The sequence below is a fragment of the Pseudochaenichthys georgianus genome, unplaced genomic scaffold (genome assembly GCF_902827115.2).
Source record: "Pseudochaenichthys georgianus unplaced genomic scaffold, fPseGeo1.2 scaffold_223_arrow_ctg1, whole genome shotgun sequence".
In the NCBI taxonomy this organism is placed as follows: domain Eukaryota; kingdom Metazoa; phylum Chordata; class Actinopteri; order Perciformes; family Channichthyidae; genus Pseudochaenichthys; species Pseudochaenichthys georgianus.
In genome coordinates this window covers 618,574-685,345 of record NW_027262869.1, presented here as the reverse complement: position 1 = coordinate 685,345, position 66,772 = coordinate 618,574, and the positions used below count along the sequence as shown (strand labels likewise).

Below are 66,772 nucleotides of genomic sequence, written 5' to 3'. Positions count from 1 at the left end.
TGTTTTATTAACTACACCACTGGTTTTCAACCCGCGCCACCTATTGGTGAAAGCACGTTATTGCATGTTGTTGTTGAAGAAGTTGTATTTGATGAAAACATTTAAATATTAAGAGTAGCCTGCATACACAATAGAACATATCAAGAAGATACTGTAGTGATCTCTACAATGAAACAGTTGGTGCAGGATGTCCAAAGATATCAACAGGAGGAAGTGCAAAACAGACCAACTGGGCTTTATTTAAACATTAAAGATTACTTTAAGTTAAGGTCTTCTTGAATAAGAAAAACACGTTGGGGTTATCCACAGATAAATATGAAGTCTGACAAAGTACTTAACGTCCAATCTATTGCATAGTTTATTTTGGCACTTGACAATCACCTTCCCTGACTTTGAGTCAGGTGGAACTAAAGTGTGCTTTAAGGGTTGTTTATATTTCACATCGTTAATCAGAATCTGCAGAGGAACTAAAATACATGTTCCAATTACTTGCATATAGACTATTCTTGCACTATTTCTATTATAATCTGTTTTATTTGTATTTTCTTGCACTATTGTATCTGTTTCATTGTGTTGCACTGTTGGAGGAGCTTAAGATTTGCATTGCCATAACTACACTGTAGCTCTGTACAAAGGACAAGAAAAGCCTTGAAGCCTTGAAGCCTTGAAACCTTGAAGCCTTGAAGCCTTGAAACCTTGAAACCTTGAAACCTTGAAACCTTGAAGCATTGAAGCCTTGAAACCTTGAAACCTCTGTGATCCCTATCTGCAGGTCAGAGCGCTCGTATCGTGGGAGGCTACGCTCCGGTGCCGTACCTGATCAACTACATAGTTTCCATCCAGACGACTCAGAGGCAGCATGTGTGCGGGGGGGCGCTGATCAACAAGCACTGGGTCCTCACCGCCGCGCACTGCAACATCGGGTAATCCATCATTATTTATCATTTACATCCAACCAGTGCCTACAGTGGCCGACAGGTGCTAACACAACGTCCCAAGTCTCTCCATCAGGGGAAGCAGCTTCAGACAGGAAGCAGATACAAAACCCAAAGGTTCCACACCAAGAAACATCTTCAGCAACATTAGTGTCCCCTGGTCTCCAGCTGTGTGCGTCACTCTTTAGTGTCCCCTGGTCTCCAGCTGTGTGCGTCACTCTTTAGTGTCCCCTGGTCTCCAGCTGTGTGCATCACTCTTTAGTGTCCCCTGGTCTCCAGCTGTGTGCGTCACTCTTTAGTGTCCCCTGGTCTCCAGCTGTGTGCGTCACTCTTTAGTGTCCCCTGGTCTCCCAGCTGTGTGCGTCACTCTTTAGTGTCCCCTGGTCTCCCAGCTGTGTGCGTCACTCTTTAGTGTCCCCTGGTCTCCAGCTGTGTGCGTCACTCTTTAGTGTCCCCTGGTATCCCAGCTGTGTGCGTCACTCTTTAGTGTCCCCTGGTCTCCCAGCTGTGTGCATCACTCTTTAGTGTCCCCTGGTCTCCAGCTGTGTGCGTCACTCTTTAGTGTCCCCTGGTCTCCCAGCTGTGTGCGTCACTCTTTAGTGTCCTCTGGTCTCCCAGCTGTGTGCATCACTCTTTAGTGTCCCCTGGTCTCCCAGCTATGTGCGTCACTCTTTAGTGTCCCCTGGTCTCCCAGCTGTGTGCGTCACTCTTTAGTGTCCCCTGGTCTCCCAGCTGTGTGCATCACTCTTTAGTGTCCCCTGGTCTCCCAGCTGTGTGCGTCACTCTTTAGTGTCCTCTGGTCTCCCAGCTGTGTGCATCACTCTTTAGTGTCCCCTGGTCTCCAGCTGTGTGCGTCACTCTTTAGTGTCCCCTGGTCTCCCAGCTGTGTGTGTCACTCTTTAGTGTCTCCTGGTTTCCAGCTGTGTGCGTCACTCTTTAGTGTCCCCTGGTCTCCCAGCTGTGTGCGTCACTCTTTAGTGTCCCCTGGTCTCCCAGCTGTGTGCGTCACTCTTTAGTGTCCCCTGGTCTCCCAGCTGTGTGCGTCACTCTTTAGTGTCCCCTGGTCTCCCTGCTGTGTGCGTCACTCTTTAGTGTCCCCTGGTCTCCCAGCTGTGTGCGTCACTCTTTAGTGTCCCCTGGTCTCCCAGCTGTGTGCATCACTCTTTAGTGTCCCCTAGTCTCCCAGCTGTGTGTGTCACTCTTTAGTGTCCCCTGGTCTCCAGCTGTGTGCATCAATCTTTAGTGTCCCCTGGTCTTTTAGTAAACGCTGCCATGTCTCCTCAAGCTGCTGAATGTTCTCTAAACGCTGCATGTCTTGTTGTGAAGATGTTTCTTCGTGTGGAACCTTTGGGTTTTTGTATCTGCATCCTTCCTGATGAAGAGGTGTGGGCCGTTGTAGCATGTTTGCACCTCTCAACACCAAGTAAACTGTAATTCAGTGTACTTCTTAAAACCTGGGTATAAAAGCTGCGTACCTTCAGGAACACAGAGCTCTCCTCTATGTCCTGATGGACCTCAGCACCCTGCTCTCCTCTGTGTCCTGATGGACCTCAGCACCCTGCTCTCCTCTGTGTCCTGATGGACCTCAACACCCTGCTCTCCTCTGTGTCCTGATGGGCCTCAGCACCCTGCTTTCCTCTGTGTCCTGATGGGCCTCAGCACCCTGCTCTCCTCTGTGTCCTGATGGACCTCAGCACCCTGCTCTCCTCTGTGTCCTGATGGACCTCAGCACCCTGCTCTCCTCTGTGTCCTGATGGACCTCAACACCCTGCTCTCCTCTGTGTCCTGATGGGCCTCAGCACCCTGCTTTCCTCTGTGTCCTGATGGGCCTCAGCACCCTGCTCTCCTCTCTTTCCTGATGGACCTCAGCACCCTGCTCTCCTCTCTTTCCTGATGGACCTCAGCACCCTGCTCTCCTCTGTGTCCTGATGGGCCTCAGCACCCTGCTCTCCTCTGTGTCCTGATGGACCTCAGCACCCTGCTTTCCTCTGTGTCCTGATGGGCCTCAGCACCCTGCTCTCCTCTCTTTCCTGATGGGCCTCAGCACCCTGCTCTCCTCTGTGTCCTGATGGACCTCATCACCCTGCTCTCCTCTGTGTCCTGATGGACCTCAGCACCCTGCTCTCCTCTGTGTCCTGATGGGCCTCAGCCCCCTGCTCTCCTCTGTGTCCTGATGGACCTCAGCCCCCTGCTCTCCTCTGTGTCCTGATGGACCTCAGCACCCTGCTCTCCTCTGTGTCCTGATTGCCTCAGCACCCTGCTCTCCTCTGTGTCCTGATGGCCACAGCACCCTGCTCTCCTCTGTGTCCTGATGGACCTCAGCACCCTGCTCTCCTCTGTGTCCTGATGGACCTCCGCACCCTGCTCTCCTCTGTGTCCTGATGGACCTCAGCACCCTGCTCTCCTCTGTGTCCTGATGGCCTCAGCACCCTGCTCTCCTCTGTGTCCTGATGACCTCAGCACCCTGCTCTCCTCTGTGTCCTGATGGACCTCAGCACCATGCTCTCCTCTGTGTCCCGATGGACCTCAGCACCCTGCTCTCCTCTGTGTCCTGATGGCCTCAGCACCATGCTCTCCTCTGTGTCCCGATGGACCTCAGCACCCTGCTCTCCTCTGTGTCCTGGTGGACCTCAGCACCCTGCTCTCCTCTGTGTCCTGATGACCTCAGCACCCTGCTCTCCTCTGTGTCCTGATGGCCTCTTTGTAAAGAAGTCGACTCGACAGTAAAGTGAGACGGCCCGTTGACGTGTGATCACAGGACGTCTCTGCGTGTCAGCGCTCAGGCGGGAACAGGATCAGATAACAGGAACAATGAGCTCTGAGCATGAATCCGACACAACAACGCCTCCAGGATCCTCAGAAACATCTGCTCTGAGGGAACTGGATTCAACCTTTCAGAGGTTTTATTCTCACGAGCACAACAGATTCTGGGAATGAACAATCGGAAAGGCTCCAACAACAAATCTATACTTCACTGTTTGAGCTGTGCATTTGTGTAGACAATAACAATAACAACAACATAACAGTAAACATTGATCCGTTTCCTCCCATTCCAATATCACAAATGACTAACTTGCCTCAGGGTCTTTACAATGAACACAGCAGCAACAGGCTCTGTCTTTGGACCCGATGACTGAAGGCTGGTCTATGAGCTGCGAACGTACATGGAATCTTTAATGAAATCTGACTTCTTGTGTTTGTTGTGATGCATCAAAACAAATGGATTTACATGATTTACTTAAAACTAGCTAATAGTTACCATATCTAAAGTATGGTAACTAAACCGAGAGGGTTTTGTGAGAAGTTATTTGAGATAATATGATGATGATCAAATGTAATGCCTTAAAACATTCTGGAAGAGTTTTTCTTATTTAGTAGAATTTTGTTTAATCAAAACTAATTCCAACAGCAATAAGATCAGCCTGTAATTGTTGTGTCCCGTCAATTATGTTAAGTTTTGTCATGTTAGTTTAGTTTATGTTCCACTTCCTGTTTTATGTTGTACTCACCTTGTCTCATTCCAGGTCCCTTTACTTCCTGCTCTGGTTCCTTTTCCCGCCATCATCAGTGTCTGCCCCGCCCCTGATTGTTTCCACCTGTGCCCACTTACCTCATGTATATATTGTCCTGTCTCCCCTTGTTAGTTGTCGGTTCGTCTTGTTCATTGCTCCAAGAAGTAAGATCTAAGCCATTGTTTAATGAAAGCCAGTATTTTGCCTTTTACCCTCCACGAGAGCGCTTTACGTTTTGTCAGTTTGTTCATTCCTCTAAAAGAGTGATTTTGTTTATTTGCAAGTAAAGACTATTTTTTTCTTCAAAACCTTTTTGTCTCTGGGTCGTGCATTTGAGTCCTCCAAGCTATTGAGTCAAGGTTCCTAACAGAACGAACCGACCAATATGGACTCAGCCGACCCCAAGACGCTCCAGACTGCCCTGTCTGCACAGGGAAACATCATCTATCAGCACCAGGGGCAGCTAAAAACCATTAGCCATGGAGTGAAGGACCTTTCAGATCGCCAGGAGGATTTCCAAACCTCTGTCACGTCGCAGGTGAACCAGCTGGCAGAACAGCTCCACAGAGTCCTCACTCATCTAGAGGCAACTGCTACAGCTCCGATTTCTGCTACGCCACCTGATGCTAATCCTGCTGCTAATCAGGCCGAGGTCAGTTTCTCTCCTGTCCCACTGCGGTTGGCATCGCCAGAGAAATATTCAGGTGAATCTGGCAACTGCAGAACTTTCCTAGTCCAGTGTGACCTGCACTACAAGCTTAACCCAGCCGCGTTTGTGTCAGATGAGGCTAAAGTAGCATTTATGGTCTCCCATTTAACTGGCAGAGCTGCCGCATGGGCCACTGCGGAGTAGTCAAGAGACTCCAGTATATGTGGATCTTTCACAGAATTCAAAGACACTATGAGCAGGATTTTTGATCTTACTTCACCTGCCGCTGAGGCCACCCGTGTACTCATGCAGCTCAAACAGCACCCACGGCCAGTGTTAGATTATGCCATAGAGTTCCGTACCATAGCCATAGACAGTGGCTGGAACACCCCAGCATTAATAGACGCCTTCCGGAATGGACTATCTGAAACCATCAAAGACCACCTGGCTCCACTAGAACTACCACAAGACCTGGAATCGCTGATTTCCATGTCTATCCGAGTTGATAACCGCCTCAGAGAAAGAGAGAGAGAACGGCGCCGAACTGCAACAAGACATCCAAGCCACCAGGGGCGCTCTCTGGATAAGCAGCCTTCATGGGATCCCTTGTTTCACTCTTCATCAGGCCCAGCAGGAACAGCGCCATCACAGGCACCGGAGGAGCCAATGCAGCTCGGGAGAACAAGGATTTCTCCAGAGGAAAGACGGCGCCGCCTGCAGGAGGGATGTTGCTTTTACTGTGGCCAATCGGGTCACCAGCAGGCAACATGCCCGGGAAAAGGGCTTGCTCACCAACCATGAGGAGGGCGTTGGTGAGCAAGATTTCCTCTACCTATCCTCCTCGCACACTCACCCAGGTTAAAGTCACAGCTAACAGTCAGACACATACTCTGGGGGCGCTAATTGACTCTGGGGCTGATGAAAGCCTCATAGACTGGGATTTAGCTAAACGCCTTAATATTAAGACTGTCCCTCTCAAGCATCCTGTCAATGCCAGCGCCCTAGATGGCAGACTAATGTGTAAAGTAACTGATTGTACGGAACCCATTCAAGTAACAATTGATAATAATCATGTAGAGATAATGCAGTTTCATCTATTCAATTCAGCACAACATCCACTGATTTTGGGGTTTCCTTGGCTAAAGACACATAACCCACAGATTGATTGGGGTTCAGGACAAATCAAGGGATGGGGAGGGAATTGTGAACAGTCCTGTAGAATCCCACAAACCGTTGCAGTTTCGGTTAGAAGCTCAGATTTTCCTGACCTTTCCAAGGTCCCCTCATGCTACCATGACCTTAAGGAGGTTTTTAATAAAACCAAAGCTCTGTCACTGCCCCCTCATCGTCCTTTTGACTGTGCCATCGACCTGCTGCCTGGCGCACCCATCCCTAGGGGGCGCTTATACTCCATCTCGGGACCGGAGCGTGCGGCCATGGGCGATTACATCTCCTCCTCGTTGAAAACGGGGATAATCCGTCCCTCTTCGTCACCTGCTGGTGCAGGATTCTTCTTTGTGAGTAAGAAGGATGGGTCGCTCAGGCCATGCATTGACTACAGCCCATTGAACAAAATAACTGTTAAGAACCGCCACCCACTCCCGCTGATGTCTTCAGCATTTGAACTGCTTCAAACAGCTAAAGTTTTTACCAAACTCGATCTTAGGAATGCTTACCACCTCGTCAGGATTAGAGAGGGAGACGAGTGGAAAACGGGGTTCAACACCCCAAGCGGACATTATGAATATCGGGTCATGCCTTTTGGACTATGTAATGCTCCTGCTGTATTTCAGGCCATGGTAAATGACATTTTGAGAGAGTATTTGAATGTTTCTGTTTTCGTGTATCTGGATGATATTTTGATTTTCTCCCCAGATAGTCAGTCTCATGTCATGCATGTCCGCCAAGTTCTCCAGAAGCTTCTTGAGAATCAGTTGTATGTGAAAGCTGAAAAGTGCGACTTCCATGCAACCACTGTCTCCTTTCTGGGCTATATTGTCACCGCTAATCAGGTGCAGATGGATCCATCCAAGGTCAGTGCGGTGGCCAACTGGCCCACTCTTGATAGCAGCAAAAAGGTTCAGCAATTCCTGGGGTTTGCCAACCTTTATCGGAAGTTTATACGCAACTTCAGTTCTGTAGCCGCACCTTTGCATGCTCTCACCTCCTCTAAAGTCTCCTTTCAGTGGACCTCCCAGGCCGAGTCCGCCTTCCAATGCCTCAAGAAGAGATTCACCACGGCACCTGTACTCACTGTTCCGGATCCCCAGAGACAGTTTGTGGTTGAGGTTGACGCATCCAACGAGGGCATCGGGGCTGTGTTGTCCCAGAGATCCTCCGAGGATAACAGGATGCACCCCTGTGCCTATCTATCGCGTAAGTTGACCTCAGCTGAAAAAAATTATGATGTGGGGAACAAGGAATTACTAGCTGTCAAAGCAGCTTTGGAGGAGTGGAGACACTGGCTAGAAGGGGCGGAGCAACCATTTCTTGTTTGGACTGACCACAAGAATTTAGAATATGTTAGGAAAGCCAAGCGACTAAATTCACGTCAGGCCCGGTGGACGCTGTTCTTCAGCAGATTTAACTTCATATTGTCTTTTCGGCCCGGTACACAAAACCGTAAGCCAGACACACTGTCTCGTCTCTTTGAGCCTGAACATAATGCCAAGGAACCAGTATCAATCCTTCCACTGAACTGTGTGGTTGGGTCGCTAACATGGCAGATAGAAACAGATGTGAAGCAGGCGAATGTTGTGAGCCCGGCACCCAGCGAGTGTCCAGGCAACCGCTTGTTTGTCCCTGTGTCTTTACGCTCTCAGGTAATCCACTGGGCTCACACGTCCAAGTTCACATGCCATCCCGTGTCCGACGAACAATGTTTGCCATAAAGCAGCGGTTCTGGTGGCCGGCCATGAAAAAAGAGGTCTCCGAGTACGTGGCGGCCTGTCCAGTGTGTGCCCGGAATAAGACCTCATCCCGGGCCCAGATGGGTCTTCTCCAGCCCCTCCCAGTGCCTCAGCGACCATGGTCGCACATCTCCATGGACTTTGTGACTGGACTACCGCCCTCCAAAGGTAACACTACCGTCCTGACGGTGGTAGACCGTTTCTCAAAGATGGCACATTTCATTCCTCTGCTCAAACTTCCCTCTGCCAAGAAGACGGCAGAGGTCATGTTAACTCACGTGTTCAGAATCCATGGTTTCCCCAGTGACATAGTTTCCGACAGAGGACCACAGTTCATTTCCAACTTCTGGAAGGAGTTTTGCCAGCTCCTCGGCGCCACCGTCAGCTTATCTTCCGGTTACCACCCGCAGTCCAACGGTCAGACAGAGCGCCTGAACCAAGACCTCGAAACATGCCTCAGGTGCCTCGTGTCCCAGAAGCAGACCACTTGGAGCGATCACCTTACCTGGATAGAGTATGCCCACAACACTCTCCCCTCGGCTGCCACGGGTCTTTCCCCTTTCCAGTGTGCTAATGGGTACCAGCCTCCTCTCTTCCCTGCTAATGAGGAAGAAGTCAAGGTTCCATCCGCGCATGCCATGGTCCGACGCTGTCGGCGGGTTTGGGCCGGTGCTCGGCAGGCGCTACTCCGGACCTCGACCCGGATGAAGTCAGCGGCGGATCGCCACCGGCGTGCGGCTCCCCTCTACAGGGCGGGCCAGAAAGTCTGGCTCTCCACCAAGGATCTACCCCTACACGTTCACTCCAAGAAGTTGGCACCGAGGTTTGTGGGTCCTTTCCCAATTTCAAGAGTCATTAACCCTGTCTCTGTGCACCTCAAACTCCCCAGATCTTTGAGGGTCCATCCCACGTTTCACGTGAGCAAACTCAAGCCAGTTCGAGAGAGCACTCTGGTTCCCGCCTCCAAGCCCCCTCCACCACCCCGGATCATTTTTACCCTCCACGAGAGCGCTTTACGTTTTGTCAGTTTGTTCATTCCTCTAAAAGAGTGATTTTGTTTATTTGCAAGTAAAGACTATTTTTTTCTTCAAAACCTTTTTGTCTCTGGGTCATGCATTTGAGTCCTCCAAGCTATTGAGTCAAGGTTCCTAACAGTAATCTAAGCGATCACGAGATGTCTTCTACGAATAACACAGTATCGTCGGCATAGAGTCGAATATCACAAGAGTAACGAGTCAATTATCTTTCTCTCTTGCCTTTAACTTCTCACTAGCTACGAGGACACTTGCCCTGAAGCTCAATACAATATCTCGCTCAACACTTATTCGTCTCTACAGAATGAGCCACGGGAAAGAATTAAGGTGATTTTTAAAGGTATTTTTGCCTTTAATTAACAGTCAACATTAAAGTTGAAGACGCATTGCTTCACGACAGCCACAGAATTAGGCTCCAATAAAAACACTTCCATGTTTTCATCCTCCTCGTTGTAAACTATCCTCTCTGTGCTCAGAAGCTTCAGCGCTAAAGCCCGCTAGAAACACGATTCCATCAACACTTTTCATTTATTTTAATCCTTACGTTAAAGTACTATCCCTGCACTAAACGTACGTATGTGTCTCCGCAGGGTGAAGAACATGATGATAGTAGCAGGAGATTATTCTCTGGCCATCTATGAAGGCACAGAGCAGCAGATCCTGCCCCAGCTGCTGGTGCCCCACCCCGGGTACAACAGCACCAACATGGACAGCGACATCATGCTCATCAAGGTACAGCCGTTTCTGGTCGTTATCCGTGTCTGTGGTTGACACAAGATGAAGAGATCTTAACGCTTTGTTCTACGACTTAAAATACATCAGTGAATATGCTACTGATGGATTTAAGAACGGGAGTTGATAACACAAGTCTAAATGAGACGACTAAACGTCATTTCGCCCAACATTAGCCACCTTTAGCTTAGCGGTGGTGACGTGAGGTCATGTGACCGTGCTGTAGTTCCTTTATAGCCCAACATTAGCCTCCTTTAGCTTAGCGGTGGTGACGTGAACTCATGTGACCGTGCTGTAGTTCCTTTTATAGCCCAACATTAGCCTCCTTTAGCTTAGCGGTGATGACGTGAAGTCATGCAACCCAGTCTCACGGCATTTCGTGTTCACCAACACGATTTTTAATCTATTGATTCATGTTCACCAACACGATTTGCCCCTTTTTTTTTCGTGTTGCACAGCACGATTTTAAAAGCAATGTATTTCTACTGGTAATGTGTTTCGTGCCTGCAGGCTGCAGCACGTCTTTTTCTCCGGTCGGGTCGTGGAAGACCGGAAGCTGTGTGGTTCATAAAAACATGTTCTTACTCAATATCAAGCCACAGTTATTGCTTTTATTTTAAATCGTATAATTTCGGACTTTTGTTGTCGTCTGTGAGGAAAATAAATGGGGCTCATAGCCTCAGGATACTGAAATCTATATTTTTTAAATCTTTTTTTCCTTCTAATTTCTTATTCTTTTCAAAATAACACACTGTTATTTACTCACCAATAACACACAATTATCCTTGCTTTTATTTATTGGTTTAATTCCATAATCTCGGGCTTTTTTGGCGTCCGTCAGGAACTGAATTTCTAAATAAATATAACCGGAAACAGACGTAGGCATTTCGAGCGATTACCCAAGATCCTCAGCTATGGTTTTAAGCTAGTTGATTGGATGTGTTAGCCGCAATGCATGCTGGGATTTGGTGTTTATATTATATGAAATCCGGAAAACATTTTAAAAGTATAAAATAATACTTAATTCCGAGTGCTCTTGCTTTTCTCTTTGAAAGTCATCACATAACGGCATTGTAATACTCGGTTCGGCTGCATTACATATTACAGATCTGCCGTAGTTCTTTATTTATAGAGCCCTGATGAGAAGACCTTTGGACAAACTGAAGAAATGCCGCCGAAACTGAATACGTGATGTAGATCATAAATATATCAGCAATTAAACAACATCTTCAATTTCTCTTCACACAATACGTCTCCTTGCAGTATCAACACTAATTCGGCTGACTTTTACATTTGATCTAGTTCACAGATAGGTTATATTTACACCATAACGGTGCACAGCTGATAGAAAAGGACTGTAGTTTTCAAAGATATTACTGATTTTCTTTGAATGTAAGAATGTAAATACTGAGTCTGAAATAGTATAGCAATATGCTGTAAAATGATGTGAAAGCATGCATAAAACTATATATCTTCAGATGTTGTACATACACACTAATAATACAAAGTTATTGTGGCTGTGTGTACCCTGTGTGCACCTCCTAGTGGTTAAAGAATTATTGTTTTTATGTGTTATATTTGATTAAAAAAATATTAAGAGTACATACTTTCATAGGGGGAAAGTATAAATATAGAAATATAGAATATAAAAAATCAAGAAGATACTATAAGTGATCTCTACAATAAAACAGTTTAGTGCAGGATGTACAAAGATATTAATAGGAGGAGGTGCAAAACAGACACACTAATTAACCTTTATTTAAACATTAAATATTAAGCCTGACAAAGTCTAACGTCTAATATATTGCTTTCCTGCAATGTTAACTATGTTGAAGCACTTATTTTAACTGATATTATACACGTTAATTATACTCTTATGTATGTAGATAGAATAAGAAATGTGCAGAATATGACAGTTTAATGGTGGAGGTACACACATATTGATAGATGTCTTGTAATGCGCTGTTGAGGAACCTGTGACCCAAGTTTTTCATTCATTGCATAACTACACCGTAGTTGTGTATGATATGTCAATAAACCTTTGAAAATCTTGAAAGGGATGTGCAAAATAGCCATAATATACAGTCTTTAATTAACTATTAGTAGAGAATAACGAGTAATGAATATACTTTATTACTTGTTTCCATTCATGTCAATTGCAGATACATGTTTAGTCTTCTCAAGCACCAACTATCAAATATCTCTCCTGATTGTTGGCACTTGACAATCACCTTCCCTGAATTTTACTCAGGTGTAACTAAAGTCTGATTTAAGGGTTGTTTATATTTCACATCATTAATCAGAATCTGCAAAGTAACTCAAATAAATGCAGTGGAGTACAAATACCAGGTTAACCTCTGAATTGTAGTGGAGTAGAATTACAAAGTAGCAATGAGCTGTCATGTGGGTATATATTAATGCTGCGCATTATGGACACAAGCGATTTTCACCCATTTATTAATTATATGTTTTACATTTGATAACACCAATGTGTTTAATAATGGCAACTTCTAATTGTGGGAAAAACGAAAACGTTCAGTAGAGACGTCCCATAGAACATTTTGCGAAACACAATAGCCAGCATGTGTAGTTCTGGGGGAGTGTTCGATTCCAGTTTTGGATAGTCTGGCGTGGTTTTGTTCCATTTCACACAGCTGTTGACGCTCTGCGTAACCTTACGGGAACTGTAGTCCTAAACGATAGCTGGGGATTATGGGTAGTGTAGTGTCTTCGGCCATCCTAAACTCAGAAATGTTGACAATCGCAATGATGCTCGAAATGTCCCTTATAGGCCTACGTCTTATTCCGGTTATTTTATTTTGAAATTCAGTTGCTGACGGACACCAAAAAAGCCCGAGATTATGGAATTAAACCAATAAATAAAAGCAAGGATAATTGTGTGTTATTGGTGAGTAAATCACAGTGTGTTATTTTGAAAAGAATAACAAATTAGAAAGAAAAAAATATTTAAAAATACAGATTTCAGTATCCTGAGGCTCTGAGCCCCATTTATTTTACTCACAGACGGCAACAAAAGTCCGAAATTATACGATTTAAAATAAAAGCAATAACTGTGGCTTGATATTGAGTAAGAACATGTTTTTATGAACCACACAGCTTCCGGTCTTCCACGACCCGACCGGAGAAAAAAGAGGCTTCTCAATTCTTAAATTTCCCCTCCTCGACTCCCCTCCTCGACTCCCCTCCTCGAGACTTAGTCCCGCCCTCAGGAGATGCGAGCGGAGGACCGAGGAGGGGAACCGAGGAGAGAGGAGGGGAAGCAGCAGACGTTTAAAGAAATGAGAACTCCTCTCCTCTGAGCGGTCATATTAAAGCGACGTCCGTTCATTATTACGTGGCAACAGCTGCATCATCTGCATCATCTGTCGAGTGTTTTGTCATATTTTATAATCTCTGCTGGATCAGCTGAACATTGTTCCCCCACATATTTACTTTGAATTCATTGAGAGTGCGGTATAATGAGACAATAACAGGCTACAGATGCGGACACACACACACAAATATATTTATATAAATATATACAATTTAAAGTATGAGAGCGCTCTCATAATAACGTAACACAATCAGAGACTGGATATATCCCCCCCCTCTCTCTGGTCGCTGAAATGGGGAATTGAAATTACGGGCCATAAGTTGTATTTGCAAGTATTAAAAGTAAGCAGAGGACACCAAACCAACTGAGACCTGTCTGTCCGCCGCATCAGCGCACTGTACAACACACACCTACACACTGTACCACACACACACACACCTACACGCTGTACAACACACACCTACAGCTCCTAAAGCATAATCAGGCTACAGTCGTTGTGTATTTTATTATGTGAAGCACTAAATGGTCTTAGAAAAATATCGACTCTTTGTTTGTAGATATCTACTAAACTACAGAAAATAAAGAGAGTGGCCTGTTCTACTGAGTGATATATATTATACACACTGCTCTGCTTTCTGCACGGACCTCTCAGCTGTTCTCACTGTAAACATCGCATCACGATGAAAGCAGTTTCTAAAATAATATCCATGCAGAGCTGTCATTGGCTGAGAGAAGTCTGGCCATGCGTCACGCCTCCACCGTTCCCGGAAATGCATCCGTGGAGGAGCCGTAGAGGAACCATCAGTGTATCCTCGGTTAGAGCTCCTCCAGAGAGCCTCCTCGACGCTCGATGCTCGGTCCTCGGTGTGCATTTAGAGAAATGAGATGTCCTTCAAAATGGCGCGCTGAAATTCATTTCCGGGTCACTACCGGAGGACCGAGGAGTCGAGGAGGGGAAATTTGAGTATTGAGAAGCGTCTAAAGACGTGCTGCAGCCTGCAGGCACGAAACACGTTACCAGTAGAAATACATTGCTTTTAAAATCGTGCTGTGCAACACGAAAAAAAGGGGCAAATCGTGATGGTGAACATGAATCAATAGATTAAAAATTGGGTTGGTGAACACGAAATGCCGTGAGACTGGGTTGAGTCATGTGACCGTGCTGTAGTTCCTTTATAGCCCAACATTAGCCACCTTTAGCTTAGCGGTGGTGACGTGAAGTCATGTGACCGTGCTGTAGTTCCTTTATAGCCCAACATTAGCCTCCTTTAGCTTAGCGGTGGTGACGTGAAGTCATGTGACCGTGCTGTAGTTCCTTTATAGCCCAACATTAGCCTCCTTTGGCTTAGCGTTAGTGACGTGAAGTCATGTGACCGTGCTGTAGTTCCTTTATAGCCCAACATTAGCCACCTTTAGCTTAGCGGTGGTGACGTGAAGTCATGTGACCGTGCTGTAGTTCCTTTATAGCCCAACATTAGCCTCCTTTAGCTTAGCGGGTGGTGACGTGAAGTCATGTGACCGTGCTGTAGTTCCTTTATAGCCCAACATTAGCCTCCTTTGGCTTAGCGTTAGTGACGTGAAGTCATGTGACCGTGCTGTAGTTCCTTTATAGCCCAACATTAGCCACCTTTAGCTTAGCGGTGGTGACGTGAAGTCATGTGACCGTGCTGTAGTTCCTTTATAGCCCAACATTAGCCGCCTTTAGCTTAGCGGTGGTGACGTGAAGTCATGTGACCGTGCTGTAGTTCCTTTATAGCCCAACATTAGCCTCCTTTAGCTTAGCGGTGGTGACGTGAAGTCATGTGACCGTGCTGTAGTTCCTTTATAGCCCAACATTAGCCTCCTTTGGCTTAGCGGTGGTGACGTGAAGTCATGTGACCGTGCTGTAGTTCCTTTATAGCCCAACATTAGCCACCTTTAGCTTAGCGGTGGTGACGTGAAGTCATGTGACCGTGCTGTAGTTCCTTTATAGCCCAACATTAGCCGCCTTTAGCTTAGCGGTGGTGACGTGAAGTCATGTGACCGTCCTGTAGTTCCTTTATAGCCCAACATTAGCCACCTTTAGCTTAGCGGTGGTGACGTGAAGTCATGTGACCGTGCTGTAGTTCCTTTATAGCCCAACATTAGCCACCTTTAGCTTAGCGGTGGTGACGTGAAGTCATGTGACCGTGCTGTAGTTCCTTTATAGCCCAACATTAGCCGCCTTTAGCTTAGCGGTGGTGACGTGAAGTCATGTGACCGTGCTGTAGTTCCTTTATAGCCCAACATTAGCCTCCTTTAGCTTAGCGGTGGTGACGTGAAGTCATGTGACCGTGCTGTAGTTCCTTTATAGCCCAACATTAGCCTCCTTTAGCTTAGCGTTAGTGACGTGAAGTCATGTGACCGTGCTGTAGTTCCTTTAGAGCCCAACATTAGCCACCTTTAGCTTAGCGGTGGTGACGTGAAGTCATGTGACCGTGCTGTAGTTCCTTTATAGCCCAACATTAGCCGCCTTTAGCTTAGCGGTGGTGACGTGAAGTCATGTGACCGTGCTGTAGTTCCTTTATAGCCCAACATTAGCCTCCTTTAGCTTAGCGGTGGTGACGTGAAGTCATGTGACCGTGCTGTAGTTCCTTTATAGCCCAACATTAACCTCCTTTAGCTTAGCGTTAGTGACGTGAAGTCATGTGACCGTGCTGTAGTTCCTTTAGAGCCCAACATTAGCCACCTTTAGCTTAGCGGTGGTGACGTGAAGTCATGTGACCGTGCTGTAGTTCCTTTATAGCCCAACATTAGCCTCCTTTAGCTTAGCAGTGGTGACGTGAAGTCATGTGACCGTGCTGTAGTTCCTTTATAGCCCAACATTAGCCTCCTTTAGCTTAGCGGTGGTGACGTGAAGTCATGTGACCGTGCTGTAGTTCCTTTATAGCCCAACATTAGCCTCCTTTAGCTTAGCGGTGGTGACGTGAAGTCATGTGACCGTGCTGTCGTTCCTTTATAGACCAACGTTAGCCTCCTTTAGCTTAGCGGTGGTGACGTGAAGTCATGTGACCGTGCTGTAGTTCCTTTATAGACCAACGTTAGCCTCCTTTAGCTTAGCGGTGGTGACGTGAAGTCATGTGACCGTGCTGTAGTTCCTTTATAGCCCAACATTAGCCTCCTTTAGCTTAGCAGTGGTGGCGTGAAGTCATGTGACCGTGCTGTAGTTCCTTTATAGCCCAACATTAGCCTCCTTTAGCTTAGCGGTGGTGACGTGAAGTCATGTGACCGTGCTGTAGTTCCTTTATAGCCCAACATTAGCCTCCTTTAACAACATTTGACATTTGATGGAATAAAATGCACAAACATGATTCTTGTCTGACTTGGATCATTGCCCTGCGTCAGATTCACTAACTGGTGCCTCGGCGTTCGTGTTATTTTAAGTTATTATCTGTTTTATTTCTATATGATTTTGGCCGCTATAATAGCTATATGCTCCTTTTGACCCCACTTGTCCCTGTGTCCTGCCCCCTGCAGCTGAAGGCCCCGGTCTACCTGAACAGCTTCGTCTCCATCGCCCTGCTGCCTCGACACGGCGCCTCCATCTCTGAGGGCAGCATGTGCCGGGTGTCGGGGTGGGGGTACACCAGCCCCAGCGGGGGGCAGATCCCCTCCACGCTGCGCACCGTCAGGCTGCCCATCGTCTCCTCACTGACCTGCAACAGCAGCCAGTCGTTCAATGGCAGGATCACGGAGAACATGCTCTGTGCCGGGTTCAGCATCGGGGGGAAGGACGCCTGCCAGGTGAGGGGTCACCTGAGGTCACCTGAGGGTACCTGAGGTCACCTGAGGTTGACAGAATTTCAAAATAAAACCAGAAACTAAACACACAAAATTAAGAAGGTGACCCTCTGTGTTTCAGGGGGACTCCGGGGGGCCTCTGGTCTGCGAGGGCCGGATCTACGGCCTGGTGTCCTGGGGCTACGGCTGTGCGGACGCTCAGTACCCCGGAGTCTACACGGCCGTGTCCAAGTTCCGCCGCTGGATAGACAACACCATCTTCAGCTACTACAGCCGCTGTACCAGCGAGTAGACACAGCCGCTGCACCAGCGAGTAGACACAGCCGCTGCACCAGCGAGTAGACACAGCCGCTGCACCAGCGAGTAGACACAGCCGCTGCACCAGCGAGTAGACACAGCCGCTGCACCAGCGAGTAGACACAGCCGCTGCAAACCCCAAACAGATCCTTGTAGCCCCCCCCCCCTCTCTTCCAGCTGTTACTAAGGACATGACTCTGAAGTGTCCTGCCCCAAACCCCAAACAGGTCCTTGTAGCCCCCCCCCTCTCTTCCAGCTGTTACTAAGGACATGTCTCTGAAGTGTCCTGCTCCAAACCCCAAACAGATCCTTGTAGCCCCCCCCCCCCCCCCCCCCCCCCCCTCTCTTCCAGCTGTTACTAAGGACATGTCTCTGAAGTGTCCTGCTCCAAACCCCAAACAGGTCCTTGTAGCCCCCCCCCCCCTCTCTTCCAGCTGTTACTAAGGACATGTCTCTGAAGTGTCCTGCTCCAAACCCCAAACAGATCCTTGTAGCCCCCCCCCCCTCTCTTCCAGCTGTTACTAAGGACATGTCTCTGAAGTGTCCTGCTCCAAACCCCAAACAGATCCTTGTAGCCCCCCCCCCTCTCTTCCAGCTGTTACTAAGGACATGTCTCTGAAGTGTCCTGCTCCAAACCCCAAACAGATCCTTGTAGCCCCCCCCCCCCCTCTCTTCCAGCTGTTACTAAGGACATGTCTCTGAAGTGTCCTGCTCCAAACCCCAAACAGGTCCTTGTAGCCCCCCTCTCTCTTCCAGCTGTTACTAAGGACATGTCTCTGAAGTGTCCTGCTCCAAACCCCCAAACAGATCCTTGTAGCCCCCCCTCTCTTCCAGCTCTTACTAAGGACATGTCTCTGAAGTGTCCTGCTCCAAACCCCAAACAGATCCTTGTAGCCCCCCCCCCCTATCTTCCAGCTGTTACTAAGGACATGTCTCTGAAGTGTCCTGCTCCAAACCCCAAACAGATCCTTGTAGCCCCCCCCCCCTCTCTTCCAGCTGTTACTAAGGACATGTCTCTGAAGTGTCCTGCTCCAAACCCCAAACAGATCCTTGTAGCCCCCCCCTCTCTTCCAGCTCTTACTAAGGACATGTCTCTGAAGTGTCCTGCTCCAAACCCCAAACAGATCCTTGTAGCCCCCCCCCCCTCTCTTCCAGCTGTTACTAAGGACATGTCTCTGAAGTGTCCTGCTCCAAACCCCAAACAGATCCTTGTAGCCCCCCCTCTCTTCCAGCTCTTACTAAGGACATGTCTCTGAAGTGTCCTGCTCCAAACCCCAAACAGATCCTTGTAGCCCCCCCCCTCTCTTCCAGCTGTTACTAAGGACATGTCTCTGAAGTGTCCTGCTCCAAACCCCAAACAGATCCTTGTAGCCCCCCCCCCCCTCTCTTCCAGCTCTTACTAAGGACATGTCTCTGAAGTGTCCTGCTCCAAACCCCAACCAGATCCTTGTAGCCCCCCCCTCTCTTCCAGCTGTTACTAAGGACATGTCTCTGAAGTGTCCTGCTCCAAACCCCAACAGATCTTTGTAGCCCCCCCCCTCTCTCTTCCAGCTGTTACCAAGGACATGTCTCTGAAGTGTCCTGCTCCAAACCCCAACAGATCCTTGTAGCCCCCCCCTCTCTTCCAGCTGTTACTAAGGACATGTCTCTGAAGTGTCCTGCTCCAAACCCCAACAGATCTTTGTAGCCCCCCCCCCCTCTCTTCCAGCTGTTACTAAGGACATGTTTCTGAAGAGTCCTGCTCCACCAAACCCCAAACAGATCCTTGTAGCCCCCCCCCCCCTCTCTTCCAGCTGTTACTAAGGACATGTCTCTGAAGTGTCCTGCTCCAAACCCCAACAGATCCTTGTAGCCCCCCCCCCCTCTCTTCCAGCTGTTACTAAGGACATGTCTCTGAAGTGTCCTGCTCCAAACCCCAACAGATCTTTGTAGCCCCCCCCCCCTCTCTTCCAAGAGCACGCTCGTGAACTGTCAACGGGGGGGCTCGTGAACTGTTGGCGCCGGTGTTATGCCGTGTTGTGCATGCACACTGCACCTCGCGGGAGCGCGCCACAGCGTAAAGCGAGGACTGCTTTCAGATTTTTCCGTTATTATCAAAAGAATTCCGTCATAGATGGAATATATTGGGTTAACGCGACCTCTGCTCCTGACACACCGGGGACACTTAGAGAAGACATACAAAAGTGACTTTTGCAGGATAGGAGACGTTGAAAGACCTTTATATTCGATCTGTGCACATTTCATTATTTGTATGAGTAGTTTGACATGTCTGGAATCAGTTGTGGTTGTATGGGCTCTCTGTGCCGGCTGTGTGTTGGTGCTAAGCTAAGCTAAGCTAAGCTAAGCACCCAAGTGATTTCAAAGTGTTCCTTTAATGATCAGCTGTTTGATTAAAATGGTTCTATAAGGTGGTGTCAACCTTCAGATCCCATCTGCACATTTCACTCACATCAAAAGAAAGAATTTAAAGATGTTCTGAACAAAATTATAATTTTGTGATTTATTTTGGAAAAAGTTAGAATTTTGAAAAAAGTTAGAAGATTGAGATTTTCTGAAAAAGTAAAACATTTAGGATTTTGTGAAGAAAGTAAGAATTTTGAGATGTTCATAAATGTCTCCTCAAGCTGCTGGATGTTCTCTAAACGCTGCCATGTCTCCTCAAGCTGCTGAGTGTTCTCTAAACGCTGCCATGTCTCCTCAAGCTGCTGGATGTTCTCTAAACGCTGCCATGTCTCCTCAAGCTGCTGGATGTTCTCTAAACGCTGCCATGTCTCCTCAAGCTGCTGGATGTTCTCTAAACGCTGCCATGTCTCCTCAAGCTGCTGAGTGTTCTCTAAACGCTGCCATGTCTCCTCAAGCTGCTGGATGTTCTCTAGACGCTGCCATGTCTCCTCAAGCTGCTGGATGTTCTCTAGACGCTGCCATATCTCCTCAAGCTGCTGGATGTTCTCTAAACGCTGCCATATCTCCTCAAGCTGCTGGATGTTCTCTAAACGCTGCATGTCTCCTCAAGCTGCTGGATGTTCTCTAAACGCTGCATGTCTCCTCAAGCTGCTGGATGTTCTCTAAACGCTGCATGTCTCCTCAAGCTGCTGGATGTTCTCTAAACGCTGCATGTCTCCTCAAGCTGCTGGATGTTCTCTAAACCCTGCCATGTCTCCTCAAGCTGCTGGATGTTCTCTAAACGCTGCCATGTCTCCTCAAGCTGCTGAATGTTCTCTAAACGCTGCCATGTCTCCTCAAGCTGCTGGATGTTCTCTAAACGCTGCCATGTCTCCTCAAGCTGCTGAATGTTCTCTAAACGCTGCCATGTCTCCTCAAGCTGCTGAATGTTCTCTAAACGCTGCCATGTCTCCTCAAGCTGCTGGATGTTCACCGTGGGAGGGGTAACATGTGGAAAGGTTCACCGTGGGAGGGGTAACATGTGGAAAGGTTCACAGTGGGAGGGGTAACATGTGGAAAGGTTCACAGAAGAAAAACAAATTCAATATTAAACGATCAAACTTAATTTAATTTCATTTCAGTTTTTTATTTGTAATAAAAAAGCTCTTTTTATTTTACATAAAAATCAATAGTTATTGTTGTATTTGTTATAGTTCTGAATGGTTTCATGTGTTAAAGGTCTTTCCTGCATGTTGAGGTGTGTGAGGGGTTTCCTGGTCCGACCAGCAGGGGGCGCTGAGAGACAAACAGCTGCTTCCTTTCTGCCGTTCAACAACACATCACAGTCTTTATGTTTAAACCTGAGGGGGGCATTAAAGAGGGACGGACTGTGAGGGGGGGGGGGGTCCTCTCTTAAAGACCCCCCCCATATCTTCCTCTCCTCTTCCTCCTCAAGTGTCAGTTTACATTACATTACATTACATTTAGCTGACGCTTTTATCCTGAGCGACTTACAATAAGTACATTCGACCAGGAAGACACAACCTCGAAGAAAACAGAATCATAAAGTACATCAGGTTTCATAGAGCCAAGTATTTCAAGTGCTGCTCAACTGGCTTTAGGTCAGCCAGCCCTTTATTAGTATATAAGTGCTCTGTTAGATGATATAGTCTCTTAAGGGGGGGGGGGGGGTTGTTATGAAACATAAAAAATACTGCCATATTGTATTTTTATTATTTGTAATGTTATTATAGTTTTCCATCTGTGTTATTTAATTTTTGTTTTACTTTTATGTACGACATCAAGTCACATTCCTCGTATGTGGAGTCTTTCATGAGGTCTTTTGAACCAAAGAAGTGAGGATACCCGGCCCGGAGGAAGCCCGGGGTCTCCTTCTGGAGCCAGGCCCAGAAGGAGGACTCGTCGGCGAGCATCTGGCGGCCGGGCTTGCCACAGAGCCCGGCCGGGCCCAGCCCGAAAAGGCAACGTGGGCAACACCTCCGCTTCTCCGTCCCGCGGGCCCACCACCTACGGGAAACAACGATGAGTTCGGGTGCACTGCCAGAAGGGTGGCAGTGAAAGCGGAGGGTCTTGACGGACCAGACCCGGGCGGCAGAAGCTGGCTTTGGGGACGTGGAACGTCACCTCTCTGGGGGGGAAGGAGCCGGAGCTTGTGCGGGAGGTGGAGCGGTACCAGTTGGATCTGGTTGGGCTCACCTCTACGCACAGCGTCGGCTCTGGAACCTTACTTCTGGATAGGGGTTGGACTCTATTCTTCTCCGGGGTTGCTCAGGGTGTGAGGCGCCGGGCGGGTGTGGGGATACTCACAAGTCCCCGGTTAGGTGCTTCGTTGTTGGAGTTTACCCCAGTGGACGAGACGGTCGCCTCCCTACGCCTGCGGGTTATGGGGGGGGAAACTCTGACTGTTGTGTGTGCTTATGCACCCAACAGCAGTTCAGAGTATACAGCCTTCTTGGAGACCCTGGAAAGAGTCCTGTATGGGGCTCCTGAAGGGGACTCCTTAGTCTTGCTGGGAGACTTCAACGCACATGTGGGCAATGATGGAGACACTTGGAGGGGCGTGATTGGGAGGAACGGCCCCCCTGATCTGAACCGGAGTGGTGGTTTGTTACTGGACTTCTGTGCTAGTCATGGATTGGCCATAACAAACACCATGTTCGAATATAAGGATGCTCATAGGTGTACGTGGTACCAGAGCACCCTAGGCAGAAGGTCCATGATCAATTTCGTTATCGGATCATCGGACCTGAGGCTGTATTTTTTGGACACTCGGGTAAAGAGAGGGGCGGAGTTGTCAACTGATCACCATCTGGTGGTGAGTTGGGTCGAGTGGCGGGGGAAGCCTCTGGACAGACCTGGTAAGCCCAAACGTGTAGTTCGGGTGAACTGGGAACGTCTGGAGGAGGCCCAAGTTCAGGAGGCCTTCAACTCACACCTCCGGCGGAGCTTTTCGGGCATTCCTATGGAGGTTGGGGACATTGAACCAGAGTGGTCGGTGTTCAAAGCCTCTATTGCCGAAGCCGCGGCAGGGAGCTGTGGTCTCAAGGTCCTAGGTGCCTCAAGGGGCGGTAACCCTCGAACCTCTTGGTGGACACCGGTGGTCAAGGAAACCGTCCGACTGAAGAAGGAGGCCTTCATCCTTGTACGATGTGAGGGTCTAAGGACAGAGGGTGTCGTATTGTCATACTGATATTCTGTACACACTGTGAAGACCACTGAGACAAATGTAACATTTGTGATATTGGGCTATATAAATAAACATTGATTGATTGATTGATTGATTGATTGATTGATTGATTGATTGATTGATTCAGGGATTTGTTATCCCGGGGGACTCCCGAGGCAGTTGCAAGGTACCGACAGGCCCAAAGGGCAGCAGCCTCATCCGTGGCCGAGGCAAAACAGCGGGTGTGGGAGAAGTTTGGAGAAGACATGGAGATGGACTTTCGGGCGGCACCAAAGGTATTGTCCGACACCTCAGGAGGGGGAAGCAGGGAACCATCCAAGCTGTGTACAGTAAGGATGGGACGTTGTTGAACTCAACTGATGGAGTGTTGGGGCGTTGGAAGGAACACTTTGAGGAACTCCTGAACCCGACAACTCCGCCCTCTATGTTAGAGGCAGAGCTGGAGTATGACGGGGGATCAAAACCCATCTCCCGGGGGGAGGTCACTGAGGTCGTCAAACAACTCCACAGTGGCAAAGCCCCGGGGGGGGATGAGATCCGTCCAGAAATGCTGAAGGCTCTGGGTGTTGAGGGACTGTCATGGTTGACACGTCTCATCAACATTGCGTGGAAGTCGGAAACAGTACCGAAGGAGTGGCAGACCGAGGTGGTGGTCCCCCTTTTCAAAAAGGGGGATCAGAGGGTGTGTGCCAATTACAGAGGCATCACACTACTCAGCCTCCCCGGGAAAGTTTACTCCAAGGTACTCGAAAGGAGGGTGTTATGGAAATCTAGGACCCAACACGGCTGGAGAGTACAAGTTAAAGTGATCAAAACAAATAAATGGTGAATCGAGCAGAGCTGTCTTTTTGGTTATTTATTTGAAGCTTCAAATAACATGATACAATAATAAAATAGACACAGGTCTAACAGAGTATAGAATAGTCTGCGAGAGTGTGCGCAGTACAATGTGATAGCAGAGCTTATATAGAAAAAAGAGTGGGAACGTTATAAATCTTGTGTTCACACGGCCACATTGTTATTAGACATCTGGCCTTGAGCTGTAGATAGCATAACGGTTCCCAGAGTAGGGAAGTTCTTGTGTGACTGTGTGTGAGTCTCCCAGTAGCCAAAGCAGCTCTGTGGCCTTGAAGCGCCTGGGAATAAACCCAAAGGAGAGTAGAAAGGAAGAAAGAAAGCACATCTCAGGAAATGAGATGCATTTGGTTTAAGCATATAAGGATATAATAAAAATGTCCACTACATTCTCCCCTTTTGATCATACTTGATCAATAAAAAAACAAATGACAGGATAGACTGATAAAACTGGCTGTTTTTGTGGAGGACAGACTCCAATATAATGTAAGCATAAGAGAGGAGGGTACACATGATTATATTGTAGTGTCGGAATCAGACTCTTCTGATTCTAGCTGATCTATCTCACTGTGGCGCAAAGGATTGTCGTGTAATGGAATAGCAGTATACTGAACGAAAGCTGAGGATACCATGCTGGAACGCATTTCTTCAGTATTGGGATAATCAAACAGGTACAACTGATTAATAGGCCAAAAATGATCGCTTTCATGTCGGCTAACAGGTCGTTGAGATGCAGCACGGTGTCAGTGATGTTCTTGGTGGCGTCGGGAATGTAAGTGCAACAGGAGTCACCGATCACATGACACAGGCCACCCTTTGAGGCGAACAAAAGGTCAAGAGCAAATTGGTGCTGCATGAGCATGTTCCTAGAGGCTATTATGAATGGGGGCAATGCCTAGAAGCCTTGTGTCGTCTCGTAAGTGAGGTTCTCTAGCCGGACGTGTAAGGTATCTATTTTATGGGCATTGTTTACTGTACCCCACCATGGGAACAGGCCACCCATGAATTTAGCTCCAGCGGACGTCAGATCTCTTTTTACCTTGTGGTGGTCGGGGTGTTGGAACTCTGGGTAATGATGTGTCGTGTGCATTAAGGACGTGAGTACAGTGACTGCTGGATTCAAATCCACTAGAGTGCATGTACCTATCCAGAGGGGAGCCAGAACTTGATAGAGCTTGGAACCAAACGTAATCTTGTGGCGCGCTAAAACCAGCATCACTGGGCCAGGCCAGTTGGAGGGACATATGTTTAACATCTGGGAATGCTACGTTAGAAAGGATTCTTTCAGGGACAATACGAGATTTTGTAAGCACCGTAACTGCACGTGTTCCGTAGGATACGAGTACAACCAGTAGTAGTGCCTAGGAAAAAACAAGGTGGTGTAAGAGACGTTTTGTGGTAGCGCGGACGAACTGGCACGGACATTGATGAGTCCTGGGGGAAAAGAGTGCATGCATAACATGACCCATTTTGTCCTGCGGCCTGCAAGAATGATCTCAGAGTGTGCCACCAGACGTTACCGGTGATCCCATTACTGGTCTGACCCACATCAATGTTGCTATGGTCGTTATCGCCTATGTATAGATTAAATGTATGGATGTCAACAGTGGCGTCAAAGGTTGCTTACCCTTTTCGGGGGTCCGAGTTTTGGGCGCGATGTCTATGTAAAATGTGCCACACGGGTCGGCGCCAGATACATACATACAGACAACAAAATAACCCTTGTCTGATATCTGGGCAGCCTGTAGTTGAAACAGGATAACGGGGCTCGATGAATTGACCTTGGAGATAGACAATCTCCCTTTGATGTTTGTTTTGTCGTCCCATAAGGTATAACCCCAATCGGTGTGCGCGGTGGTCCATAAAACAAAAGCCCAGCCCCCCCGAGCAGTGAGTGGCGGTGTGACTGTCACTCTCGACATAGCAAATGTAGGCGTCTGCCCCCCCCAGTTTCTTAGGGTCGGGGCAATGCATGTCGTCGCACGGGTCTAACTGCACTGCGCTATCTTCCCCATCCCTTAGAGTAATGTTACCAATCCCTGTCTTGACCAGCCCCTCGACCCATGTGGTTCGCCCTGCTTTCCCCAGCCCCTCGACCCATGTGGTTCGCCCTCCTTTCCCCATGTACCTCTTAGATACCTCGATTTTGGCTGACATGCTGTATGCTGACCATGGATACATAACATATAGGACTAGTCCTAACACAACTATCATGGCAAGTATGCAGAGGAACCATTCTATGAGTGTCCAGGCTCTCCAGTAGTATTCACATTGCTCACGGTTGCGTTGTCGTCTCTCCAGGCGAGCCCTCATCACGAGGGGGAAATGTTCCATGGAGTGTGTGAGTGTATTCTCTCGGTCGATTTCGTGACACGGACAGTCAGACTCCGCACACCGATAACACAAACGAGGAACCAGAGAGCATATGGAACCGCTCAGCTGGCACTCACTCGTGACAACTTGTGTGTAGTGTGTTTTGGTGTATGTAGTGCAAGTGCGGTGCTGGTGGTGACTAGGACACGTCACTTGTTGTCGTCTTCTGTTGGTGACTTGGACACGTCACTTGTTGTCGTCTGCTTCTACCGTTTCTCCTTTCCTGTGACTACGACCTTGCAGTGGCTGGCGTGGACCCACGTAGCTCTCTCGTGGATGCTGTCCGGGTGATGTTTTTAATGTGGGTGCAGATGAGAGAGCTGTCCAGAATGACACCAAGATGTTGTGTTTGTGCTCTTGATAAGCCATTAAAACAGTAAAATACGTGTCTCCTGTTCACCAAAACATACCCATCTGTTATGTAAAAAGAAAGTATTCCAAAACTATTCTAAAAGTAATCTGCCCCCGGTACCGGCGGGCATTGTTGTTAGCTTCTGATGCGCAGAAGAAAAATCTGGCCCACCCTATTTTTTACAGGCCCACCCTAAAGTACATTTCTGCCTACGCTACTGCAGTACATGTACATGATGTTTAGTTTGCTAGTTATGACGAAGATTACTTCATGAATGTGTACACATGGTTGCTAACGTTTTTTTGGTGGAAATGTGTCTTTTCACAGCAAAGTCACCCTCTGTACTTGGACTTATTGGGAGAATCTAAAGGCAAGAACATCCCAAATATTCATGTAGGTCTTTATTGTAGACCTTTAGTGTTGCCGTCTGTGAGGAAAATGCATGGGGCTCAGAGCCTCGTATTTTTTAAATCTTTTTTTCCTTCTAATTTGTTATTCTTTTCAAAATAACACACTGTTATTTACTCACCAATAACACACAATTATCCTTGCTTTTATTTATTGGTTTAATTCCATAATCTCGGGCTTTTTTGGCGTCCGTCAGGAACTGAATTTCAAAATAAAAATAACCGGAAACAGACGTAGGCATTTCGAGCGATTACCCAAGATCCTCAGCTACGCTGATTGGATGTGTTAGCCGCAATGCATGCTGGGATTTGATGTTTATATTATATGAAATCCGGAAAACATTTTAAAAGAATAAAAATAATACTTAATTCCGAGTGCTCTTGCTTTTCTCTTTGAAAGTCATCACATAACGGCATTGTAATACACGGTTCGGCTGCATTACATATTAGTTGTAGTTCTTTATTTATAGAGCCCTGATGAGAAGACCTTTGGAAAAACTGAAGCCGAAACTGAATACTTGACGTGGATCATAAATATATCAACAATTAAAAAACATCTTCAATTCTCTTCACACAATACGTCTCCTTGCAGTATCAACAGTGATTCGGCTGACTTTTACATTTGATCTAATTCATAGATCAAAGATCATTGTCATTGGTAGATAGGAACTACAATTGTGGGGCTGACTAGACCAACCATGATGCTATGCTACCATGCTATGATTCTGCTGTAGAGGAAGGTTAACAGTAGTTTGGTCCAGTCCGGGCTAGCGGCGGACATCAGATTAATCATAAACATAGTAGTTGTTCTGAAATACAACTTCAACTTACCAGAAATGAAGTGTGCCGAGCAGATGTACACATATTGCACGGTGTCCTTGGGTTCCCACGGCTTGTGAGTGATGGCATCGACGCGAGCGCAAGCTCTCGCCCACTGGGCCCTCCGTCCTGGCTGTTTTTCGTGACTGGGGAACTTGAAGAAAGAAAACTTGGATTTTCCATCACTATCTGTCATCGAATGATGATTTCCACAAGTCCCAGCACTACACCACTTCACCATCTTCAAAGTATTGGATCCAACAAGTAAGTAACACGGCTAAAACCTCGGCCTGCTTGCACCTCGCGTAAAATGGCGGATACCGGAAGTACGGTGTCGCCGTCGGCCCAAAACCCGTATGTGTGTGTGACAGAATCCAGCCTAGATCTCTCTCCCCGTCTGTGTGCGAGGGGGCGGGGCAGTTTACACACACGCAGCTGCTACATGCAGCAACACACACACGGAGGAGATGGCGGAGAGAAGCGCTCCAAGGTGTGGTTAAATGTTACCCGTCTCGAGGTGGACAAGGCTCCTTGCCAAGAGTGTTCAGCATGTGAGGGCGGTAACACGAGCAGTGTGTCTAAACATTTATCAAAAGTGCTCCACATCCAGACGGAGGAATGCACCGGGTTCCACTGTCTTTCTAGCAGCTCTGTAGCCCTGTCCACGAGGAACGTTTCCACGTCAGGTGTTATGCTAGCAGCACCACACGGAGCTAACTCCATTATACAAACATGGGTTAATGATTAGAGGAAACTGAGTTACTCTTTATGTTGTTAAAGTTTCAGCTATTCTGTTCACAGTTCTGTCATCAGATTATTTAATACGATTTGTTAAAACACTGTTGTTTCTTTTGATGTGAAATATTATTTATTTAATTTAAATAAAAAGCAATGTTAATTTTGTTCACAATTTGTTAAGTTAATTTAATAATATATGTGTTTTTGAATCAAGTATTCATCTTTATTGTCTTCATTGTTAGTTTCCACATGCCTAAAGCAACCTCAAGCTACATCTGAAAGTTGATGGCTAAATAAGAGCGCTTGAGAAATGGTGCAAGGCAGACAGTAATAGTCCGAATAGTCGATTAATCGTTTCATTAATCGAAAGATTAATCGATTATCAAATGAGTCGTTTGTTGCAGCCCTATTGTAGTTGTCCCATGTATAAATAAAACGTGTTATTCAGCAACCCTTGCAATTTGGGATTTTATTTTTGGTTGGTAGACCTCGGTGATCTGGTCATTTCAAAAGTAGCTCACCAACCAAAAAAGTGTGGGCACCCCTGGTGTAGATGATCAGACAGGAAGCAGGGGGCGGGTTTCAGACTCTGGACCTTCACACTCATGTACAGTAGGTGGCGGTATGCACCTTTAAAGTTCTTTGCAATCCGCCAAAACGAGAGAAGAAGAAGATGCACCTTTAAAGTTCTTTGCAATCCTCAAAAACCGAGAGGAGAAGAAGAAGGAGAAAAGAAGAGGTGAGTGGATTAAACACATGCAGAGGTTTCATTAAGTGTATTTACACCTGTTAGCTTACAGTTAATCATGAATCAGAAGTTATCTTATTTAACACAACAGCTATAATCTTGGAAGAAAGAAACTCACAAAAAACTTTAAAATGTGCGACAAAAATAGTCTCAATCTATCTTTAAATAAAGGCTAACAGCTACAGTCCAACAGCTACAGTCTAACAGCTACAGTCTAACAGCTACAGTCTAACAGCTACCGTCTAACAGCTACAGTCTAACAGCTAAAGTCTAACAGCTACAGTCTAACAGCTACAGTCTAACAGCTACAGTCTAACAGCTACCGTCTAACAGCTACAGTCTAACAGCTAAAGTCTAACAGCTAAAGTCTAACAGCTAAAGTCTAACAGCTACAGTCTAACAGCTAAAGTCTAACAGCTACAGTCTAACAGCTACAGTCTAACAGCTACAGACTAACAGCTAAAGTCTAACAGCTACAGTCAAACAGCTAAAGTCTAACAGCTACCGTCTAACAGCTAAAGTCTAACAGCTACAGTCTAACAGCTACAGTCTAACAGCTACAGTCTAACAGCTACAGTCTAACAGCTACCGTCTAACAGCTACCGTCTAACAGCTACAGTCTAACAGCTACAGTCTAACAGCTACAGACTAACAGCTAAAGTCTAACAGCTACAGTCTAACAGCTACAGTCTAACAGCTACAGTCTAACAGCTACAGTCTAACAGCTACAGTCTAACAGCTACAGTCTAACAGCTACCGTCTAACAGCTACCGTCTAACAGCTACAGTCTAACAGCTACAGTCTAACAGCTACAGACTAACAGCTAAAGTCTAACAGCTACAGTCTAACAGCTAAAGTCTAACAGCTACAGTCTAACAGCTAGAGTCTAACAGCTAGAGTCTAACAGCTAGAGTCTAACAGCTACCGTCTAACAGCTACCGTCTAACAGCTACCGTCTAACAGCTACAGTCTAACAGCTACAGTCTAACAGCTAAAGTCTGAAAGCTAACGGCTATCGGCTAACAGCTACAATAATTCCAGTTCGGCTCTGGGGAGTAACAGTTGATTTGTAATGCTCAGCTGACTTTATGTTAGTTATTTATTACACCAGTTGTCTTTAAGACGGTTTGAGTTGTTGTGTTGGTGCTCTTTGCCATAGATATGGTTTTAAATGTATGCTCTAACTAGCTTATTAGCATCGTCATTCATCGCGACGTAGCATTTTTCCCATTGAAATGAATGGGGTTCTTCAGTTAGCTGCTAACGCTAAGCTAAGCGACGGTTTAGCTCATTAGATAAATAGATATACTTTATTTAAATAATGATTTATCTTAAACTGGGAAATGATTGTGTCACAGCAGAAGTGTTTTCAGGCATTACACGAGTTAAACATATTTAAAAGATGCAATAAGATAATAAAAATGAAGCATTAGCAGCAAGTATACACACAGGACACATATCACTAGAGCAGGGGTGGGGAACCTTTTTCCTCTCAAGGGCCATTTACATTTTTTCAACATCCTCCGAGGGCCGTACAAATGATTGACCTCTGCTTAAAAATACTAAAATCACAGCCCATTCATTTGGCCTTTCTTTCATGCTGTGCAAAGAAAAAGCAACCTCTTAATCCAGATATCTTACCATGACTTTCCTATCAATGTAGACATGATTTAAGTGAGTGGGGGGGGGGGAGATTTTTTTTTTTTTAAATGTTGAAGTTAAAAGCATCAATCTGGTGCACTTTGAGAGCAAAATTAAGAGATCTATGGATACATCTCTCAACACCCAGATGAAACAGAACTGGAAGCAGATTTCTTTTTCTTTATGGATATTTTACAAATCACTCCCCTTTCAAACTGTATTCTTGTTCATTTATAACAACTTTTTTTTACTGTCATATAGGATTTTATACCTGTTTTTCCTTTAGTCTCTTATTTTTTTAGAACTATACTGATCATATAAAGATGTGCCTTTACCTCACTGGTTGTAGGAAAAGCTTCTTATATTCGTTAGCATAGCTAGCTAAGCAGATGCTAATAACAACAAAGTGATTGACTGTAGGCCTATGATCAGTATGACAGATGAACAGATCGCCACTGGGCTCTCAACTAAAGACACAGCCACGCAAAAACTGCGGCATGTGTATGGCTCCTTATGGATACTGCGATTTGTGAAGTCCCGGCCCGGAGCCGTGTTCTGGTGCTCTCCGTCAGAACTGCATCCCTGTCAGACGAGACATATACCACGTGATGACACGTTATGCTCGTGTTGTGTTCAAGGACTCTTAGAAACAAAATTAATGACCTCTTGCCTTCGACCAGTATAGTGTTATCAACAGCTCCCGGAATCGTAAGTTCTAATATTACACTAGATAGTAAACTAGAATGCTTTTCAGCCATTAACCTTGAACAATTACATTCAATGATTCTCTCTTCTAAAACCATCAACGTGCATGTTAGACCCAATTCCAACTAAGCTGTTGAAGGAAGTTTTTCCATTAATTAGCACTTCTTTATTAAATATTATGAATATGTCTTTATTATCAGGCTATGTTCCACAATCATTCAAAGTAGCAGTGATAAAACCGCTTCTTAAAAGCACAACCTCGATCCAGAGGTTTTAGCCAACTATAGACCTATTCTAATCTTCCGTTCCTCTCAAAAATTCTTGAGAAAGCGGGTCGCAAAACAGTTTGTGGTGATTACTTAAAAAAACAATGATTTATTTGAAGATTTTCAGTCTGGCTTTAGAACACATCATAGCACAGAGACAGCTCTGGTTAAAGTCACAAATGATATTCTAATAGCCTCAGACAAGGGACTTGTCTCTATTCTTGTTTTGCTCGATCTTAGTGCTGCATTTGATACTATCGACCATGACATCCTATTGCAAAGACTAGAGCACTTAGTTGGCATACAGGGAACTGCTTTAGGCTGGTTTAGGTCCTATCTATCTGAACACTCTCAGTTTGTACGTGTTAACGATGAATCTTCCACGCAAACCAAAGTTAGCCATGGAGTGCCACAGGGCTCAGTGCTCGGACCTATTTTGTTCACATTATATATGCTTCCGTTAGGCAATATTATAAGGAATCATTCTGTAAACTTTCATTGTTATGCGGATGATACTCAACTATATTTATCAATCAAGCCTGATGAAATTAATCATCTAAATAAAATTCAAGACTGCCTTAAGGACTTAAAAACGTGGATGACCTTAAACTTTTTGATGTTAAACACGACCAAAACTGAAGTTATTGTACTTGGCCCGAAGAATCTACGAAACAAATTATCTAAAGACATACTAACTATGGATGGCATTAATTTGGCCTCCAGTGAGACTGTAAGGAATCTTGGTGTTATATTTGATCAGGATTTATCCTTTAACGCCCACATAAAATCAATTTCAAGGACCGCCTACTTCCATCTACGTAACATTGCAAAAATCAGGCATATCTTGCCTCAAAACGATGCAGAGAAACTAGTCCATGCATTTGTTACTTCTAGGCTGGATTATTGTAACTCTTTATTATCAGGGAGTACTAAGAAGTCAATCAAGTCGCTTCAGCTGATTCAAAATGCTGCGGCTCGTGTACTAACCAGAGTTAGGAAAAGGGACCACATTACTCCTGTTCTGGCTGCCTTACACTGGCTCCCTATCGAACACAGGATAGAATTTAAAATTCTTCTTGTCGCCTACAAAGCCCTTAATGGGCAGGCGCCATCTTACCTTAAAGAACTCATTATACCCTACTGTCCTACTAGGGCATTGCGTTCCAAGAATGCAGGGTTGTTGGTTGTTCCTAGAATCTTTAAAAGTACAATGGGAGCCAGAGCCTTTTCTTATCAAGCTCCACATTTGTGGAATCAGCTTCCAGTTTGTGTTCGGGCGGCAGACACCCTATCCGTTTTTAAGAGTGCGCTTAAGACCTTCCTTTTTGATAAAGCTTATAGTTAGGGCTGATTAGATTCAGCCCCTAGTTTTGCTGATATAGGCTTAGTTTGTCGGGGGACATCTTACTTCTTCCTTCTCTCTGTCTATACCCGTGTACACTCATGTTCCGATTAACCCAGCTTCCCCAAATGTCTTTCTTTTTGGTGTCTATATACGCTGGGATCCGGAGTCATGGATGATCCTGCGGTCCTGTGTCCTGGATCGCGAGCGCTGGATCTTGAGTCGTGGCTGTGGTCCTGGATCATAGGTCCTCGATGGATATCCTCGTGGATTCATCTTCCTATTATACACACATGCATTTCCAAACATTTGGACTACCTATGTTGCAAATGTATTATCTTTTCAATTTACACACGGCATCTATTGCACGTCTGTCCGTCCTGGGAGAGGGATCCCTCCTCTGTTGCTCTCCCTGAGGTTTCTCCCCATTTTTCCCTTTAAACTGGGTTTTCTTTGGAAGTTTTTCCTTGTACGATGTGAGGGTCTAAGGACAGAGGGTGTCGTATTGTCATACTGATATTCTGTACACACTGTGAAGACCACTGAGACAAATGTAACATTTGTGATATTGGGCTATATAAATAAACATTGATTGATTGATTGATTGATTGATTGAAGGACCCTGACCTTGGCCAGGAAAAACAGGTACTCGCTTGTTTAATTTGTTTGCGGTCTAGATTTCTTTAATTTTGTTCTTTTTTGCGTGTGTTTATAAATGACCTCGAGGGCCGTACCAAAAGGTCTCGCGGGCCGTATACGGCCCGGGGGCCGGAGGTTCCCCACCCCTGCACTAGAGTATCAGACTGTAGCTGTTAGTGATGGTGAGATGAAGCCTTATGAAGCTTTGAAGCTTTCCAGCCAATTGATTCGCAAAAGGCTTCATCTCATGAGGCTTCATCATGGGCTTCATTTGAACACAAACCCCCCTGCTGGTCAAAGTGTGTAAAACAGGCAGATTGGACATCTCAACAGTGTGCTCTATCTCATACCGAGTCTCATACCGAGTCCCCAATGAGTAAAGCCTTAGAATAACTCTAAACAACGAACATAAAATCATATGTTCATGTTAACAATATTGTATTTATTACAGTTTAATGATTGTGATTGAAAAGCCTAAGGAGGCTGGTAAACATTGCAAAGAGGGATTTGTATTCCTTAATAATATTCATAAACGTAACCATGTTGTAGCCTGAGAAAGGCTAAACCATATCAAAGAATACATTTATTAACTACATTATCTCATTTAGCTGTAGCTTTTATAAACAACAAAAAATAGGTATTGTTCAGTCGTTGAACCAGAGACCCTGCGTCATGATGAGTCAACTGCTTTCAGGCTGAGCCACAGCACACACGCTGAATCTCCCTGAAAACACTGTAAGATATGTATTCCTGTATTTATTGATGTTTTTATTCCTACATTTATTTATGCTTGTATCTATTTATACTTATGACATGTTCCAACCTCTATAAGTGAGGGTCTGAGCTCTCTTAATTCCATCGTGTCACCGGGCCCGGGTCCAGGAGGGGTTATATTGTTATTATACATCCATGGGTATGAGCGTTGTGGTTCAACGGTTCAACCGATCTGAATCGCTTCCTGAAGCAGTCACGTGGTATCGACAGGCAGCGAGGCTTCGTTTGTCATCGGTGACGTCAGTGGCCCAAAACGATACAAGCCTCGTTACGTGCTTCACAAAAAGCTTCGGGGATTACTCGACACACGCTCCGAAGCCTCGGCACAATACGTAACATCACTAATTTACACCTCTTAGCTTACAGTTAATCACGAATCAGAAGTTATCCTATTTAACACAACAGCTGTAATCTTGGAAGAAAGAAACTCACGAAAAAACTTCAAAATGTGCGACAAAAATAGTCTCAATCTATCTTTAAAGAAAGGCTAACAGCTACAGTCTAACAGCTAAAGTCTAACAGCTAAAGTCTAACAGCTACAGTCTGAAAGCTAACGGCTATCGGCTAACAGCTACAATAATTCCAGTTCGGCTCTGGGGAGTAACAGTTGATTTGTAATGCTCAGCTGACTTTATGTTAGTTATTTATTACACCAGTTGTCTTTAAGACGGTTTGAGTTGTTGTGTTGGTGCTCTTTGCCATATATATGGTTTTAAATGTATGCTAACTAGCTTATTAGCATCGCCATTCACCACGACGTAGCATTTTCCCATTGAAATGAATGGGGTTCTTCAGTTAGCTGCTAACGCTAAGCTAAGCGACGGTTTAGCTCATTAGATAAATAGATATACTTTATTTAAATAATGATTTATCTTAAACTGGGAAATGATTGTGTCCCAGCAGAAGTGTTTTCAGGCATTACACGAGTTAAACATATTTAAAAGATGCAATAAGATAATAAAAATGAAGCATTAGCAGCAAGTATACACACAGGACACATATCACTAGAGTATCTAAAGAATACACAATATACAGAAAATACTGTATACATGGAGTACATTAAACGGTCTCACTAGCTAATGTTTGCTTTCTGTGTTAACTTAGTGATAGTTTCACACGGATAGCGTTATAACCGTGGTTCAAACATCCATTAATGTCACTTTCTATGTGAATAAAGTCATTTTAATGAAATAAAAGTGAACTAACTGTGAGCTGTAAGTTAGAATGTAAGTTGCTACACAGATTATGATGAATTATATCTAAATATTTGTATTATATTAATAATAATGTACACAGAAAACCAACTTGTTATCGTAATGGTTAAAGTAATGTGCATGTAACGTTAATAACTATCTGACCTTTCTATCATGTTCTCCTCTGCTTAGCATCACATTGACCAAATGGATCCATTTGGACCATGTTTACGTCACAGCAGCATAGATGAGACAAGGCACTGCACGTGGTGTGATAAAACACTACATAGAAGCATCCAGAAATAGAACATATCATTGAATAAACTCTTTGAATTCCTCCTCTTCACTGCTGACAGTTTATGATGAATTATATCTAAATATTTGTATTATATTAATAATGAAGCAGCTCTGTGGTCTTCATCAGGACAGCTGATGAGCAGCATGGAGGAGAAGAAGGAGGCCCCTGGAGCTCAGGTCAGTGTGCACTTCCAGAAGATTTAAACTTTAACTGAAACTCCGCACGGAGAGGTGGGTGTTTGTCATCTGCTGGTGGACTACCGGAGAGAATTACAGTGCTTGCCTCGACGGGGAGGGATTGCATTGAATTACAGCAGCAGGAGGCGCAAACGCTTGCCTCGGGAGGGAGAAAAAGAGCCACAGCGGAGAATAAACAGAAGGGCAACCATGGCAACCATGCGCGGGAAGTCTTATTCGCTGCTTTTGTGGCAGACTACAGCGCCACCTACAGGCCTGCATATGTACTACAGCGTCTCCAGCGCTTTCGAACGGCAATGGCCGTGGCTGTCTCCTCCTGATCAAGCCCCCAGGAAGTGCGCCGGACTCAGATGAAAATATTCGTGCTGGCCAAACGGCGGTACTACACTTCCGTTTGGTTGCCAGGCCCGGAAACACTTTTTCCCATTGACTTATGGCGCATTTCCACTGCAGCGGGTAGCCCCGTTTAAGCGTCCTGGACCGTCCTCAAGCGGCCAGGCCAGTTTTTGGTGGCATTTCCATATAGCCTAGTACCGGCTAGCGGGTACTTTTTCTCTCTTTTTCCGGCCCCATATAATCGTGGTTCTATCAGACCAGGCCAGGGCTGTGACGTCAACACTCGACTGCTGATTGGTCAGAGAGAATCGTCACAAGATCGCGCGCGAGATCATCCCTCGCGTCACATATATATCAAGAAGCAAGCTTGCAGCATTTTGTAAACGGAGGAGCTACAAAAATGGCAACGTCGAAGAAAAGCACACCGTGGTCGACCGAGGAGGTGACGACGTTCCTACATCTCATTGGGGATGATACAATCCAGCGGGAGCTCGACGGAACAACGCGAAATGTGAAAGTGTTCCAGGATGTCTCTGCACAGATGTCCGAGCGCGGATTTTCGAGGACTTTCCTGCGATGTAGGGAAAACGGCAACGGCTTTACTGGAGTCCCTGCAAGGTACGCTCACTTCTAACAAAGAAGTCTATTTTATCCTTACATTAATGTTCGACAACCCGTGCTTTTATGGAGCCCCAAAGAGCTACATAGCTAGCTAAGGCAGATAGCCTAGGCAGATAGCCTTAGCTAGAGCTATTGTTTGCTAACACCATATGTGCCATTGTTTACGTTCAGTTTTTCTTTTCTATAGTTGCTGTTGCTATTTAGTATTGTGCTGCAGTAGTTTGTGGAATTAAGAAGTCATTTTGCTGTTCTAGATGATTACATTGGGACTCGTGAGGAGGAACAACGGGTGATGGCAGTGTTCCGTCCACATCGTCATCGAATCCAGAACGGACCCCAGCCGAAGAATTGACACCGACTCAACCACCAACACCGAGTGCCATCACGACACCGCAGCGTGTGGTTCTAGGTAAGAAATAGAAATGGCAAAACGACTGGAATTGTGTTTTTGTTTTTTTAAACCGTGGATCATCCATCGTCAGTAATTAAAATAAGCTATATCACTGTGTGGAAATGCTCTGTTACAAGTAAAGTCTTAGCTAGTAAGCAGCTAGTACAGTTGTGTGTGACATCCTATCATATACATATATTTATATTCATTATCAACAGGCTGGACATAATGTAATTCACTTTCACAATCATTGTAAACATCTAGGGCCAGAACTTTCTTTAGTTCACCTTACTGTTGTTCTGTTTATACATGTTATTCTTATATCCTTGTGTGACCTGTACCTGTCCTGTGTGTTTTCCTTATTGCTAATTATTATCTTATTGTCACCCAGGCAAGAGGAAACGAGGAGGAGAGGATCGGGCCCAGCAGGAACGGCACCATGACTGGGCAGCCGACGTGGCCCACGCTCCCTGATACTTCAAAAAACCTTAATAGTTATTGTACATATTATATATTTTTTATCTAGTTAATTTTTAAATGCAACATTTGTACTTCCTTGTTTATTTATTTTCTTTAAAATGTTCATTTTATATTTACAATTCCATGTATATTTATGCTAGCTGCAATACAGTTTTACATTTTTTATTTGTATTGTTTAATGGCATGCCTTTTTGATACAACATTTGTATTTTTATACTGCTATCAATAAAGTACTTCTTTGACTTATCTTATCTCTTGTTGATAATGAATGGCACCCAACAGAAACAAATCATAAACATACATGAATGTATAAAGCAATAACAAACCCCTTACTTTTAAGAGATTTAAAGCAAGACATTGAGTTTTCTAGCTTGAGGTCCTACTCTAAAACATTATTACACGTTTATTTTGTAATGGTATTAAGAATACATGATAAATACATAATACATGTAGAAATTGCTCAATTGTAATACCCTCCTTCTACTAGACTCAAACAACACATTCCTTATATATTTCAAAGACGAGAGAACAAAATAAACCTATAACCCATTCAAGCTTTTAACACGTCTAGAAGAAAGATTGAGGTTATATTTAATATATTTTATGTTGTGGATACTTTAGCCTCCATCCATGTTTACAATTGTCCACACTATTTTACACTTGCATTTATGAATATAGTTTTGCTGTGTTTTACACTTTAGTATTTATGTTTATAGTTAGCTTTGATATTCGCTTAATTGATTAGAAAGATTTTCTTTTCATGATCTGATATTTCCTCAAATGTTATTATGGGGCAGTACTTACTGGTGCTTGAATTTCAAATATTCAATTCAGATAATATTTGTTTAAAACATTTGACAAACACATGTATATGAAAAAAAAAGGATTTATTTATGTTCAATACAATGAATACAATGCAATGCTTGCTGTGATCACTTTCCTTCTTGCTGTGACAACAAGCCACACACCAAGAAACAAGTAAACGATCGCTTCCACATCCTCCATTGTTGTGTGTGTTTTGTGAGTTGTGTCGCATTGAAGATGACGCCACTGCAGTTTTACCCAGCGTCGCTCCGACCAAAAAGCTGATCGCCCCGCCTACACTGCGTTGCTACCCCAGGTCCTAAACTGTAATGGAAATGCGCCACGGCCTCGGCCGGCCAGCGAGGCAGCCCGAGGCCTGAGCGAGGACGCTTAAACGGGGCTACCCCGTTGCAGTGGAAATGCGCCATTACACTACTATTGCACTATTATTACACCCATATCACACACATATTACACCCACATTACACTGTTATTGCACCGATATTACTATTTTATCGCACCCTGTTACGGATGCTGTTTGTCTGCTCATTAATCTGCCTGAGTGTTTTCAGCTGTGTGGAGCACGCCGGGCCCGACGTTCTCCAATCCCTGTGCAAGCCCAGCGCACACCTGCTGGAGAGGACTACAAAGCTGGGGACAATCCTCACTCTGGAGGCTCTGCTGAGGGAACAGACGCCTCTCGCATTTTGCTCATCATTCTGTGGTTAATCTTGTGTGTTTATCTCCGTGTGATATTGTGTGTTAGTAGAGTGTAGAGTAGGTTAGTTAGTGTTTAGAGTATTGTTAGGATTTGTGACTGTTGCTTTTAGGTTAGCTGTGTGTTTTGTGTAGACTCCCTTTGTTAGTTGTACCACTCTTGAAGTGAGGTTTTGTTTCGTTCAGTATTTAGTATATTAGTATTTATTTTACCTGTATGCCTTTAGACTCCTTTTGAGTCCTCCCTTAGTTTGGTTATCTGTCAACCTGTGCCCTTTTGGCCCTTTTGTTTGTTTCAGGCTGCCTGCCTGCCATTTTGTTACACCTTGCTTTATAATAAAACCACTTATAATTATACCAATACTACTCTGGTCGTGTCGTTTCCCTTTTGTTCCCCCTAGCCAATTGGGGGAACAACAGATAGAGTTCGCTATGATTTAGGTTTTGTTTATGCATAGGGTAGATTATTTTAATTACATTTCCTTTTTTGTTTTGTGTATTTTATACATTTTGGATTTGCTTGGCGAGCTATTTTTAGAACATGCCCGGCGGGCGACTCACGTTGCCCCTGCGGGCGACTAAGTGCCCGCGGGCACCGTGTTGGCTACCCCTGACTTAGACAGTCAGAGGGAGGGGCAGGATCAGGGTGTGTCCCACATGGCTCTAAACAGCTCAATAGGCACACACTGTAGACACTAATCAGAAGAACACAGACTAAAACAGCAATGAGACGAATCAGATGATTAAACATGATCTTACAATATATTTTATATATTTTTTAATTTATTTTTTGCATTTTGTTGTAATCATTATTTTAATACTTTCTGCTGACACTAGGTGGGGCTGTGCCCCACCTGCCCCTAATGACCAGTCGCCACTGTTCCTGTCTCATGTTTGGTTACTTCCCGGCCTCCTTTACTGGTAAGGATACATGTGTTAACTGTAGTATAGTTGTTAGGTTGGAGGCGGGAATCATAGCCATAGAAGCCCGGCTCCGCATCTTAGAAAGTAACTCAGCTACAGTAAAGCCCATGTTAGCCAGTGCGGACCGGCCAACGGTAGCTCCTCTTAGCCTTCCCCCGGCAACTCCCGAGCAGCAGGGAGACTGGGTGGCTGTTCAGAAGAGGCATAACGCGAAACCCGCAGGTCCCCACCAACCCGTTCACGTATCTAACAGATATTCCCCACTCAGCGAGACACCCGCTGAGAAGCCAACTCTGGTTATTGGTAGCTCTATTATGAGACACGTGAATCTAGAGACCGAAGCCTCCACAGTCACATCACAGTTTCCACGTCAGGTGTTATGCTAGCAGCAACACACGGAGCTAACTCCATTATACAAACATGGGTTAATGATTAGAGGAAACTGAGTTACTCTTTATGTTGTTAAAGTTTCAGCTATTCTGTTCACAGTTCTGTCATCAGATTATTTAATACGATTTGTTAAAACACTGTTGTTTCTTTTGATGTGAAATATTATTTATTTAATTTAAATAAAAAGCAATGTTAATTTTGTTCACAATTTGTTAAGTTAATTTAATAATATATGTGTTTTTGAATCAAGTATTCATCTTTATTGTCTTCATTGTTAGTTTCCACATGCCTAAAGCAACCTCAAGCTACATCTGAAAGTTGATGGCTAAATAAGAGCGCTTGAGAAATTGTGCAAGGCAGACAGTAATAGTCCGAATAGTCGATTAATCGTTTCATTCATCGAAAGATTAATCGATTATCAAATGAGTCGTTTGTTGCAGCCCTATTGTAGTTGTCCCATGTATAAATAAAACGTGTTATTCAGCAACCCTTGCAATTTGGGATTTTATTTTTGGTTGTTAGACCTCGGTGATCTGGTCATTTCAAAAGTAGCTCACCAGCCAAACAAGTGTGGGCACCCCTGGTGTAGATGATCAGACAGGAAGCAGGGGGCGGGTTTCAGACTCTGGACCTTCACACTCATGTACAGTAGGTGGCGGTATGCACCTTTAGAGTTCTTTGCAATCCGCCAAAACGAGAGAAGAAGAAGATGCACCTTTAAAGTTCTTTGCAATCCGCCAAAACGAGAGAAGAAGAAGATGCACCTTTAAAGTTCTTTGCAATCCGCCAAAAACCGAGTAGCATGAAGCTGCAGAGTCGGAGACAGCACTTGTAGAACCGCACACACAGGTCCCGCGTCACGGCGGCACGTAACGGAGCACGTTCACATGAATGTTAACGTCAACGCAGAGAGTAGGCTTGTTTGAGACGAGCGAGACCTGCGCAGTTGCGATCAACGTCTTGCTCGTGCGTTGCATGATGGTTAGTCATTTTGTCCGACTTGCTCTGGAGGCTCGCCCACATGAGACTTTGAAATCTCGCGGGACAAAGACGCCCGCAGCCTTGAGAGTGAGGCGAGGCGAGTTGGCGCAGTTGCTCTCCACGAGCTGCGGAAGCGAAATGCTTGATGGGAAACGGCTCGCTGGTATCTCGAGCTGAGCGCTCATTGGTGGGTTTTACCACGTGCTGCTGATGAAGCTCTCCCATTGGCTGGCAACAGTTTGTTGTTGTTTTGTGTCAGTTTTACGTCACCACATCCATTCCCATTTTTCATCATTGTTCCACAATGTTCATCACCATGAAATTAATATCTATATATTTTATACTATACTGCTTACCGTTTTAATACTTTATATATCTTAGCATATTAATACACACTGTCCATACTGCTCACAGGCTGATATCTAGTGTATTAATACACACTGTTCATACTGCTCTCAGGCTGATATCTAGTGTATTCATACACACTGTTCATACTGCTCTCAGGCTGATATCTAGTGTATTAATACACACTGTTCATACTGCTCTCAGGCTGATATCTAGTGTATTAATACACACTGTTCATACTGCTCTCAGGCTGATATCTAGTGTATTAATACACACTGTTCATACTGCTCTCAGGCTGATATCTAGTGTATTAATACACACTGTTCATACTGCTCTCAGGCTGATATCTAGTGTATTAATACACACTGTTCATACTGCTCTCAGGCTGATATCTAGTGTATTAATACACACTGTTCATACTGCTCTCAGGCTGATATCTAGTGTATTAATACACACTGTTCATACTGCTCTCAGGCTGATATCTAGTGTATTAATACACACTGTTCATACTGCTCACAGGCTGATATCTAGTGTATTAATACACACTGTAGATGGTGTACATTACTTTCCACTTCACTGCTTGTTGCACCTGGTTAGAAGCTAAACTGCATTGCGTTGTCTCAGTACCTGTAATATGTGCAATAACAATAAAGTTTCTCTTTAAGTTAAACCAAATCATTAAAATAAAATCTATTGTAATGTAATGATTTGGTTTAACCTTATTTATTGAATACATCATTTAAAATGGCAAGATTAAATCAAATGACATCCATGTTGTACACATCATAAAGCTTAAAGTGGCAGCTAAAGAATTAACACAGCAGCAGGTCTGTTCAGTTCAGCTCATGAAGCTTCATGTGTGCGGATCTGAAGGACTGATCCTTTGTAGCCTGTCCACCTATCAGTTTGCAAACATTAAGAGGGAGGAGCATTTCTAATGATGGAACCCAGTCACTGGTGTGGTTCCTCATCATGACTGAATTAACACACCTATATAAAGCAATGGAGATCACCTTTGTCTACATTGGGTCTAATGGAACTTCCGCCATTGCAAACCCAGCCAGTCAAGCCGACTCCGAGTCCGAGCTGTCCGACTTAAGACGAGCTTTTTGACACCTCCCCCGGCTGCGATCGGCTACTCTCGTCTACTTTCGAGGCGAGCCGCAATGTGTCTCAACATGTATTCTGAACTGAAATGCCTCTCGGTCAAACTGCTTGTTTATCTTTTGCAGGCTGGTGCATGAACACACCAACAGTTGTTTTTCAGTAATCTAGCACCTCTTCGAAGACACCTTTCGTGGAATCAAACACGCCTATTGACCAATCAGAGAGCTTGCTCACACCTATGTGTTATAGAATTATTAATAATAATAATGAAACGAGAATTATGAACATACCCAAAACTCAATTAACAGTGTTGTTTAATATACATATTAAACAACACTATATTCAACTAAATTAAGAGAATATATATATATATAAACATTCATGTGAACGTGCGTTGACCGTCACGTGACCTGTGTGTGCGGTTCTGTAACTGCGGTTCTGTAACTGCTGTCTCCGACGCTGCACCTTCATACTATTGGAGTATATTGGAGTAACCGAGAGGAGAAGAAGAGGTGAGTGGATTAAACACCTGCAGAGGTTTCATTAAGTGTATTTACACCTCTTAGCTTACAGTTAATCACGAATCAGAAGTTATCCTATTTAACACAGCAGCTATAATCTTGGAAGAAAGAAACTCACAAAAAAACTTTAAAATGTGCGACAAAAATAGTCTCAAACTATCTTTAAATAAAGTCTAACAGCTAAAGACCAACAGCTACAGTCTAACAGCTAAAGACTAACAGCTACAGTCTAACAGCTACAGACCAACAGCTACAGTCTAACAGCTACAGTCTAACAGCTACAGTCTAACAGCTACAGACCAACAGCTACCTGAGAGATATACAGCAGGAGAACACGCCGTCCACCGCCGAGAATAAACAGAAGGGCAACCATGCTCCGGGGTCTTCTTCGCTGCTTTTGGTGTATTTTGTGGCGGCAGCAGCGCCACTTAAGGCCCTGACACACCAACCCGATTTTGGGAGTCAGAGGCCGTCAGAGGCTGTCGGGCATTCGCGGCGCCGTAGTCAGGTTGGTGTGTCCCGCACCGTCGACCGTGACACGCCTTATTTGAACTGCCAGACCCGATGCATGGCCGATTCAACATGTTGAATCGGCCATGCATCGGGTCTGGCAGTCGGACCAAATAATCACTCTGATTGGCTGTTCAGCTAGCAAATCAGTGCATGAGAAGCGAAGCGGAAGGGAGGGACGTAAACAAACGATTTAAGAAGGCACACACAGACTGCTATTCATTTTCATCTCATCATGGCGATCTGGAATGATGCAAACGAAGACCTGCTCATCACCTTGATCCAGGAGAGGCCAGCTCTGTATGATATTACGGAGAAAATATACTCTTCTTCTTCTCTGTCTTCCGGTTGTTGCCTCTTTTGAATGACGAATACACACTACCGCCGCCTGCTGGTAAGGAGAGTTATTGCCACTCACGCACTGAAGTCGGTGCGGTGTGTTCCCGTGCGACACATGGCCAAAACGCAGGAGAACACGGCCAGGCAACAGCCGACTTCAGCGTCGGCTAGTCCTCTGGTGACTGCTTGGTGTGTCAGGGCCTTTACAGGCCTGGCATATGTACTCCAGCGTTTACAGCATTTCCAGCGGTCTAGTGTGAACGGACGCGTTAATGAATCGAATGCGTGTGAACAGAAGACTTTTTTGCGTTTGTGTTTTACTGTATGCGTCCTCGTGGGTCCGGGGTCTAAGCCAAACTATATCCGGTCACAGAGATCTGCTATTTTAAAGTAAGGTCAACACATATCGACCCTAAATATAGTCTATATTAAGAACGAGAAAATTCTTTTTTGTAAACATGACAAATGTGTGAGGGTGATGACGTCAGAGCATCGTCCTCTGTGCCGGGCCTAGCCCCGGACAGCCCCAGCCCAATTGAACGCCTGGGTATTTGTGAGGGAGCTCCTATATGGCATTACCCCGCTGAAGCTCACCTAAGTTTAATATATTTCATAGTTCAAAGTTTTGTCAATTGTTTTGTTAATTGGTCAAATACTGGTTTCTACTGGTTTCTACTGGTTTCTGAGGAGTTCTACTGGAATGAAAGAGCACAGAAGCAGCAAAGCAGCATGCTGCATTCACCCTGACCTTCACAGAGAGGGTGAAGTTCATGTGGAGAGGAGGCTAGTCTGTCTGCACTCTGTTTAGCTAATCAATATAGTACATGTGAGGTAAAGTGTGTCGCCAATGTAACCGGTTAGAACTGGAAGTTGCGATGAGGTCTTAAAATGTATGGAAAGGGTCTTAAAGGTCTTCAAAGGTATTAAATCTGACTTCAGGATTCCCAAATAAAATGGCCTTAGAAACAGACCAGCCTGCCCTCCTACAAAACACGACCAAAGAGGTCGATTGTTTAAGCCCCTTAGATTACGACCCATAGCCACGTTTTAAAGTGTGGTCGTGTGAGAAACAACATGCTCCCGTTTATTCACAAATAACCCTCTCTGGAAAATCCTACATTGTGGAATAGTTTGGCATTAAAACGCTTTTTGATTAGATTTCTGGAGAGAAGTGTATATTGTACTCTTAGAATCCACGTCCAGTGGATGTGTAGGATCTACAGTGTGATAGATATCACGAAGGTGATCCGAGGTCTCGCCAGGATAACGTGTGTGCAGCTTCCATGTAAAGTTAGCGTGGGTGAAAACAGTTTTACCAGTCTCGAAGTTTTCACAATAAGACCGGATATATTCCCCTCACTGTCAAATGAGTACACGGTGATATCTGCATTACTCGTCCACTTAAAAAGTTTTTAAATAACGAGAAAAAGTACAATATTTGTTCCCAGAATGCAGTGGAGTTTACAGAAGCATAAACTGAGAATAATCGAGTTTACATACAAATTGTACTTTGAGTAAATGTAAAGATGCCAACACAACGATGAAACGATGAAACATATGTACAACAAAAAGTAAGAATTATGTAAAAAGTCAGGAATTTGAAAAAAAAAATCTAATCTTGGAAAAAAAAGTCAGTTTTATGAAAAAGCTAATTTTGAGAAAAAAATCCGGATTCTGAGAATTTGTAAAAGAAGAAGATTCGGACCGTGTGTAGAAAAAAAAAACACGCAGCCATTTTGTTTCTAATATTGTTGAACCTCTTTTTGGTTGATTTGTCTCTTTTGTTGTTGTTTATCTTGGATGGCTTTGTGTCAGACGACATGTAATCAATTACTCCCCAAACCCTGCATCTAGTGAAGTGCAGGCATCAGCTGGGATTCTGAGGTGTGTTACACCCGAGTCCCCAGCAGCGTGGAGCAGAACACAGACTCGGTGTGTTGAGTTTTGGGAGAAAATGAAAAAGGGCGCTGCTGGACATGAATCCATCGCCGTGGGAAACGAGAGGGGAAGCGGGAACACAGTCTGAAGCCAATTGATTTATTCGCTTTGTTTTCAGGGAGGTGTGAGGGAAATGGAGTTCTTTATTCCGACCGAGAAGAGGGAGGCAGTAGCTAGAAAAACAAGGACTTTTATTTGGGAATATTTTCAAAATGTGAATGATTTTAAATTCAATCTTTCTCAAACATGTCTTCCGGTGAAGAAGTCATTGTGTCTCACACTTTGGACAAAGAAGGGACTTCCAGGCATGCATACGTTTAAGCTTTTACTTAGCTTGTTCTGAACATCAGCAGGAGAGGACTCTTTAAAGTAGAGACACTACATACTGATATACACCTGAACATCAGCAGGAGAGGACTCTTTAAAGTAGAGACACTACATGCTGATATACACTTTAACATCAGCAGGAGAGGACTCTTTAAAGTAGAGACACTACATACTGATATACACCTGAACATCAGCAGGAGAGGACTCTTTAAAGTAGAGACACTACATACTGGTATACACCTGAACATCAGCAGGAGAGGACTCTTTAAAGTAGAGACACTACATACTGATATACACCTGAACATCAGCAGGAGAGGACTCTTTAAAGTAGAGACGCTACATACTGATATACACCTGAACATCAGCAGGAGAGGACTCTTTAAAGTAGAGACACTACATGCTGATATACACCTGAACATCAGCAGGAGAGGACTCTTTAAAGTAGAGACACTACATACTGGTATACACCTGAACATCAGCAGGAGAGGACTCTTTAAAGTAGAGACACTACATACTGATATACTCCTGAACATCAGCAGGAGAGGACTCTTTAAAGTAGAGACACTACATACTGGTATACACCTGAACATCAGCAGGAGAGGACTCTTTAAAGTAGAGACACTACATACTGATATACACCTGAACATCAGCAGGAGAGGACTCTTTAAAGTAGAGACACTACATACTGATATACACCTGAACATCAGCAGGAGAGGACTCTTTAAAGTAGAGACACTACATACTGATATACACCTGAACATCAGCAGGAGAGGACTCTTTAAAGTAGAGACACTACATACTGATATACACCTGAACATCAGCAGGAGAGGACTCTTTAAAGTAGAGACACTACATACTGATATACACTTTAACATCAGCAGGAGAGGACTCTTTAAAGTAGAGACACTACATACTGATATACACCTGAACATCAGCAGGAGAGGACTCTTTAAAGTAGAGACACTACATACTGATATACTCCTGAACATCAGCAGGAGAGGACTCTTTAAAGTAGAGACACTACATACTGGTATACACCTGAACATCAGCAGGAGAGGACTCTTTAAAGTAGAGACACTACATACTGATATACTCCTGAACATCAGCAGGAGAGGACTCTTTAAAGTAGAGACACTACATACTGATATACACCTGAACATCAGCAGGAGAGGACTCTTTAAAGTAGAGACACTATATACTGATATCAAAATAAAGCCAGCAGCTCTTAGATCATAATGGATAACGGGTCAGAGAAGAGCTGTTTGATCATGATCTGACGCTGAAGGTCCAGAGTCTGAGACCCGCCCCCTGCTTCCGGGGGGCGGGTCATATTTTAAAGATGTTTGGATTATTGAAAAGTATACAGCTCCCTTTCATCTGAGTGTTGAGAGCTGTTTCCATCAATTCATGTTGTGCTCAAAGTGCACCCGATTGATGCTTTTAACTTCAACATTTAAAAAACATCTTCCCGTGGGTGCATACCCCCATAGAGGAGGTGAGGACCCCCATAGAGGAGGTGAGGACCCCCCTAGAGGAGGTGAGGACCCCCCTAGAGGAGGTGCCTACCCCCATAGAGGAGGTGAGGACCCCCCTAGAGGAGGTGAGGACCCCCATAGAGGAGGTGCCTACCCCCATAGAGGAGGTGAGGACCCCCCTAGAGGAGGTGCATACCCCCATAGAGGAGGTGAGGACCCCCCTAGAGGAGGTGAGGACGCCCCTAGAGGAGGTGAGGACCCCCTAGAGGAGGTGAGGTCCACCCCCAAATAAAGCAGGTTAAAATAATTAGATTGAATACATGTTATTTGAGTAAACACTGAAACGGGTCCCACAGAGCCAAACAGCACACAGAGGTTAAAGGTCAGCATATCATAATGTTAAAAGGTGCTGAATACACACACTGCAGAAACAACAGAAGAGGAGTGAAAGTAGCCTCGACTGGTTTTATGATTTGAAAGTAGCCCTCACCCTAAACGAGGTCAGTGACCCCTGGTCCAGAGTCAGAGACCCGCCCCCTGCTTCCTGTCTGTTGCTCAGCAACATGGACATGTTCCACTCTGACACAACGTCTGCTTCCTTCTCATCATTACTCTTCTTTCCTGAGAAGCGATCAACGTCTCTGGGAGGGGACAGACTTTGGCACTAAGATGGAGTGGTAGAGATATACAACTTGAATTGTGTGAATTTAAAGATTAGGTTCCTGTTGTAAGGTCCAAGCGAGGGGGGGGGGGTGTCTTTGTTTGCGTCACCAAATCTACTTTCAGTCTTTTTGCATATTTTTAACACTTGTTCTGTATTCATGTGATCGTTCTAAGTCGTCTGTTTTGATCCCCTTTCAGTCCTTTTGCTTTCTAAGTGGTTGCTTTGTGTATGTTTCAGTACTTCCTCCTCTCCTTGCAGTAACTCAGCTTCTCTCTGATGTTTCTTTAGTCATTTGATCATGGCCGTGGGAAGGGGGGGTGCTGAGGGGGCTGCAGCACCCCCACCTGCTGGCGGAGAGTTGTAACTGCAACGCCAAAAAGTTCACTAATCAAATCAATACAAAAGTTTTATTTTGAGTGTGTTTGAGTTAGCATTTCAGTGTAAGCAGTCTCTAAAGAGCTTCACGATAAGAGAAAGGGATCATGCAGTGTGCTTCTTCTGTTGCTCTGCTATGGAAAAGAAGCTCGTCAGCGCAAGATCAGGGATGGGAGTTTTGTGAAAGCACGGTTTAAGAACTGGCGAAAGGCAGAGGAAACATTTAGGGAGCATGAGAAGTCCCATCAACACACAGGCCGTCAACAAGCTGGCAGCATGACAACGAACACCGATGAACGCGCTGCTCTCACAAGCTGCTGCTAAAGACCAAATGACTGCATTTAGTGTGAGGCTATTATACCGGACCCTCCCCCCTCGTTCTGCGGAGGGAGCCTCTTCTTCTGGTCTTCCCCTCCGAGTCCACCAGCCCCTCGCAGGTCCTCCTGGACTCTCCTCGGCACCAGTACTTGTTGCTGAGCAGCCGGTTCTCATAGCTGAGAAATTACATTTGTACCTGGAAATACTTTCCACACGCCTGAACACACAGAATATCGTGTGTTCGTGCACGCGTGTGTGTTCGTGCGCACATGTGTGTGTGTCTGTGTGTGTGTGTGTTCGTTCGTTCGTGTGTGTGTGTGTGTGTGTGTGCGTGTGCGTGTTTGTGTGTGCGTTTGTGTGTGCGTGTTCGCGTGTGTGTGTGCGTGTGTGTGTGTGTGTGCGTGTTCGTTCGTGTGTGTTCGTGTGCGTTTGTGTGTGCGTTTGTGTGTGCGTGTGTGTGTGCGTGTTCGTTCGTGTGTGTTCGTGCGTGTGTGTGTGTGTGTGTGCGTGTTCGTTCGTTCGTGTGTGTGTGTGTGTGTGTGTGTGTGTGTGTTCGTGCGCACATGTGTGTGTGTTCGTGCACGCATGTGTGTGTTCGTGCGCGCATGTGTGTGTCTGTGTGTGTGTTCGTTCGTATGTGTTCGTGTTCGTGTGCGTGTGTCCTGGCAGGCCAGTGTGTGTGTCTTCGTCTTGGCGAACACCAGGTCTCCCTGTTTGAACTGGTCCCGTTTCTCCCCGCATCGTGATAACTCTCACCTTAATGACAGAGAATCAGCAGAAAGGAAACAGAAATATATTGAGGTGACTTAATAACCATCATGTGATCAAGGGGCGTCTGGGACTTTATTCACTTTCCAACCATGAAAAACTGTTTATTTTTGTACCGTTAACTGTTGCTGTTATCTGAAATGTATAAACCTCGTTAAAAGTTTAAACGGGTCGTTTATTTGAATGTATAAGTATCAAAAACCTATTTCATTCAGTGTTTAGAAAGGGTGAAGTGTGAACTGTGACATACACGGAGTAGTTTCTATGTAGAGTATCATATATACATATATTACTGTGAATGCAAATGAGAGATATAATCCAGACAAACAAAGAGTATTACAGGAACGATATGTATCTCTGATATGTAGCTAAGCCAAACGGTTCATTGTCAGGCTTTAGCTGTTGCTGTTACCTGAAAGGTATAAACCACATTCAAAGAGAGAAGAGGTCGTTTCCTTCCATCAGAAACTTTTAACCAGTTTCTAAGTATTGTTTGTTTCATTTCCAGCTCGTCCTGTCTTTGTTTACAACACAGACTGCTAGCTCTGAAGCTAACCAGGGTTGCTAGCTGTGGGTCCCTGGCTGGAGTGAGATTTTGATATTTAATTACACATATGCGCACTAAATGACATTAGCATATATATAGGATATTGTTATCTGTGTTGATTATTCTCGCGTCCAGGAGAGAAGCTTAAAAAAGGAGACTAAATGGAGTCTCTGAGATTGTTTCAAATTGGTACTTTAATTAATAAAAAGCGTGGTAATGTTACAAACAGGATATTGTCCGACAGAAATACAGCTGTGTCTCTGGCTCTGGTCAGCGGTGAAAGAGGCCGTATCCCTCAGGTCGCGCTGTTTATATATCCTCTGCTGGCTCCTCCCAGCGGGCCGGCTCTCCACGTTTCAATGTCCGTTGTTACGCATATCAGAGGATACAGACATTGTACATTCAATATATATCTAAACACACCTTTTCTCCTCCTTAACTCTTTCATGACTTTTCATTTAACACATTCTAAACGCTGTAATCAATACTCCTAAAAATACAGGAAATACTTCACAGCAGTTTGGTTTCCGGTCGTTCCGAATGTTGTCACATGCTACCCACATCTCGACAATATCTCGACGTCTATAGTTCTAGTGTTGAAATCAGTAGGTTTCGCTGTGCAACATCATATCGCTGCTAAATTCACCTCTATAGTAAATGGTATATTAGCCTCATGCTAACTGGAGATGAAGGATTTTCAGATTAGAAGCTTAACAACTGGTTGTGCACAAGAACTTCTGGTTTTTCAGTATAAAACAGCATTTAAACTGACGGTATGTTTAAGGTGCTTTATGCCATCAAAACATTGATTTTAATTTCTAACAATATACAATATATACAAATACACAATATTGGACACAGACTATAAAGGGCTCTCAGTTTCATTCACTAATGAAAGCCAAGCACATGTTTGTTTCCACTGTTTCATTGTGTGCAGAGGCCTGTCGCGATAAGCTAATAGTTGACTTATCGCTCCAATACACACCTCAAGGCTTTATATTGCAGTCTATCAGTTTGTAAGTGATGTTTTGCTGCTGCTCCATACGCTATACAACCACAGTCTGTTGTGGACCTCATCATGGATCTGTACATGTCTACTAATGCTTGTTTGTCTGCGCCCCAGCTGCATCCAGCTACAGCTCGCAATACATTTAATACTTTTAGCATTGTGTTTCCACTTGATTAATATGCATTTCCCATGTGTATTTGCTATCAAACCACAGTCCTAGGTATTTGAACTCATTCAACTTTGTCATTGGACGATCATATAGTGTTAGCTGTTGGCCATCAATCTTGCGTTTGTTTGTAAATACCATGGAGCATGACTTGCTCTCTGACATTTTGAATCCAGTTATATGACCACTTCTTTAGTCGCTCGAGCTTCTCCATCACGTATGGGGCACGTCTTCCCCTCATCCACAGAGCCCCATCCTCTGCGTGGAGAGCCCATTGGATGCATGAGTCTCAGCATGTCAACATGTCATTAATCATGATGTTAATAATATTGGACTGACCGCACTCCCTCGGGGGATACCGTTTTCTATTTCTAAATAACTGGAAACATCTGCTCCAACCTTTCCTCTAAATGTCCCGTCTGTTCAAAAGGCCCTTACCCAATAGAACATTCTCCTCCATGTGATCAGTAGCCCCTCCTCCATGTGATCAGTAGCCCCTCCTCCACACAGAGTCATACGCCTTTGCAATGGCAAAGTACACTATTGCCATTATCTCTTTCATTTTCAATGTTTTTCCCACGTCATTACTCACTCTCACTAATTCCACATCCAGAGCTGACCTATCATCCTGTCCACAGTTAAGAGGACGAGGAAGGCAGCAGCCGTATCAGTTTGACACTAACGTCAGATCCAGGCATGAGACGTTCCCCTGTGAACATCTACTCTTGTGCCATGTCCATCATTAAGGCATGCTAGTGTTCTTTCCTCCAGCATTTCCTCCACTATGTTTCCGTTACTGTCTGTATGGTTGCTGCCCCATAGACGGTTGTGTGCATTGAAATCACCACACCAAACCTCCTCCCTATGTTTATGTTCTGCTACTTCTTTAAATATATCAGTGGTTAGATTTGGACATGGGTTGTATAAATTGATTATCCTGATGTTATCTTGTTTTCTTGGGTTGCAGATGTCCACTATAATACAGTCTATACCATCAGGAGATTGCACCTCCCTGTATGCCACACCATCTTTGAGAAATGACTGCAGGATCTCAGGTCTGCAAAGTGGACAGGTAGGCGAGAAAGGCTTTTTGGAGTCTCAGAGACCAAGGTCCTGTACACTTCGCATCCATTGACTGCACGACTTCAGGTCTGCGATGTGGACAGAACACCTCAAATACATCACTACACAACCTGGGTATTTGAAGATAAGGGAATGACATGTTTATAATATGCTGCAAAACACAACAAATATGCAGCGTGACAAGTCTGTTTCTAAGGCCATTTTATTTGTGGTAGTCTGATCATTTCAACAAGAGAATAGAATCAAACTGAAAACATCGTAAATATGTTCCAGATACATGAAGCATGTGAACAGTGAAACTCGCTCATGGACTTTAAGGTGAATACTTTAAGAAAAGGTTTTCCCACACTCTTTGTAGGAGCCATTTTATGGGTGTCGTTGGTGTCTCAGTTTACCTTATTTATATGAATAGTGCAATATTATTTTAGAACACTTGGTGGCGGGGTGTATAAAAGGGGTCATAGGCGACAGGAGAGGAAGAGGACACAGGAGTTAGAGCATATCGATTCTACCAGACGGCCAGCCCAGCCCCAGCAGATGCTCACACTACAACTATTGACACCGTGTACTTAAACCTTGGTATGTAAAGCAATAAAACATCTTTCTAAAACTGCAGCAAAAGACCGGAACTTCATATGCTTGTGTCTGCGTCAGGATCACTCTAAACCCTCCTGTGAAGTAATGGCAAAAAGATATAGGACACTGGAACATAGAATCGTACTCTGAGTGAAACTGGACAATAAGAAACATATCGCATTGGATTAAGGATCGTTTTCACCGGACAAACAATTGGATTACTTCACAACCGACACCGTCATCCCGGATCAGCTGGACAACATGCCACAATCAGCTGGAGATTGTCACCACCTGCGCTCATCAAGACGGTGAAAGGAGAGGCCGAGAGCCAAGGCTGGGAAAGCGGCCGGGTATGAGCAGCATTCAAACTGGATCGTATATTGGAATTATAAGCTGCATCAGACAATGGCTTGGATTTAATGCTGTAATAATGTCAGCTGGTTGAAACAGCTGTCGGCAGACTGAAAGCCAGAAAACGAAACTTAAAGGAACAGTGAACATTATGCCTGTCAATTCTGACGTTACGTCAACAGATGGCGCTGTTGGGATGGGCGCTGTAATGGAAAAAAGGATTACCCAACACAAGGCCAATAGATGGGAATTGTTTAGTGTAAACTGTGAAAAAACAAAATATGCTTAATTGCGGCTCCTACACTCTGAAACCCACTATGGTTTTTCTCCTGAGTGAACACGAAGATGTGATTTGAGACCACCTGATGTAGTGAACGTTTTCCCACACTCTTCACACCAGTACGGTTTTTCTCCAGTGTGAATACGGTGATGTGACTTGAGATGATCTGAACTTCTGAACGTTTTCCCACACTCTTCACAGCTGTAAGGTTTTTCTCCAGTGTGAATACGGTGATGTCTTTTGAGAGCACCTGATGTAGTGAAAGTTGTCCCACACTCTTCACATCTGTAAGGTTTTTCTCCAGTGTGAATACGGTGATGTCTTTTGAGAGCACCTGCTGTAGTGAAAGTTGTCCCACACTGTTCACATCTGTAAGGTTTTTCTCCAGTATGAATGCGGTGATGTATTTGGAGATCACCTGATGTAGTGAAAGTTGTCCCACACTCTTCACATTTGTAAGGTTTTTCTCCAGTATGAATACGTTGATGTGTTTTGAGTTGACTTGATGTAGTGAAAGTTTTCCCACACTCTTCACAGCTGTAAGGTTTTTCTCCAGTGTGAATACGTTGATGTGATTCTAGAGCACCTGATGTAGTGAAAGTTGTCCCACACTCTTCACAGCTATAAGGTTTTTCTCCTGTGTGAATACGTTGATGTGTTTTGAGAGCACCTGATTGAGTGAAAGTTTTCCCACAGTCTTCACAGCTGTACGGTTTTTCTCCTGTGTGAATAAGCAGGTGGCTCTTTAAAGTTCCAGATGCTGTAAAGGATTTGTCACATTGCTGACAGCTATGACGTCTCTCTCTTCCTTTCAGTTTCTAGAACAGAAGGACAGAGAAAGAGAGAAAGTCAATCTAAAAAGCATAAATACACAAGTTAACAAAATAAAAACTCACTTAAAGTGGACCTATCATGCTATATTTGAACAATATATTGTAGGGCCATACCCATATTAAGTATATAAATATAGTATATTTTTCAAAATACCAAAAAGATCCTGTATTTTAGACACGCCTCATTTCGCTCTATTTGCTCTTTCCAGCGCTGTTTTTGCAGGGGGCTGATTCTGTGAGCAGCAGCTGACCACGCCCCCTGCAGCTGGCCACGCCGCCCTGCAGGAGAGAGGAGCATGCTCTGAGATCAGCTGCTGGGCTGCAGCGGGGAGAAGAGGGGGAGAAAAAGAGATCTCCGTCCACCGTGTTTTATTCTTATAGAAGAAAGAAGAGAAGTAACGGGGCAGAAACCCTCCTTTTTAGACAGCGGTCCAGACATAGACATCAAACGGCAACACATATTCAGTGTGCAGTTCCTTTGGCATTAGGGCAGGGATATCTAGATACTTCCCAAGGTTTGACATAATGAATTGTGCTACTTTTAAAGCAAGCAACGATGTTTTCAAATCTGTAATCAAAAAGCACCTCAAAAAACCCTATCGAAGCAGTTCCTGCCGTTGCTACATTAGTTCAAACGGTAACAACAAACTGTTCAAATCTGGATCAGTCTGTATCAGATCCGTTGCAGCCCCTTTTTTAGAGATTTGGGTAAGGAGGAAAATAGAGAGGGTTGTGTTTTCTGACACTTGGTGAGTTCCCTGGAACACCGGGGACACATATTCATGTATACAAGACGTACGAAAGTGCATTTTGCATGATAGGTCCCCTTTAATATAAACCTTGAGTTAACAAAATACTACTTATCAACTGTTTGTGTTTATTATATTTGATACAGTAATACAGCAATATTCTAACCAAAGTATATACCAGAGGTGGGGGACTCGAGTCACATGACTTGACTCGAGTCCCATGACTTGACTTGCCTATTTTTGGACTTGAGACTTGCTTGACTAACATTGATAAAAGACTCGATTTGACTTTGACTTGGTATTCATGACCTGAGACTTAGGCTTGAGAAAGATGAATCGAAAGGACTTTACTTTTTAAAATCAAATATTTGCATTTGTATCGTACGAAGCCCCGACAGGGCAATGAAAGAAAAAAAAGAGAGAGAAAGGAGAAAGTAGGAAGTGGAGCGCCCAGGAGACAGCCGTTTCATTGCAGACTGTTATGTTTATGTGGGGAAATACATGCATTATTTGAGATATATTTCAAACTCGGACTTCATTTTAGGGACATTTCGGCCAGGGGTGTAGAGTTATTTGTTCAAGCACCGGATCGGCAAAACAGGAGAGTCTGTGAACCAGTCTGCCTTGACCTATGTATTCATGTCTGACTCTCACAGTATCTGCTGCTTCATAGAAGAAACCCTCCTTCACTTCATGAGATCTCTGCAGCACCAGGAGGCAGTAACATGCAACTCAGCAGAATCTGAGAAGAGCAGCACCAGCTGCAAAGAGCTGTGCCTTCACTTCGTTTACCTTCATTAAAACACACACACACACACACACACACACACACACACACACACACACACACACACACACACACACACACACACACACACACACACACACACACACACACACACACACACACACACACACACACACACACACACACACACACACACACACACACACACACACACACACACACACACACACACACACACACACACACACACACACACTCGATATTTCAGCCGCGGGTATCGATACATTAAGTCTGATAACTGTGTTCGTTATACTCGCGTCCAGGAGAGAAGCTTTAAAAAGGAGACTAATTGAGTCTCTGAGAATGTTCAAATGTATACTTTAATTAATAAAAAGCGCGGTAATGTTACAAGCAGAAGATGGTTCAGTCATAAAAACAGCTGTGTTCTGGCTCTCGTGAGCGAAGGGAAGAGAGCGAGCTCCACCTTTCCAGCTGTTAAATATCCTCTGCTGAATCCTCCCTGTGGGCCGGATGGCGCTGCTGGGGATCGGCCCTCCACGTCTCCAATGTTCGTTGTTGCGCATTACAGAGGATTCAGACATTGCACATTCAATATATAAATAAACACGCATTTTCTCCTCCTTATCTCTTTCATCACTTTTCATTTAATACATTTTAAACGCTGTAATCAATACTCCAAAAATACCTCACGGCTGGTATCATTTCCGGTAGTTCCGAATGTTGTCTCATGCTACCCACGTCTGTAAACAAACGTATTCAAATAAACTGTACCTTCATTTAATATTCAGCAATACTAATATCTCGACGTCTATAGTTGTAGTGTTGAAATCAGTAGGTTTCGGTGTGCAACACTCCGTGTCATATCGCTACTAAATTCACCTCTATAGGAAATTGTATATTAGCCACATGCTAAATGCTAACCGAGATGAAGGATTTTCAGAATAAAAGCTCAACAACTGGTTGTACACAACAACTTCTGGTTTTTCAGTATAAAACAGCATTTAAACTGACGGTATGTTTATGGTACTTTATGCCATCAAAACATTGATTTTAATTTCTAACAAGTCCCATTCAAATCCCCCCGTGTTCCGCCACCTGCTGCACCATTCTCCATTGTCCATTGTGATACTGCACTTTACAGCTAGAGTTTGCACTGTTTCAATAAATGAAAAAATTTTCTCACCACATCTTTTGATTCATTTTGTCCAGCATTTGCAAGCTGGAGACTCTCTGTCAGAGCCATATATTGTATAATGGATGCTTTCAGTTTTCAGTTGAATTAATTCAATCCAAGTCAATGGAACACTCACAAGATGTCACCAAAATCCCACTGTCCCTTTAAAATCTTTCAGAAAATGATATAAGTGTATCGAATTATATCGAATCGTATCGAATCGTATCGTTGGCTGAATATCGTGATATATATCGTATCGTTGGCTGAATATCGTGTATCGTATCGTATCGTGAGATTAGTGTATCGCCACACACACACACACACACACACACACACACACACACACACACACACACACACACACACACACACACACACACACACACACACACACACACACACACACACACACACACACACACACACACACACACACACACACACACACACACCACACACACACACACACACACACACCACACACACACACACACACACACACACACACACACACACACACACACACACACACACACACACACACACACACACACACACACACGAGTGACAGCACGAACAGGTATGGCGAGGAGCCCCGGCCTCTGCGCTGCTACAGCCGCGAGGCTATGCTAGGGATACAATGCGATCGGCCTCCTACGAATACACCAAGCCATCTGTGCTCTTCGTTATTGGATGAAATCCCTCTGGAGCCGCTTAGAAACACCAGGAAAAAGAGACGAGGAAGGAGGGGAGGCATTCAGAATACGGCGGAGATTCAGCCGGCCACCACTTCCATCCATCATTCTCACAAACCTACGCTCATTGAGCAACAACGTGGACACACTAAGGACACACACAAGGTACTGTCATGAATTTCTCGAGGCCTCTTGATTATGTTTCGCGGAAAGTTGGCTCCAATCTACGATGCCTGAATCTCTCTCTGAAGTACCCGGACTCGCCCTTGTTCGAGCAGACAGGGATGTGAACTCGGGGAAACCCAGAGGAGGCGGTATTTGTGTGTATATTAATGATCTGTGGTGCCGATCATACTCAGTAAAATGTAAAACCTGCAATCCCAACGTAGAAATTCTCGGCATGACGTCAAGACCCTTTTATCTGCCTCGAGAATTCGGGTGTATTTTAGAGTTTGTTGTTTACGTGCCTCCCAGCGGCAGAGGACACTGTGTTCACGAGCTGCAACTCAGCCACCGATACACCGGCAATAGTGCTCGGGACATGAAGCAATGTCGCCTGGAGACTGTGTTACCTGGGTTCCAGCAGTATGTTAGGGATCACAGCAGGAAAGACAATATCCTGGACAAATGCTTTGTTAATGATAAAGGAGCCTATGTGTCTAAATACAGACACCAATACTGAACTCTGATCATAATGTTGTGAATATGATACCAGTGGATAAGACCAAACTCAAGGGAACCAGAAAAGAAAGTAATAAATCATATGTGACTAAGGACATGAAACAAAGACTACGGAGCACTTGAACAGACAGAGAGAACTGAAAGTCAAATTGAGGGAATCAAAACACACAGAGAGCTTTTGGGAAATGCTTTTAAAGCCAAAGACCCCAAAAAAGTGTGGGACACCATGAGAACCGTGACAGGAATGACCTCTTCAGCTAAACCTATTGTGACGGACAAGACATACTTGATCCATACCAATGTGCCTATAAGCAAGGGGGTGGTACTGCTGCTGCTCTGGTTCACATCATCACTAAACATTTAGATAAACGTCACACCTATGCAAGAGCCCTCTTCCTAGACTTCTCAGCAGCAACACAATACAAGCAGACATCTTGGTGTCAAGAATGGCCAAAATGGAAGTAAATCCATACCTGATTTACTGGTATGCCGCTTTCCTCACCAGGAGAGAGCAACTTGACCAAACCCTGTCATCTGCCATCACAACCAATGTAGGGCCCCCAGGGCTGCAGGAGTTCAGCTGTGCTCTCAGCTTCTTTTGATGACTTTACTGAACTGCTGTCTATAATGTGTTTTGACTTTGACCGTCTAGTCATTGTTGGTGATTTTAACATCCATGTTGACAACCCCCAGGACAGAGGGGCTAAAGAACTGTTTTGTGTTCTTGATAACTATGGTGGGGATCCTCTCATGACATCCAACTATAGGCCCATCAGTATCTTACCCATAGTATCCAAGGTATTGGTACCCTGAGAAATTTAAGGCATCAATGGACAGGGGTGGGGTTGTGGAGGCCATGTTCCTTGACTTACGGAAAGCTTTTGACACTGTTAATCACAACATCTTATTGCAAAAAATACTCAACTTAAATGTTTCTATAGAATTCACCAACCTCTTTAATTCGTATCTTTCATCCCGCTCCCAATGTGTTCAAATTGAGAACCATAAGTCTAGTGCACTATGTTTGTCAACTGGAGTACCACAGGGCTCTGTATTGGGCACAATCCTGTTTAGTATTGTTACGGCTGCTGCCTTCCGGGTTGTCTTTATTGTGTTAATCTATGTTGTATGTAAATGAGCAGTGCAATTGCCCTGACGTCATTGGCTGCCACCTCCTGGTCCGCCCCCTGAGGGTTGTGATTGGAGCACGCCGGGCCCGACGCACTCCAATCGCAGCGCACAGCCGGCGCGCACCTGCTGGAGATGACTTCAAAGCCTGGGGACAATCATCACTCTGGAGGCTCTGATGTGGGACAGACGCTACTTGGTCCTTAGACCTGAACTTGTGTGCCCATCTCCGTGTGATATTGTGTGTTAGTAGAGTAGCTTAGTTAGAGGTTAGAGTAGCTTATGATTTTGTGACTGTTGCCTTTAGTTTAGCTGTGTTTTTGTATAGATTATGTGTGTTAGTTGTACCACTTTTAAAGTGAGGTTTTGTTTAGTTTCTTATTTAGTGCAATAGTGTTTATTTCCTTGTATGCTAGTAGACTCCTTTTGTTAGAGTCCTCCCTTTGTTTGGTTATTATTCAACCTGTGACAAATGTGTTTGTTCCAGGCTGCATGCCTGCCATTTTGTTTACCTCTGCTATTTAAAATAAACCCATTTATAATTATTACCAATTCCATTCTGGTGTATGTTGGTTTCCTCTACCCTAGAGGGGGACGTAACAAGTATGTACATAAATGATCTGCCTTCTGTGTGTGGAGAATGTGATGTATTAATGTATGCTGATGATGCAGTTGTTTTTACTCATGGCAAAACCGCAGAAGAGGCTGCTACCAAGGTCACTGATGTGTTGGAGAATATTACATCCTGGCTTAAAGATCAAATGCAAAGCTTCCAAATATGCAACATTTTTATAGAAATGTTGTTTTCAAGACTGCCTGTATTTTTTATTTTATTTAAATCGAGATAATATACCCGAAAAAAACCTTTTTATTTATACAAAACTCGACCCAAAGCCGTCTGAATTTCTGACATGACATTCCCAGCAGCCTCCGCGCGCGTGACGTCATTGTTGCCAAACAGTCTCTGGACCAAATATCCCGACTCGGCAGTCTCGGTCACATGTTTTTCGAAAAGAAAACGGAATTAACATGGGTTATTGTTGTGCTTTTTGTTGTACGAACGGTGCGGGATCTGGGAGAGTTTTCCATGCATTTCCCAAAGACCAAATCATCCGCCAAAAATGGATTATTTTAGTGAATCGTGTTGGCTGGCAACCGACAAAATGGAGCAAGTTGTGTTCTGACCACTTCGCGTGTGATGCATACGACGTTGATCCTGCTATCATCAAGGCTGTTGGTGCAGAAGCATTAATAGTACAATGGAGGCTGAAACCCGGAGCCGTCCCCTCCATATTTCAGCACAAGAAACCACTGAAAGAACGAAAGAGCCGGGCGATGCAGAAACGCCAAAGAATTGAGGTAAACAACTTTTGATTAGATTTCAAAGCGCACGGAGCACAGCAGATAACGCAGATAACGGAATTGCAGTTGTATTAAGTTTTATTGCTTATAGAGGTGGGCACCGTTAGATTCTGTGTCTTTACGATCATAAACAATGTGTTGGATGTGGAGCTAGGATAAGTAATAAGGGAACTAGGAGTGATTTCGGTGCAGTAATAGGTTAGCATTTTTCGCTCGGGGCTAATTCACTGTTAGCATTGAAGTTTATCTGCAGCTCATTCATCGCTCCTCCACTCATAACGGAAAAGTGTGAACAATATGCATTATGATAGGGATTAAATCCACTATTATTCCTCCTGGCCCAATTAAAAATGCCCCCGGCGCAATTAAAAGTGACTGTGAGCACTTAGAAAACCCAACATTCTTCTAACCACTTCATTATTAAATATGTGTCCCCAAAGGTTCTAAACCCTACAAAGAGCTGGAGCTGATCGTCAAAAGCAAGCTGCTGTTGAAGGACATCGCTCGCCTGTCGCCTGCAGAACAAACGTCGTCTTTGGAGTCGTTTCATAAAGTCATTTTATTCTTTGCACCCAAGAGCGTGCATTTCCCATTCACTACTAGGCTGCCAGGTATTTCAAAAAATTCCGTTGCTCAAGGGATTGTGACGACCCCTCCACACCACGTGTGTGTGTGTGTGTGTGTGTGTGTGTGTGTGTGTGTGTGTGTGTGTGTGTGTGTGTGTGTGTGTGTGTGTGTGTGTGTGTGTGTGTGTGTGTGTGTGTGTGTGTGTGTGTGTGTGTGTGTGTGTGTGTGTGTGTGTGTGTGTGTGTGTGTGTGTGTGTGTGTGTGTGTGTGTGTGTGTGTGTGTGTGTGTGTTCAGGTTGTTTCAGGTGCTGATGAGCTGCACCTGGTAAAGCGGGATAAAGGAGGAGCCGAGGCGGTTGACCAAACCAAAATGTTCCTAAACCGGAGCAGGGCTCGGCAGTAACGGTTGCCACTGGCAACCATTCAGAAAAAAACTTCTTGGCCTTTGGTTGCCATCAGTGGCAGTTTTTAACATAAATAAATAAGGACAGCAAACAGCTAAAAGTGAACCCCAAAATAGATTAATGTTAATTATTTGTTGTATTAAGAGTGATATTTAATTATTGTTGTGACCAGTCGGAACCTGATACTTAAGTTGCACGTGCACATTTTAATATAGTTAGACATTAAAGGTAATTTACAGCATTAATAATTAATATCTAATTCTTAACTGTGAATGATTTTAATTTATTTAACATTAGAGATGCATTAGTCTGGCCAATCAAGACTTCAATGCTGAAGGGCCCACGGCTCTATGGTGGGGGTCAGCACAGAGGTCAGGAAAACCCAAATTTGAAAGGGAGACAACGGATGACGAAACTAGTGATTTGCTCAATTCATTTTTGGGGGATCTGCGAAGAACATGACCACAGCTGCACTACTGGTATTTAGTATACCAGCCATTGAGGGTGGACAAGTTTGCTACCACTTAAGTTTCAAATAATTGTGTTAATTGCTTATTGTAAAGCATTTGAACACTCTTTTGTGTCACATGTTCATTATTAAGTTGATGTATAAAGTTAGTATCTTCATTATTTAAAATATAAGGCGTTTAAAAATGGCAACCGTATTTTCAGTTTTGGCAACCAAAAGCTGATGCCTGGTTGCCAGCCTGGCAAGCACTTTTAAAAGTTAGCGCTGAGCCCTGCGGAGACTTCAATGATGCTGGAGGATTTTCGAGGTCAACTTTATCTGCGTTTGCCATTTCGACAGTTCCTAAAATTACTGGTTAAATTTGAACGCATCCCTGTGACCAGCTCTCATAGTATGCCTCTCGTCCAATGAAATGACTTAGTCGCTCTATGGCGCGTTGAAATTGCACTGAACGCTGCGTTCCTGCAGCCCCGCCCGGAGCATGGGCTGCAATGAAGACTCACCGGGCATCGGGCAGTCCTTAATGTCGAGCCCTGCGTCACACCCCTAGTAGATGGCGTTCCGAGCTGAATAAGGGCGTCAAATGAAGGCAAGACGCCCGCCTGGCGGAAACGCTGGAATTAGGAATATCTTGTGATGAAGTGCACACTGACCTGAGCTCCAGGGGCCTCCTTCTTCTCCTCCATGCTGCTCATCAGCTGTCCTGATGAAGACCACAGAGCTGCTTCATTATTAATATAATACAAATATTTAGATATAATTCATCATAAACTGTCAGCAGTGAAGAGGAGGAATTCAAAGAGTTTATTCAATGATATGTTCTATTTCTAGATGCTTCTATGTAGTGTTTTATCACACCACGTGCAGTGCCTTGTCTCATCTATGCTGCTGTGACGTAAACATGGTCCAAATGGATCCATTTGGTCCATGTGATGCTAAGCAGAGGAGAACATGATAGAAAGGTCAGATAGTTATTAAGGTTACATGCACATGACTTTAACCATTACGATAACAACTTGGTTTTCTGTGTAAATTATTATTAATATAATACAAATATTTAGATATAATTCATCATAATCTGTGTAGCAACTTACATTCTAACTTACAGCTCACAGTTAGTTCACTTTTATTTCATTAAAATGACTTTATTCACATAGAAAGTGACATTAATGGATGTTTGAACCACGGTTATAACGCTATCCGTGTGAAACTATCACTAAGTTAACACAGAAAGCAAACATTAGCTAGTGAGACTGTTTAATGTACTCCATGTATACAGTATTTTCTGTATATTGTGTATTCTTTAGATACTCTAGTGATATGTGTCCTGTGTGTATACTTGCTGCTCATGCTTCATTTTTATTATCTTATTGCATCTTTTAAATATGTTTAACTCGTGTAATGCCTGAAAACACTTCTGCTGGGACACATTCATTTCCCAGTTTAAGATAAATCATTATTTAAATAAAGTATATCTATTTATCTAATGAGATAAACCGTCGCTTAGCTTAGCGTTAGCAGCTAATTGAAGAACCCCATTCATTTCAATGGGAAAAATGCTACGTCGCGGTGAATGACGATGCTAATAAGCTAGTTAGCATACCTTTAAAACCATATCTATGGCAAAGAGCACCAACACAACAACTCAAACTCAGAGCCGAACTGGAATAATAACTGTAGCTGTTAGCCGATAGCCGTTAGCTTTCAGACTTTAGCTTTTAGACTGTAGCTGTTGGACTGTAGCTGTTAGACTGTAGCTGTTAGACTGTAGCTGTTAGCCTTTATTTAAAGATAGATTGAGACTATTTTTGTCGCACATTTTAAAGTTTTTTTGTGAGTTTCTTTCTTCCAAGATTATAGCTGTTGTGTTAAATAAGATAACTTCTGATTCGTGATTAACTGTAAGATAAGAGGTGTAAATACACTTAATGAAACCTCTGCATCTGTTTAATCCACTCACCTCTTATTTTCTCCTTCTTCTCCTCTCGGTTTTTCGCCATCGTGTGCTCAGGCTCTGTGCACAAGATGGCGTCTATCAACTTCCGGCGGCTGGGTGTGAGGTCTGACCTTAGTCCAAGAAAACATTCTTATTATTAAGGCACTAACAAAGACACAACACAAAGATAAAGCTAGCAGCGTTACCCAGGTCTCAGAGAGACTGCTGCAGCCTGAAGAGAACTGCAGGGCACAGTGACCCTTCTCAGAGAGGAGCAGAGCTGCAGCCTGAAGACAAGCTGCAGGGCACAATGACCCTTCTCAGAGAGGAGCAGAGCTGCAGCCTGAAGACAAGCTGCAGAGCGCAGTGACCCTTCTCAGAGAGGAGTAGCAGCTGCCGCCTGAAGACAATCTGCAGGGCACAGTGACCCTTCTCAGAGAGAGTCTATCTCTACAGGAGGTAGAGATAGTGAAAATGAGAGAAAAACGTTCTCACTCACCATCCAGTGAATCATTTCAGCAGATTAAGGATGAACTCTGCCAGTTTAAAAACACCAATACAACAACTAAGAGGAGAAGTGACTGTCCTACAGGAGGACAGGCACATTCTAAAGAAATAAATAACAGCAGTAAAAGAGGAGTTGCACCTCAAACATCAAACCACCCTGAGCCTGAAAGAGCAGCTCTAGAGCCTCACAGCCACAGCACTGCAGCGACCCCAACCTGCCACGAGTAACACACAACTCACTGAGCCAAGGCCTCCAACCAGCAGCCTCCTGCTCCAGCAACCATCATCCAGTAAAACCTCACCAAACCCCACATTGAAACCATTCACCAATGGCCCAGCGCCCCAGCATGAGCCACAACCAGCTACCAGCTACCAGCCAGACAATATTCCTCCTTCCACAATCAAAATAACAACCGACACAGAAGCGACTGATGCTGAAGTAATCATTCTTATTGACTCAAATGGAAAATTCTTAGATGAAGAACAACTCTTTCCCGGACAAAAAGTAAAAAAAATATGGTGCCCAAGAACAGATAATGCACTTGATGTTCTCACAAAGGCCAAACTGGGAGAACCAAGCCACATCATTGTGCACACAGGAACTAACAACCTTCGTATAGAGCAAGAGAGAGTAGCTGAATCTGTGACGAGAGTGGCGCTAAAGGCTACGCAGAGCTTCCCAAACTCTAAAATAACTGTCTCCACGATTTCCACCCTCTCACTATCCATAGGATCAATTCGGAGATCTCCAGAGGAAGTGCTGTCATGCCCAATGTCCACCTGGCACATCACCCCACCCTCAGCATTCACAGCCTCCATGACCACGTTCACCTCCGTAAGGACATTGTAAAAGTCTTTGCTAAGACACTTAAAGATGTGGCCTTAGGATGAAGCCAGGGCGGAGCCTCTGTTAGCCGCGGACGAGCTAGCCAGCATATAACTGGACCACCCCTATCACCACCTGCAAGAGAATATCGCAGATATCCCCTTGGATCAGGCCCCTACCCCCCTCCACCATTATTACCTCACCTTCAGAGCCACCCACCCAGAACCAGAG

The 66,772-nt window shown here is 44.6% G+C and overlaps 1 protein-coding gene and 1 long non-coding RNA gene across 2 annotated transcripts in view; one reads left to right on the top strand and one right to left on the bottom strand.

Moving 5' to 3' along the window:
* Positions 1-28,917: 28,917 nt before the first annotated feature.
* Positions 28,918-37,412, top strand: LOC139433348 (uncharacterized). Its single transcript, XR_011642868.1, has 3 exons — positions 28,918-29,034; positions 36,028-36,077; positions 37,310-37,412. It is a non-coding gene; the product is annotated as an uncharacterized lncRNA (long non-coding RNA).
* Positions 37,413-51,179: 13,767 nt separating this feature from the next.
* LOC117441960 (uncharacterized) overlaps positions 51,180-66,772 on the bottom strand; it is a 605,495-nt gene continuing 589,902 nt past the window's right edge. The window contains 1 exon segment of the mRNA XM_071202313.1: positions 51,180-55,230. Within this exon segment, the coding sequence (XP_071058414.1) occupies positions 54,477-55,230 (754 nt within the window). The 3' untranslated portion in view covers positions 51,180-54,476.